This window comes from Fistularia commersonii, chromosome 16 (genome assembly GCF_037954325.1).
Source record: "Fistularia commersonii isolate RoL2024-O1a breed Wild chromosome 16, RoL_Fcom_v1.0, whole genome shotgun sequence".
In the NCBI taxonomy this organism is placed as follows: Eukaryota; Metazoa; Chordata; class Actinopteri; order Syngnathiformes; family Fistulariidae; genus Fistularia; species Fistularia commersonii.
Genome location: NC_141299.1, coordinates 1,172,054 through 1,233,001, shown reverse-complemented (window position 1 = coordinate 1,233,001; position 60,948 = coordinate 1,172,054). Strand labels below are relative to the sequence as shown.

Here is a 60,948-nt window from a genome sequence, read left to right as displayed (position 1 = left end):
GGGGATGTTTGTGGGAAATTTTACGGAAATTAAAAAGCGCTGGCTTGAACCGGGTCAGAAAGGCGGTGTCTTGTGACCGAGGGCTATGGAGTGAGAACGGTGAAAATGGAAATAGCATATTAGCTCTTATACCTAGCGGTTAGCAGATCCCTCTCTTGGGGTTCCCATGTGGAGTCTCCACGTTCTCCTTGCATCTGCTTTGGGTTCCTAATGGTTCCTCCCACAGTCCAAACACATGCAGGAGGTCCACTGGAGTTGTCCAGACATGCGAGTGAGAGGATGAGGTGCTAACCTGGCCTTCTGGGGTTGAAGAAACCTCCACGTGCAAACAGGGGGGGGGCGGGAATTGAACCAGCAACCTTCTATTTGGAGGGACGTCCTTCTCTACCTTTGCTTCCATCAGCAAACAAGACCACACAGACGTGACTGCAGGAGGAGGAACAGCTGATTTTTATTCAAAGCAACAAGCCGGGGCGACAAACTGATGTTTCACCTAAAATCAAGCATTTTCAACCGGGATGGGGTGGATTCCTCGCGGTGGTCAGTGAGAAGAAAAGCAGCGAGGAGGTCTGGGAGTCTGTTGGGCGTCCCGGTCCCGGAGGGGGTCGACGTGGGGCGTCCGGGTCCCCGTCCGTGTCCCTAACATCCGCCTTGTCGGCGGGGACGCCGGCTTCGTCCTTCACGCGGCCTCTAAGGGCGATAAAGTGAGAGCTACGCGATCCACCTTGGGCAGAAATAGGAAATGTCGCCGAGCACACCAGCTGTCGCTCGGGTCGACTCGGGCGGCGGGAGGCCTCGGCCTTCCCAGGCGCTGCCAAATAAAGAGACTACTGTGTCGTAAGACAGTTCGCTCTTACTTTTCAAAGGTGTTAAACCGCCGAGGTGGAGAGGACTGCAGAGCTCTCCCCATAAAAGGGATGAGGGTTGCCATTTGAAAGAACATTATTTGCACAGCGTTGCTGCATTGTGGTTAATGTAGAATCAGATTTTGTCAGCTGCCAGGCGGCGGCCTGACGGAGGGGGAGGGGGGCTAACAAGTCCGGGGACGGGCTCCTCCTGTTGCAGACACCTTTCCGGGAGATGAATGATGGCTTCCGAGACGTCCCGGCCTCACGACTGACAGCGCGGATTCCACATTCATCTCCCGTCGTACCTCGGCGGGATCATACGCGCGGCGTTACACCAGAGCTGAAGAGCAATTCCATTAGCTGTCAACAGCTGAGATGCCTCGCTAACAAAAACCTGGGGAGTATGGCGGAAGAAAACATGATTGTAACCCCACTGGCACCCGGCGATATCACACACACACGCACACACATCGCAGTGGCTGTCAGGTATGAATGTTGGCGAAGCAGACAGTGAGCCATAAGCCTCGGCCGCCCGTTCATAAACCCGACGCCGTCTTCGACAGCGCCTCAAACTCCTCGCTTCTTGTTTTTTTGCAGAGAGGGCGGTTTCTACCTCAACCCATGAGGGAGCGCAGGAAGTCGTAGGAGCTCCCCGGCTCCGTGGCGCCTGCGGAGGACAAACAAATAACGGGTTAGACGCCCTAAGTACCTCACGCTTTTCTGAAAAGGAATATTAGCAATTTGCAATTTAACACACGCTCCCCGGTTGCTATGTTAATATTTCAAAAACACGTGGAAGTATTTTTTTCGCACCTTTCCAGATGCAGCGCGCCGACGTTCACTAAATCTGAGATGGCCCCTGCAGACTGCCTACTCTGCAATCCGCGGCTTGACGATCGAAGGCCGACGTGCAGCGTCCGCGCCAAAACAGCCTTAATATACAACTCCCCGCTTTAATTACAACCGCGTGTTCAATCAGAAAGCATAAAACTCCCGGGGGTTTGGTGGCACCTGTCCGTGGGGCCGCGCACGATTGATGTGCGCGCGTCCAGCGGACAGCCGGGCTGGGAGCCTGCGACCTGCGACACGGCCCCCGACGCTTTTATGACATCTTAAGGAATCTTCTCTTTAATACAGCCCATTACTGCTGACGTACAAATCTTTCGCGGCATGGCCCCGTCTATAGCCTGATCAATTTTTACACCACCGAGTCGCCCGCCCGCCTTCATTTCATCGTCTCAAAATTCATATAAGGGATCTTCTTATGGGGGAGGGGGTGTTAAAAAAAAGGGGGGGCAGGAAAAATCCATTACCGCCCCGGAAAGATGTGCACCCGTCAGTGTTCGGCGCCGCCTAAAAAGATTCGGGGGAAAATAAAATTTGTTTCTGCGGTAAGCAGAACTGTTTAAATGTTATTTATTTTTATGTTCCTAAGAAAATATATTGTGAAGTGCAGCATTGATTTAGCACATAACCGTGTCTGGATACGGGTCGCAGGGCCTGAATTTATGAATCCTTTGCACAACTCCTTTAATTGAATTTTCCAAATCTCTCACTACACACAAATAATCAATACCCGCTGCTGTGGGGGAACTTGCCCCAGAATTATTAGGGTCCTTCTTTTTCAATCTTGTAGTCATCAGCACATACAAGTGCGCGGGGTATTTGTAATGCCGGGACGATGCCCGGAGGATTTACGCCCGGTCCCCGAGCCTGATTGCTCGCCGGCAGCCACTTCTTTTGAATGCTTACCGAAACTTTTGCAAACCCTTTAGCGGATGCTCGCGAGCACTTTTTCGAGTTTTAACTTTAATCACATGGCACGGCTGACAGGGAAATAACGGCAGATTATATATCGTGGGCGGCCTTCGGCCTCGAGCAACTGCAGCAAAAAGAGAAGGAGAGGGACAGAGATGGTGTGATTGACACCAAAGATCTATTACTGATCAGATAAGCTAAACCTTATTGATCCCCATTCTTTACAGTGTCAATAAATATGAATATAAATATCAATAGACAATTAGAAGATAGCAGAAAGACATCCACAAATAAATAGACAGCAGTGAGAACAACACTAAGGATAAGAATAGATAACAGAATGGGAAAAGAAAAATTACAGCAATGATAATGACAGTAGTGCTAAAGCCTACATGCTAATAGCTGAAATTATACACTAATAATTTTTACTGTTCATAAAATAAATACAAATGATCGACGCCCCAGGGGATCAAGTTTAAAACTGAAGAGCTAAACATGTCACACAGGACAAGTTACAGGACTGTACGCTGCACTTCTACATCACTGAGATGCGTTGGAGCGTTTAATTTTGCATGTGAATGAGATGAGATGATGAGATGAGATGAGAACAACTTTATTTATCCCAAAGGAAATTGTTGTGCCAGAGTTTCAAGTAAAAACATAACAGTAATAGATAATAGTAGAAAGGAAATGGATGGATATATATCCATGTATATGGATGTATGTATGTATGAATGGATGTATATCTCTATATCTCTATAAGCAACCCTGAGGTGAACCCCGCTTCTCGACCAATGACAACTGAGTCAGTCACCAGCCTGCCCGCGACCCTGAGTGCAGGATCAAACGATACACATCGTGAATGGATGAATATTCAAATCCATCCGAACCCCGAGTAATAAGGTTAGATCAACAACACGGACCTGAGTTCAGCGTCTCGGTGCAGCAAAGCCCGAAAAGTAGCGCCGTACAAAAACAGTGAAACGCAAGTGGGGAAACTTGGGTGCAAGTGCAGAAGGAGGAGGAGGAAGAGGCTGATGAAGACTTCACCCTGAAGACCAAGTCTAAGAGTGACACGTGGAACTGAAATCGAAACATGAATTGGTCGGAATCCTATCAAGATATAGAACAACAAACATTTGTTGCGATCCGTGCTCCCCGTTACCCTCACACACGCACACGCCAACACACACACAAGCACGCACACACACACACACGGCAGTTTACATCACGACATGTCACACTGCACAAGCACATGCAGAGCCAAAGGGCCACAGCGGCGAATCTAAACAAACATTTTACAGTGAGGCAGGCTTGTGCTTCACGATAGCATCGGCGTCGTCTGTGCAGATTTCAGGCCCCCTAACAAATATAGGCCAGAACTCTCCGGCAACTTTGAATAATAGTTTGTTTACTTAAAATGTGTGTCTGGATGCACACAGAGGGCCGATTCTGTTCCATAGCGATGGGCTTTGACATTGTGAAGTCTGTTGTTGTAAGGAGGTTTATGCAAAACTGATAAATTTCACGGATCCACCATGTGACAAAAATGTGACATTCCTGGGTTGTGGATCCACAATGCATCATGTATGTTGGGCTCCCTTACTGGAACGAATTAAAATAATTTCTAACAACCTTATCGGAAAACAAGCCTGCCTCCCGACAATACTCCCCATTCATTTTCCACAAGTCGCCATTGTATGATCGATCACAAGAATTGCGTTGCTGCGGGCATGATATGTGCCTAAAATAATCAAATTAATTCTCTCCCCGGGATATCTACTCATTGACGTGTTTGTGGAACCATAACAAAATGTTGTTTTTCTCCAAAGGTCACAGGGAACACGGTTGTCTGAGCAGCTCAAACTGGCTTCCATTGATGTCGCCGAGTTTTCCAAATTCGCAAAATCGTTGCAGAGGGGCCGATCCGGCGCGGACGCGGCACCAAGTCCGTGTTTGCTTTCCTGGGACGTTGCCGTTGATCTCGGACAACCGAAGCGAAGACGGCACTGCCGCCATTAGACGTCGATTTATGGTCGCGTATGGAATCACTGCGTGCGCACGAGACGGATTCGTGCCAAATCACGAGATACGGGTCGATGGTTCCGATGACATCGCCAAGCGAGTCATTCCAAAAAGGACTTCTATCACCGGCTGATGACGCGACCCTGACAGGCCTGGTAAAAATAGGAAGCGGGCTTGGCAGATTTTTAACCGCCTGAGAAGATTGAGAAGCATCCCTAACACTGAAGCGGCTGAGAGAGGGGTCTAGTGACCCCTAGCAGCAAAGCTGCAGACTTTGGCATCCATCGCGTCACCCCAAGGTCGAGTTCACGTCCATGATCGAAGCATCTGAAACAGGAACATCCCGCTTTTTCACCGACTTGTAACGGATTTGCGGAATTCAGACCGGACCCATGTTTCGTTTTTATTTCTGAATAATATATTATTTCTGAAAATATAAAAGCGCTACATGCTACCTTTGACCCCCGTCACTTTGGTCCTACTCAGAATTTTTTTATTCCCAATCAGTAGGAAGAGTTCCCGGCTGATGTCGACCGTTCGTATTTCAGAAGAGCACCTGGATCTGTATTTCGTTTTTGCCAACCACCGTTGTCGACGCAAAGGTGCTCGGTATCAGCCGCAGAGCGATGGACCACAAACAGGCCCCCAAAAGGGCTTCAGGGAATACATCCATATTTAGATATGAAAGGGCCGTTTCTTAGGAAACAAAAACACAACTGTTTATAGTCTGCGGTGATTTTCTTTTTAAGCCGATCAAAAGAGTTATGAATGAATTAAATCTCAGTGCTGCAAATCATCCGTCCAAAAATCTCCACGCCCCTCAGGTGAATATGTGGAGAACTCCGCGGTAATTGTCAAACGGGCTCGGATCCTGACTCCTCAAAAAACACGTATTTGATGAATTTCCGGTATCCTCGCGTGTGACGGGCTTAATCTAAGAGGAAATCTTTTGGTAGTGTAGCGTGTGATATTCTCTGAACTAACGGGCATAAAGCCTCAGATTTAGAAATGTGATAAAATTCCGGCAGGGTTCCGGGAGGTAGGTGTGTTTGTCTTGATGGCGTGAAAGCATAACAGCGCAGGGATTTCCAATGCCGTAATTGACTTATTGAATTTATTACCGGGAAAATTACCTTGACGATGATGCTTGTGATCTACATTTCCTTGCGAAGACATCTGAACTCTGGACGCTGCAAAGACACAAACGCCTTGGTGATTATTTACGGCGAGAACAGATGTCAAGGTCGGCGACCCCGAAAGACAAAAACAAAACAAAACACGAATCTCACGAACAAAAAAAAAAAGCAAGCGATGAATTGTGATTTCCAGAAAAACATTCAAACGTACTCAGCTCTCGGTGTCTCTTCAGCTCAGCCCTCAGGCCAAGAAGATATCCAGAGGAGGAGCGATCCTGTTCACTGCTGCCCTCTACTGACTGTTTGGAATAAGAGGAAATCACAGAGGCCAGATTATACCCAACAACTCACCAAGAAGAGCGGGAAAGTAGATGCCAGAATTAGAAGGACAAACACACACACACACACACACACACACACACACACACACACACACACACACACATGCAGGCACGCACGCACGCACACACACAGGCACGCACGCACGCACACACAGAAAGGAAAAGCCATGTCATGGCTGAGCATCCATTAGAGAAGCCATCGTGTCTCCATCTGAAGATGTGATGATTTAGAAAAGGGAGACCTAATGAGACGTTTCGGCCTATTGTTAAGATTAAGGAGCAAAGAAAAAGGTCTTCCTCACGAGTATTTCCTCCAGTTCTTTCCTGGCCCTGACGAATGCATCCAACGACTTCTCCACTTTAGATCGCACCGAGTCCAATCTGCGAAAGGAGAGGAGGGCTTATTATAAGAAATGTACTTCGCTGAATGAACGGACGTGGTAAGGAGACCCCAGACATGTTGAACTCTCCCCCTCACCTCTCTACTGGACACTGAGAAAACCATCATGCTGCTATTGCACCATATACCATCATGGTATGACCTATTGACCTTTGCACTTAATTGTACATCAGCGATTCTCAAGTATTTTCTGTTACCAGAGTTTTGGGTAAATGCTGGGTGTTTAGGAGGCATCGTAGAGGGTGTTGTTATTCTGTATGAGATCTTGCAATGGTTTGAGCGAGAGTTTGCGATGTTGGGTATCTTTGTTTAGCAAAGGAGAGCTCATATTTTATTAATTTTATAAAATGAATTGTATTATATCTTTTAATGTTTCTTTCTTCTTAGGCTAGAATATGGTTATTTTATGGCAACGCTCAAGAACGATAAATCGTGAGAACCAAATTCCCAAAAAAAAAAAAAAAAAGAAATTTGAGAAAATCAGTTGCTCACAGCTGATTTCCCAGTATGAAAAATGACACATTGGGTAAACAATGCTAGCGGCCCAGTGTTGGAGTGAGAAGACATACGGTTAAGTGTGTTTACCGGACCCACCTTTTAACATGGGCTGAATGAGAATTCACACACACACCACTTCTGTTTCCTTTGTGTTAAGAGTTTGCGTGTTCTCCTCGCGACTTCATGGGTATTTCTCAGGTTCCCGCTCACAATGCGAAAACATGCAGAATGCTAACTGAAGAGTTTCCCAGACATGTGAATGAGAGAGTGAATGGTTGTCTCGGGTACAGGCTCCCTTGTATAAGGGGTAATATTATATGGTATTTAAAAATGGCTAAACAAGTGTGCTGGATAGGCCTGAATTAAGACTTAAAATCCAAATGAGGAGGCAGGTAATGCACAAGTGGTGCCATGGTAAGTCTTGTCTCTCAGATATTCCTTTCCTTGATTGCTGAACATGGCCTCCATTGTGTTCTGTTATTTTTGTGTTGTATTTGTTTTACTCATACACTCTAGGGGAGCACCTTTTCGCTGAATACAATTGCATTTCCCAGAAAAAGTCGTGTCCGGTGGGCTTTAAGGGGACCCAAAAACAACGATTCTACCACATACTGCGCTCATGTATTATTGCCACCACTATAAAATTAAAAACTAATGCTTTTCTTGATAGATGGGACAGACACCCACTGTCTGCCTTGGCTAAGGAAATGGTTCTTGTGTTAAGTGACTCTTATACAACTATTTTTAGTGCTATGTAAATCACTGATAATTTGGCCAATGATGAATCTCAGTCATTCCATGTCTCCTGTCGTTAAACTCTGATATGTCATAATGACCATCAGGAAAATGTGGCAATAGAAATATAGGCACTCGTAAAATAGACTTCTCTGTAAGCCTTTAAATCTTTGGCTTAATTCTCATTAAACAGTGAAATATATTGAAGTAAGTTATTACCCAAACCTCCTTTGGACAAAAACAGTCAAATAAAAAAGGACATTGTCTCATCTTTTTAATTGATTTGATACTTACTTTTCCAACTCTGTCTTTGGGGCGTCTTTAAATTTCTTTACTTTACTCTTGCCTGTTGATTAATGACACATAAAAATATCCGTCATATAATACACACACACACACACACACACACACACACACACACACACGCACACACACACAGATTTACAGCACAAATACACTATATACGCGAAACTGGATATCTAACAAGAGTTAAAAGTAATATAGATTTTTTTAAAATGCAAATTGAGATGTCTTTGAAAATATTTATAGTTTTGAACGATAACAATAGGTCCAGCTGACCCTTAGGATTTATTATAAAGACGCCACTTTGCAACTTACCCGTCTGAGAGCCTTTGGGTTGTGCTGAACGTAGTGGGGCTTTTGGGGACCCAAGTATTTGGGAATGCAGATTCTATTTAATATTGGAAAGACAAAAAAAGGTCATGGTAAATATAACTTGCAAGCTACATGTCTTTACGTGTCATTTCCATCAATTCTCAGGCAGGCCATTTATTTACTTACATAACTGGCTTTATCCATGGGCAGGTCCGTGTTGACCCTATCAAAAGCGGTGTCCGTTATTGATTAAAAAAGAAAAATGTTTAATCTGAGACATTTTTATAAAGAAGTCTTTTTTATAGATTATTTAACTCATTCTGGGGAATGAACTGCGTATTTGACTTAAATACCAAGTAGACAGACGAGACCGTCATTAAATATGACAACGTGAAGACTTGGCAAGTAACAATATCGATAAAGCATGCAGTAAAACCCCATATTCTCCCTCACCAACTTAGTTTACCCCCATAACAATATACAAGAAGAATAACGAATACTCACCAATATTCCTTAGCTGGTTTTCGAGCAACAAACAGTTTTACAAAAACAAACTTCGAAAAGTGGCGCCTTTGCGCCGACATAAGTGGTCCGTAAAAACACAACTGGCAGAGTATATACAGTTCCGCCCCTTTGCTTATCGCTAGAAAATAAACGCGACAGCAACATAATTTATCATAAAATTAGAAATCAAAACCAAAATATTGTAGGTGGTACCTGTATTTTGCTTTATTGAAAAATAAGGTCAAATTAGGATCGGAACTTCGGTCATAAGACCAACATTTGTTTCTTCCGGGTCGCTTTATGTGAGCACCGATGTGATTTTTGTTTACCTAGCAACAGGCGGCCCATAGCGCCGGTGTTAGCGCGACGGTGCAAAACTGAAATCGAGATGTTCATTTCAAGCTCCTCACCTTCTAACAACGACGACTTTGCAATGAGAAGATGAGGGCGGGGATAATAAAATCAAACTGAGGATTTGGCGAGTTGGCATTTGCGGCTGCTTTCTTATTCTTTTTTTATTGGCTAGTAACGGCTAGGTTAACGTCGCAAACATGTATTTCCAAGAGTCCTCCCTGGCTGCAGAAGAAGAGGAGGCTTTCTACATGCAGTGCAGAGCAGCCTACCTGTCTGTTTTCAGGTCGAGTTTGGCCAACATCTCTTCGAAACAGCAGTTGTGTCGCGGTAAGATGACCCGGGCATCAGTGCCTGCACGACAAATAACTCCTGTGTGTTTGACACTTCATCGTCCGACCACGACTAATGTCATACTTTCTGTGCAAGTAAACGTCTGGGGTGCAAAAAAGGCCACACGCTTTATATTTATGTGTCAAATATATAATCACCACGTTGTAAATGCATTCTAACAGGCTGCATATCGGCCTGCAGAGGTCAGGTGACCGACGTCTGACGTGAGGTGAAAATAATAAACATGTCAGATTGTGACGACGGCTGACGTAAAAGCTGTGTTGTTGTTGCTTTCTTTTTGTGTTGCTCAAAGATTTACCCCTTGCATGCTCAGAAAACCATAACAGCTCCCAAACAATAACCCTACATGTGAAGTTCATAGAGTTTTCTGGGGGAAAGGCGATATTGTGCCCATCAAACCTGCAGGCAAGGTAAAAACGAGGTGTTTGATTTGAAACCCCAAAGCTAATTATTTCCATGTCTGTTTTGGATGTTCTCCATTAAGCACATTTAAAATTCAGCAAAAGTTATAAGAAAAAAGAAAAACGTTGTTACTGATCAAATCTACCATATGGAGTGGACCCTTGATTTTTGTGGGAGTTATGAAAGTAGAGGTGAAGTAGAGACGTGATCATTTTGATGCTATTTACAGATATATCAACCCTCAATGAACCTCACTCAATCCTTTACCAACCTCCCGCAAACTGTTATCAACCCACCGTTGCCTGGATTACACTTCCTACACTTTTGTACAGTACACTAAACAATTGTAATGTACAATAAACATTGAAATACAATATAAAATGTATAATAAATTTGTAAATTAAAAATCTTATGAAATGTAAAGTAAATTATTATGGTTTGCGAATTGCTCAATGTTCCTTTGCCAAAGCTTTTGCCATTTGTACAATGAATTTATTTTATCTCGTCATCACCCGTTTTCCCGTTTTCCTGAAGCTTAAGGTCGCTGTCTTCCTAATGTTTGCTTCGCCTTTCTTAATGTAAGGAACTGTAGATTGGTTGATGCTGCAATGGTGGGCGAGTTCAGCAAAACTTCTGCCTTCCTTTAACATATCGAGAAGTTTTATCTTTTCAGCATCATCCTGCTAAGCTTTGGGTTTATACCAGACTTTTGGGTAGATGTTGGCCGTTTATGAGGCAACGTGTTGTTATTCCATATGAGATCTCCTGTGGATACAAGGGTAGGAGCAGGAGTCCGCAATGTTTGGTATCTTCATTTAGCAAAGGAGATCTCGTTTTTTTTTTTGTTTTTTTTTTTTTCTTTTCTTTTTTTTAAATAAATTTTAGTTTAATTTTACAATATTTTTCTGTTTTTTTTTTCTTCTTAGGCAAGAATATGGGTATTTTATCACAAAAAAAATCAAATGCTGCTAAAGGTCAATAAATTGCGAGAACCGAATTACAAAAAAAAAAATCTGCCAAGTAGGGAGGTTGCGAAAGCCGAACCGCAAAGTAGTGAGTGTCCACTGTCATGCTTTTCCAATTTGTCTCAGTTCTTCAGCAGGCTGGCAGAAATCCATCCCAGGCCACCCTCAACAAATACTGGACCCCGAGAACGTCGAAAATGAACTTCGACGACTTCTGCGAGATCCTCAAGTGTGAGAAGGCCACGGAGGAAAATGAGCTGATGAGGGTTTTCAAGAAGATGGACGTCAACCAGGACGGTTTCATCCCCCAGGCTGACCTGGAGAAAGCTCTCATAAATGTAAGATGCATCATCCCCAAAATCATACCCATCATCCCCAAAATCCCCAAAACTCTTGTTCTGGGGATAATTTCTAAGTAATTCTCATGTAATTTGATTTTTTTTCCCATTGAAATTTTACTAAAAATATAATACATTTTTTAAAACTATAACGTACTATTTGATTTCAGAACATTTCACTTTGTTATGATTGATTATACTCGAATGTTTGGGTTGACGTAGATGTGTTTGGAGCAAAAAAGTTGCTCTTAAGCGCTTTGCTAGATGATGTGTGCTTCTTCTTGTCCATTAAAATAATTAAAATGCCACTTTAGGTTCCAACATTAAATGTTTCAGTTGCTGTAAATAACTGGAATCTTACAGGGAGGAGAGAAGATGACCCCCGAGGAGGTGGCGGCCATTTTCACACTAGCCGATGTCAACAAGAACGGCAAGTTTTATTACACAGAGGTACGTTTGTGCCTTCGCTTCTTCACTTTTACTAGTGTCACATGTGCGATCCTGACGGCCACTTTGGCCTTTGTGCGTTCAGAGCTTCTAACCAGCTTAACCCGTGATAACATGCAAAAATTTTGGATGAACTAGATTTCTGCTGAAACATTTGTGGCAAAGATTGGTTGTAGCCGTCAATTTGGACATTTTTATGAAGACCTCATGATTTCTCTTGAGACTCCAGAGGTGGACGCGCTTGGAGTGGAGTCGGAGATTAAAAAGAGTTGTCAGTGTCAAATAAATCCGCAACTTTGCGAAACCACACTGTCTCATGACTTCCTCCAGACTGTCTTCTTCCGTTGTCATATGCCGAAAACAAATGCTTATGCATTATCCCCTTATCGCCGCCTTCTCTTTCCTGTCAGTTCTGCAGATTGCTCGTGTCTACAGCCGAGCAGTGTCAGGTGGCAGCGTTGGAGAGGCTCGACGCTGATGCCAAGCTGAAGAGACAGAACTTTGGCAGCCAGTCATACAGCCCCCCGAAGCCCGCTATGGTGGCGGCGACGCCAACGGCAGTGGCGGCGGCGGCGGCAGCAGCCCATCCTCAGCCTCCCGAAGTGCCCCGGGCTGATTCTGACTCCATCATCAAAAGAGGTACGACAGTTTGTCGGCGTTAGTCACTCCGATCGGATCGGCCCAAAACCTATCACTGGTTCATTTTAATTGCTTTGGAATTGATCGATTTTTTTTTTTTTTAATCCCCCAATGACAAATAACCGAATTTATACAGTCCATTCATCAGAATGGCCACATAATTAGCGTGGCTTGTTTGGAGGGAGGAGGATGTGAAGCGCTGCGATTCGGCTAATCCTCTGCCATTACCAGATTGACAAAAGCTCTTTATACGTCAGGAGGAGACGCTGGCTTCTGGCTGGCGGGGAGACAGCTGGTGCCAAAAAAAAAAAAAAAAGATATGTTTTCATTGCTTAAACAAACAAGAGCTGGCTCTAAGTCAGACTTCGGCCTACTGCCACCTCGGCTATTGAACCAGTAGGTTTTAGTTATTTTTTCCCGTAAAATACTGCACCTTCATTCTGTGGGCGCCAGAAGGGACGATAAGATCAGGGTCCGTGGATGAGCGAGCCCAGGACAGGCCCTCGGCGGGAAGATGGATGGGGTTGATTTAAGTGGTCAGTCTATGTTCATATTATTGATCCGGAGGATTCCACCACTTCTCACCGGGGAGATGATGAGGGATTTGACGGCGGGTTGAGAGGAGGGCCCGGTCGACCACCGCCGCCGCCGAAACAAATGAGTTCCCGCACAGCAGTCGGGCTTATCACATTATTGCGCCTCTCCCAAGTATTGATTTATACCTGTTACATTTTAATAAGGAGCCGACATGAAATGCGACGTGATCACACATGCTAAATGGGTTATTCTTAGAAGCTAAAAACAGTTTGGGCTGCTCATTTGGACCGTCATTTGTCAGCGGGAAGCGGCACCGCGGAGGTAAACGCAGGGTTTTCTGTATGAACCCAAACAGCTGATGAGATGCCGATGAATAATAGCCGCTATTGTCCTCCTGCGATAATTGGTCGTTTGATTCCTCCGAGAAGGAACCACTCGTGCAGAATAAAAAGGCAGTCCCGTTCGATGCGGACCCTGCACTCCTCGGGTCACGTTTCAGTGCGTCTCCCACACTGCGGCCGCACTTTGGCGCTCCGGATTAAAACGCTGTCATCAATGTAAAAATAAATCCATGACAAATACCATCACACTGGCCCCATTTGTTTCTCAGGATCGTAATTTGCCTGCACGCCTATCACGTCGCTTTGCATCTTGATTTTCCACGGGCCCAGGGAACAATCGGACCGCTCATTAGTGAATTGATGTTTTCTGGTTTCGATTAATTTCCCGAGGAGAGCACGCTGTTATGCTATCTGCGATTTCAAATGCCTCCGCAATTAATTGGAAGCTGGTTGAGGTTGAGAGATCGAACTTTCTCAGAAACGTAGAAGCCTCTCTCACGTGAATGGGCTTTTAAGAAAGGGAGACATGAATTTCTCACCCGAGTCTCTCTCTTTAAGTTTTTTTTAATTTTATTTTATTTTATTCTAATTATTTATTATTATTATTAATTTTTGTTATTTTTGTTATTTTTATTTTTTTTATTATTTCTGACATTATAACTGTTATGCTGCTGTGACAAAGGAATTTCCCCCATGGGGATCAATAAAGTTTATCTTATACATCATATCCACCTCATCTCCTCCCTCTCCATTGTGCTGAACTGTTCACTCCTCCAACTTCTTCATCTCTACCCACTGAAGCCTCACCTTGGTACCATCTCACACACACCCATTGCACACCTCTAGATGTTCCTCTGCCTACTCCCTGCTCTCAATACACATCGCACTGTCATCAGCAAACTTCATGGAAGGTTCCTGTCAGATCTCACTTGTCAGCTTATCTGCAACCTTGAGGGGTCTCGGAGAAGATCTCTGGTGAACCTCCCACCTCCACCTTGAACTTATAATGTGGGCTCATCATATCTTGATGAAAATTATAATAAATCAGATATTCCAAATCCTTGGAGCTCTTCATGCTCAGGGGGGGTTTACACAGGAGGTTTTAATTCCCATCATTAATGTGTTTCCTCCAAACTCACGAGGCTCTTTCTTCCCCTCTGACCTTGGAAGTGTGATCCCTGCACGAATATCAGGCTGGGTTTCTGTTCACTTCCAGGAATCTTGAAGGGGCTTTGTGTCGGGGTGTTTTTTTTTTTTTTTTTTTTTTTTTTTTTTTTTTTTGGAAAACCACTTCTGGATTCATTTTTAACTTCTGGCTTTGAATTTGCTCTTCTGTTTTTATAACCCATCAGAGTCTAAATAACTTTTTTTGAGATGTCATATTCTGTAACCTAATGAGTTTTTACTTTTCACATCTGTTTTTGGTGCTACGGTTGGAATCATGTCACATTAGTGTTCTTTCTTTCTTCTCGTCTGGGCTTTTCCCTTCAGGGGTCTCCATAGCAAATGAACCTCCTCCATCTAACCCTATTCTCTGTATCCTCCTCTCTCACACCAACTGACTCCATATCCTCTTTCACTATGTCCTTAAATCTCGTCTTTGGTCTTCCTCTAGACCTCCCGCCTGGCAGCTCCACCTTCAGCAACCTTCTACCCAATGTTTCTTCAACATGGTTTGGACATGAACAGGGGATTGTTCATGTCCAAGCCATCTCAGTCATCACTTTGTCTCGGTCATACATGTCCTGCACCCCTGTGACAAATTCTTTTTTTCCTTTGGGTTTTTCCCTTAAGGGGTCTCCACAGCGAAGCAACCTTCTCCATCTAACCCTATTATCTGTATCCTCTCTCATGACGTCCATCAATCTTCTCTTTGCCCTTCCTCTAGACCTCCAATTCCAGCATCCGTCTACCAATATATTCACTATCCCTCCTCTGTAAGTGACCCAACCATCTCAGTCTGGCTTCTCTGACCCTCTCTCCATAACATCTAACATGTTCCGTTCCTCTGATGGACTCATTCCTGATCCTATCCATCCTGGTCACTCCCAAAGAGAACCTCACAATCTTCATCTCTGCAGCCTCTAGTTCTGCCCCCTGTCTATTGGTCATTGTAACTGTTTCTAGGCCATACAGCATCGCTGGTCTCACCACTTTTCTCACCACTCCATCTTTCCTTTTATTCTGACTGATAGTCTTCTATCTCATAGTACCCCTGACATTTTTCTCCACCCATTCCAGCCTGCTTGAACCAGTTTCTTTACCTCTTCTCCACACTCTCCGTTGCCTTGGACTCTTGACCCCAAGTACTTGAAATCCTCCAACTTCTTGATCTCCACTCCTTGTAGCCTCACCATTCCACCCAGGTTCCTCTCATTCACATACATATATTCTGTCTTGCTGCGACTTACCTTCGTTCTTCCCCTTTCCAGAGCATACCTCCACCTCTCGAGATGTTTCTCAACCTGCTCCCTGCTGTCACGACAGATCACAATGTCACCTGCAAACATATGTCATGTTAGCTGTACATTTTCTTTTTTCTGTGTGTGTGTGTGTGTGTGTGTGTGTGTGTTCGTGTGTGTGTTGCAGAGAGCCGTCCGTCTTCTCGTCCCTCCTCGGCTCGCAACAGGCGCTCTTCCCTGTCCAACTCCTTAACCATGACGCCCACCAGCAACAAGGCCTGCAAAATACCAGAGCCTTTGGATTTACAGGTGAGAAGCCCTTTTTGGATCTTTTAGGAAAAGATGTGAGACCCCCGGTTACTTGAGTCCTACGTCCTGCATTGAATGGTAGTAATAATGAGAATTTATTGGCTTAGCTCTCTGCTTAACAATGTTGCAAATGGCTCTGCAATAATTGAAGTCAACCCAGCGATATAACAACACATAACTGTGCAGATTAAATCCACCTAGCAGTAATAACGAAAATGAAAACAGCGGATAAAACAAAGACGAACAGTCGATAAAAGCAAACTGAAGATCAAAAGTCACGTCCGGGGATCTGGAGACCTCCCAATGTCAGAGGGAGTCAAAAGACCCCGCCTTCCATTGGGAGCCAAATCTGTCAGGGCTTTATGACGATCAATAGCATTATAAAATCTAGTTTCTCCGGTTGTGACCGATGTAACGACATCTGTTTGTATTGGATATTTATCAATCCAAACTCAGCTTGTTGCATAAGCAGCGTTTTCCGTGAAAGTAGCCTGAAGGGAATCTTCTCAGTGAGGTGCTGCGGTGATTTGAAAGTAAACGCTCCCATGGAGGTCCATGTTGGAGGTGATAGGCCAAGAGTTGTACTTGGTTGACCCCCTTGCTAACCGCTTGCGTGTATTTTTGGGATTATGTGTTCGTCTGTCTGCTGCATGTTTTTTTTTGTAGACCTAGAAAAAGCATATGACAGGGTTCCAAGAGGGGTATTGGTATTGTATGAGGAAGTCTGGAGTGGCAGAGAAGTATGGTAGACTGGTGCAGGACATGTATGCTAGCTGTGAGACAGTGGTGCTATGTGCTGTGGCGGTAACAGAGAAGTTCAAGGTGGAGGTGGGACTCCATCGAGGATCAGCTAGGAGCCCCCTCTTGTTTGCAGTGGTGATGGACAGTCTGATTAATGAGGTTCGACAGGAATCTTCATGGACCGTGATGTTTGCATCTTTTGGATGTAGTGAGAGAGGATATGAGGGTAGTTGGTCTGAGAAAGGAGGATCCAGAGATTAGGCTTAGATGGAGAAGGTTGATTCGCTGTGGCGACCCCTGAAGGGAAAAGCCAAAAGGGGAAGAAGAAGAAGAAGAAGAGGAAGAGGACATGTTCGTCTGTCAGCAGGAAGTTGTCCCCACAGGGTCGCAGCAGGTGTCCAATCCTCCCCTCGTTTCATATTTCCCAGGTGAACCCCTAAGCAGGCGTGGTCCAATCACCAATACCTCGCACAACGTCACACAGACACTTTGCTGAAAATTGCTTTTCTTCTCTTTCGTCCACCTTGCTGATATTTCCCGAAGGGATGTCTAGTCCAGTGTTTCCCAACCGCTGTGGAAAAATGGCCACTTTCGCCTGATTGGTCCAAAAATTATGTATTCAAGGCAAATAATGTGTCTTGGTATGCTCTCCCACTTGATGGCAACAGGTAGTGAATGACCCTGTGTGTCTACCTGCTGCTGCTCAAACAGCAGAGGAATTAGTGATGCTTCCAGTGAGACGGTGGATAAATATCAGAAGTACTCAATCAGGACCCTCTTGTCCTGAAGAACATTCTGTCACTTATGAAGGCCCGAGTACGAGTAGAAGTAAGAAGAAAGTAAAAAAAAAAATGGTGAGCTCAAGACGATACGATCAAAGTTAGATTGCGTTTGGGTTCACTTTTGAAGGTTGAAAAGATATGACTTTGCAGGAACAGGAGGAAAAACTGAACGGAGACAAAATTGTGGCCTAAAGGGAAGATTTGCTGAGCTACCTTTGGACAATATTTGGGTGACTTTTGCTAAGGAGTTCCCTACTCTGACAAATAGAGCTATTTCAGCAGCTGCATCTCCTCTCAATTCCTGCAAGAATATCAGCTTTGTGTTCAACCAAACAGGGGCAGATTTCACTTAGTAAGTAAATTGAGACAACAGTTTCATTCTATTTCATTAAAAACATTTTTGACATTTATTCGTTGGCGTGCCTTGTGATTTTCCGAATGTAAAATATGTGCGGAGGCTCAAAATAGATTGGGAAACACCGGTTTAGTCCACTTCACTGTCGCTCAACCATCCTCTTGATGTTTTTGCTCCAAGTCAGCTGTATTTTCTATCACTACGTCAGAATGGCGGCTTTTCTCCGTCTCCCTGGAGCAACAAAGAAGCTTTCAAACTGCTGGTGGTTGTTGAAACGTCAAACGGACTCCCAATTTGCCATCTTAGGTCTGTGAGGTAGATCTGCAGCGCTTCCTGGCCGTCACTGGGAAATCCAGTGCAACATGTCTGCCCCCTTCTGGATCAGCACGAGCGCAGCGCTGCTGACGAGCTCTGATAAAACACTTGAATAATTGGGGGTCGCTGTGAAGATCCTCCACAGAGCTGCCCCACTTCTGTGATTGACTCCCTAAATCACTTTTTCATGCCAAAATATTTTTTACAGTCATGAGAGTAAACCTTCTCAAAAGGAGCAGCAAATTAGTTTGGGTTTCTGCCGAGTGAATAAATGCGTTTTGCCATGGCGCAGCAAAACTGTGTTTATCATCCTTTGTGGAGATGAAATGATAGCGAACTGAAACCATGGATAATAAAATGTATCAGGACACGCGGAGCGAAGCCGCGTCACACAACATCTCCGGTAGCTGAATCAAAGTCTTCCACAGAACTCAGTCACACCATCTCACAGCTGTGCCGGAAAGGAAAATAAATAAACGCAGAACTAGTAAATAACATTAGTATTTCCACTTAATAACTACTGTGAACTTCAACTCCACGACTTTTGTAGTTACTTACTTGCTTGGAGATGAAGATTATTCATTAGATAATTATATGTTTTTATAATGATGGCGTAGCGGTTAGCCCAGGGCTGTCAAACTCATTTTCACCAAGGGCTGCATTAGCATAATGGTTGCCCTCAAATGGCCACATGTAACGCTAACAGTTCAGATAACTAAATGTAATCTAAAATGTAACTCCTCATTAATGTTAAATTACTTATTCAAATCCAAAATGATACATTGCATTTGCATAGATGTTAAAAAAAAAGTTTACTAGTTACTCTGTTTGTCACGATGTGCTGGGGCGGACTCGAGCAGGGAACCACACTTCGGGACAGAGATGGGTGGAAAGCGCTTTTATTCGGTTGAAGTTGCAGACTGGGCTGGACGGGATGCAGGCTGGACGGGATGCAGACTGGACGGCAGAGGGACGGGTCGGGATGCAGACTGGACGGCAGAGGGACGGGTCGGGTTGCAGACTGGTCGGGATGCAGACTGGACGGGTCGGGATGCAGACTGGACGGGTCGGGATGCAGACTGGACGGGTCGGGATGCAGACTGGACGGCAGAGGGACGGGTCGGGTTGCAGCCTGGACGGGTCGCAGACTGGACGGCAGAGGGACGGGTCGGGTTGCAGACTGGACGGGTCGGGTTGCAGACTGGACGGGTCGGGTTGCAGACTGGACGGGTCGGGTTGCAGACTGGACGGGTCGGCAGAGGCTGGGCCTCAACCGTACGGATTGCAGACGGAGCGGGCCCCAGGCAGGGTGGCAGACTGAACAGTACAGGATGCAGACAGGACGAGTTGCAGACAGAACGGCAGAGGCTGGGCCTCAACAGTACGGGTTGCGGCAGGGAACAGAGGTCACGCCGGCCGTCTGGGCCCGGCCGTGACTCGGGCAGGGAACAGAGGTCACGCCGGCCGTCTGTTCCCTGCCCGAGTCACGGCCGGGCCCAGACGGCCGGCGTGACCTCTGTTCCCTGCCCGAGTCACGGCCGGGCCCAGACGGCCGGCGTGACCTCTGTTCCCTGCCCGAGTCACGGCCGGGCCCAGAGGTCACGCCGGCCGTCTGGGCCCGGCCGTGACTCGGGCAGGGAACAGAGGTCACGCCGGCCGTCTGGGCCCGGCCGTGACTCGGGAAGGGAACAGAGGTCACGCCGGCCGTCTGGGCCCGGCCGTGACTCGGGAAGGGAACAGAGGTCACGCCGGCCGTCTGGGCCCGGCCGTGACTCGGGAAGGGAACAGAGGTCACGCCGGCCGTCTGGGCCCGGCCGTGACTCGGGAAGGGAACAGAGGTCACGCCGGCCGTCTGGGCCCGGCCGTGACTCGGGAAGGGAACAGAGGTCACGCCGGCCGTCTGGGCCCGGCCGTGACTCGGGAAGGGAACAGAGGTCACGCCGGCCGTCTGGGCCCGGCCGTGACTCGGGAAGGGAACAGAGGTCACGCCGGCCGTCTGGGCCCGGCCGTGACTCGGGAAGGGAACAGAGGTCACGCCGGCCGTCTGGGCCCGGCCGTGACTCGGGAAGCGAACAGAGGTCACGCCGGCCGTCTGGGCCCGGCCGTGACTCGGGAAGGGAACAGAGGTCACGCCGGCCGTCTGGGCCCGGCCGTGACTCGGGAAGGGAAAGGAGGTCCTACCTGGGGTCCGGTCATAGCAGGGGTGAGGTCCGAGTTGGCAGGGGTGAGGTCCGGGTCGTGGCAGGGTCCCACAGTAATCCATGAAGACCACAATCCCCCGGCGCCAGGCAGAGAGTGCCGCTGCCCTTTATAGGGATCTCGATTAGCGGCATCTACTGCAGCTGGCGCAGATTACAACGGGGATCAGCTGTGAACCCTGACACTGTTACAAAGCTGGTTTTCACTGCTGCAGTGTTTTTGGATGCGGCTTTCGTGAACATGTTCTGCAGCCATTGTAGTTTTTAATGGCTTTTAATTCTTGGACAATTTGTTATTTTTCTGGAACTTTAGCATTCTTAGTTCTGTGTTTTGTGTCAAAATGCCGACATAGATTGTACTCTTTGACAACCGACGCTTCCTCATAACACAAAAGACATGAGGCTTTTTCTTCCTGAAGCACAAACATGTATTCTTTCTTGAAACAGCCTTCCATCTGCATTAACTTTTCTCTTCTTGGACATTTAGGGATCATTTGTATTTCTCAATTCCACTTGTTGAAAATCATGTTGATGTGGATACACTGCAGTTTAATGGCGGGATGCCATCACTTCGTGCCCCTTCGTGCCCCACTTCGTGCCCCAAACTCAAGGCCCGTGGCTCTTGAGTTTGACACGTGGGTCAGCGCTTCCTCTACATAGCCAGAAGGTCCCATGTTCCTCCGTTAACTTCAGGGTTCTCCAGGTTCCTCCCACAGTCCAAACACATGCAGTGAGTTTCATGGAGATATTGAGATACTACATTGTCCGAGTGAATGAGAGGGTCAATGGATGCACATCTCTACATGTGGCCCTGTGATTGGCCGGACCCTGCCTAGCAGCCAATGAAAGCTGAGATAGGTTCCAGCCATAAAGATAAGGAATGAACGAATGAATGAATGACAAACTATTGTGTTAGCCCTTGATGGGATCATAGCGGATGCCCAGATGTTGCTTTGGACCAAGGTGTCTCATTGTGGCCACTAGGGGTCATCAGAACGCCAACCCTGCGCTGTGGATGAGAGGGTGATTGGTTGTAGTTCTGCTTTTGTTGTGTGGATGAGAGGGTGAATGGTTTCATTGTTTTCTTCGCTCACTGCGACTTCATGTGGGATTTACCAGAGACCTCTGATTACATATAAAAACGACAATGCCAATCAAGAGATTGAAGATTCAAAGCGTTTATTGTCACATGGACAGTGTAGAAATGTGTTTCCCTGTACAGTGAAATTCATACTTTGCTGTCTGCCCTGCATTTGGAAATTTACTGATAGGAAGAATGTAAACATTATTATAGATATGATTAGAGATATGAATATGAACATTGCAATGGAAAGATGGCAGCGTAATAAGACATTTGAGTGCAGCTTGGTGTGCAAATCACAAAGTGCAGGTGCAGGGATGAGTGCAGCTAAAATGGGCAGTGGCTACAAGTGCAAGAAGTGTCAGCTGTTTAGGAGTCTGAGAAGTGTGGCCCACCCCCTTGCTACGCTTGCGTCACGGTCTCCGACACGCCATCCTCGGGCTAATCTCTCCACTCGGGCTTGGTGCTTTTGAGGCCATTGTGGATGGTGGGGATGGTGGTCACGGGAGTGTACAATGATTTTTAGCTCCAATGAAACCCGTAAATTTCGTCTGTGTTTGATGGTTGCCGATATCCAAAAGTGTCTGCCTGCTGGAAGATAGTGGAAGCATTCGCGCACTGTTGAAAAAGTTGTCCTTAAAGTGAAGGAGCCCGCTGTAATTGAAAAAAGGCTAGAATGCGGGTATGGAGTGAGCAAACACATCTTATGTTTAGATATTAAAATATACAATATGTTACACCACAGTAGAATGACAAGTTCTGAAATAAGGGTTAAATTCTCTCTGTTGAGAACTTTGCAGACAGTTTAATATGAAACAGAGGTCACGAATGTGTTGTTACATGTGTGACTCTCCATCGTTGAGTAAGCGCTGTTTTCATTCGTTTCAGGAGTGGAGTCATAGTTCTGTGAGGGGCTGCTTCTTTGTGGAGGAAGACGGGAGCATCAGCTCGCTGCAGTACCAGCTACACCTGCCGCACACGGCCTCTGTCTACATGAGCATCCAACCCGTCGGACACAGACGCATACCTGGTATCCCACTTGCATCACTCAGTACGGGATCGCAACAAGTACCGAGGCACAAAGTACCGCATTATGTGTGCAGATGTCAGTAAGTTACAGAACAGCTGGAAGATCTAGGTTGGTCAAAGCTCTGCCACATATAGATGTCTGCACGTAAACGCGCCCGGACATACACTATATGGCCAAAAGTATTCACTCACCTGCCTTGACCTGCATATGAACTGAAGTGATCCCATTCCAAATCCATAGGGTCAAATATGATGTGGGTCCACTCTTTGCTAGTAGAACTCCTTCAGCTCTTCTGGGAGGGCTGTCCACAAGGTTCAGGGGTGTGGTTATGGCAATTTTTGACCAATCCTTCCATTGGCACATTGATGATGTTGGACGTGAAGGCCTGGCTCTGAGTTCCTGCTCTAATTCATCCCAATGGTGTCCTATCGGGTTGAGGTCAGAATTTTGTGCAGTCTGGTCAAGTTCCTCCACTGCAGACTCTATCATCTATGTCTTTATGGAGCTTGCTTTGTGCACTGGTGCACAGTCATGTTGGAAAAGGAAGGGGCAAGCTCCAAACTGTTCCCACAAAACTGGGAGCATGGAATTGTCCAAAATGTCTTGGTATCCTGAAGCTTTCAGAGCTCCTTTTACTGGAACTCACTGGAACTTGAAAAACCAACTGCACACCATAATCCCCCTCCACCACACTTCACACTTGGCACAATGCAGTCCGACTAGTAGCGTTCTCCTGGCAACCGCCAAACTCAGACTCATCCAGATGGAGAAGCACTCCGGAGAAGGCGACTCCGCTGCTCAGTGTCGGTGTGCTTTACACCACTGCATCCCATGCTTTGCAGTGCACTTGGTGTGGCGTGGCTTGGATGCAGCTGCTCGGCCATGGAAAGCCAGGATGAGAGCTATGAAGCTCTCCGCACACTGTTCTTCAACTTATTTGAAGGCCACATGAAATTTGGAGGTTTGTAGAAAGTTGGCGACCTCTTGGCACTATGCGCCTCAGCATCCGCGGACTCCGCTCCGGAAGTTTACTTACTGCTTCATGGCTCAATTGCTGTTGTTCCCAAACACTTCCATGCTCTTCTAATACACCCGACGGTGGACTGTGGAATATTTAGGAGCGACCGGATTTGTTGCACAGGTGGCATCCGATCATACTGTCGTTCCACGCTGGAATTCACTGAGCTCTTGAGAATGACCCATTCTTTCACAAATGTTTGTTAAAACAGTCTTGCCTTGGTGCTTGGTTTTATTGACCTGTGGCCATGGATTCCATTCGGTTTCCCATTATTTGAAAGGGTGAGCCAATACTTTTGGCCATATAGCTTAGATTAATGAAAGGGAGTTTTAAAGGAAAAGACTTAGAAGAGGATAGGCGGTCTGTTTATAGCGTAAAGCTTTCAGCTTTCTGATGTTGTTCCTCAGAGAAGCCGGCGCCCTGGACAATGGTGGACACGGCGCTGTTCGTCATGACTGCCGGGGAAACCAAAGAGGACTCTGCCTTAATGTGCTTCACCGAGTCCAAAGACAAAGAGGTACGCGCCCCTCTCCTCTCCTGGCTGGATGGCTGGATGGCTCCTCACAGCACACTCAAACACAGCTCCGTTCACATATCTGCTGCTCAAGTCAAGACAGTGAATAATAATAATCCAGAAGAGATCAGTTTTGAAATGCAGATGATGGATGTACAGCGCTCTTTCCGCATGTGTGTTTTACGCACTGCGTCCTCTCTTCTCCAGAAGTACATTTGGAAAGGTGAGCTGAACGCGGGGACATACTACCTGCTCCCCTTCTCCAGCGGCTGCAGATTAAAGAAAAGGACCAGAAAGAGTCCGACCAGTAAACCCGTTGAACTTGTCTACAAGACCGACACCGGAGAGCTGGACCTCACCAGGGAGCTCAGGTGTGTGCGTATGTCGTTGAAGCAGTCATGCGCACGGTTGCCATATACGTCGAACGTGTAATAAAACACATTCCCGCAGTTAATATTCTCTTGGTCTGCCATCTGGAAAGACCATCAGGCATCCTGGAGAACAATCGGGATCTAAAACTGGCCTGAGGAGCTCAGATTCCGGGCAGCGTCGCTCGTACTGATGGATGGATAGCTGGAAATCCTGATGAACAGGGGCTGTGTGTGATCGGTCCGGGCGCAGGGCGACGGCGGCGCAGCTCTCTGTCCCGACTCACGTTCCTCCCCGTTTCCCATCTCGGCCGCAGGGAGGCGCTGTCCGACATCTTTGACATCATCGACTTGGATGGGAACGGCCTCCTCAGCCTGGAGGAGTACAATTTCTTCGAGCTGAGGACCAGCGGGGAGAAATGTGACAAGGATGCCTGGGCCGTGTGCAAAGGTAAGACACAAGGAAACGTCGACATGGAGGAACAATGCGGGCGGCATAATGGCGCAGGGGTGAGTGCTTCCACCTTGCTGCGAGAAGGTTGGAGGCTCCGTGTTCCCCCTGTGTCTGCAGTCGGGTGCTTCATTGGAGACCCGAAGTTACAGATGTCAAACTCATTTTGGTCTGGGTGCCACATACGGCCTAATTTGATTTCAACAGGGCCCGACCATTAAAATCATACCATAATTACCTAGAAGTAACACAAAGTCCTAATTTTTCCCTGGTTTTAGTGTAAAGGTTAAATATAAAAATCTTTATATTCAATTAACTTCTTCTTAAAAAAACACATGACGAACCTGAGATTCGGTGCAATTTCGGTGCAACACTATGCAGCAGTTCTGTCTTGTCAGTTCTCCGTGCATTTGGTTGTATTTTTTTGCCATGGTGAGTCTCATAGTGGCACTGAAACTTGCATCCACATCAAACATACACGTTTCACATTAACCTCATGGAACAAATAAGAATTGGTCAATTTTTCTAGCCTACTCTCCACGTCCACTTTTCTCTTGAAAAATGGACAGTACGACATCTTGCTGATGAGGATGTCGAGTCCAATGGAAAAGCAGGTACATTTCTAGCAATAAGTAAAAATGATATTTACAGACCCAGAATCCGCATTGCTGCCATCTGCTGTAAGTTCTGAGTCACGTTGTGTTGTCAAATTGTAGATTTATTCCATGGGCTGGATTCGATCCCCTGAATGAATGAGCGAATGGTTGTATGTCTCTGTAAGTGGCCTTGTGATTGGTCCAGGGGGAACCCCGCCTCTTGTCCACCGACAGCTGGGATAGGCCTCAGCCCCTTTGTGTAGATGATGACCGGATAAATGATTGTATGAAAATCTAATCGGATATGAATTAGCAAAAGCGGCCATTAGTTGGTGCAATAAACTGCAACAATATATATATATATGTATATTTACCATAATTTCTAGACTATTGAGCGCACCTGAATATAAGCCGCACTGGCTAAAAATAAATTAATCTATGTGTTCGTATATAGGCCGCCCATGTCAAAAACATTTTTTTTCAGCGTAAATATCTGATGTTACAACCTGGACACCTGCGGAAAAAGATGAATAATAAATAACACATGGTAAAGTCCATCCATCCATCCATTTTCTATCCCCGCTTTGTCCTACTCAAGCTGATCGCCTTCTTGGTCTTCCTCTTGCACACGAGAACCGTTAAGGTTGTCTTCCTCAGTGTTAGAATTGAACGGCCTCGGAATTTCACTGTCATTTCATCGCTCCGATGCGTGGAGACTAAATATTTTGGCGGTGTGAGGCCAATAAACTAGCCCCATCGTTGTTTAAGCAGCAGTGTTCAAGATTTGGAAAAACAATACCATGTATATATATTTACATACTTGTATATACATTTGTATATAGCTTGATATTTTTATTTTTTACATTTTTTCATGCATTATGGCACTCTTTAGTCGGAGCTGCAGCAACCAAAAGCAATTTCCCCTTGGGAATCAATAAAGTAGATCTGATTCTGAGTGCATTTACGTAATAAGAGCGCAAAACTGCTTCATCTGGGTTGTTTGTCTGATCACTGTGAGAGCAGCACATCCCAGCGATAAATATGTGCATGTAAACTCTCTCCATTATGGATCTGATGTCTGATATGTCATATTAAGTTACTTTGAATAATGTTTGAGTCAAAATCCTTGACCCGTCCACCTGGAAACTCCCCTCCGCTCTGCTCCTCGTGAACCTCAGGCAGCGTTTCCGGAGCCGCAGGCCGAGATGTTTCTCCTGAGAGTTTATTCAACCTGTCAATGTGGTGTCGAGCGGCTCCTCGCCATGGATTTGACAACAAAATTGTTAGGGGTGGGAAAGAATCATGATTTGTGCTAAAATAGCACAAATTGGACCTGGTGCTGCATTTTCTTCAACGAGGCGAAGCCCATCAGAATCCTCTCATTTGAAGGATCTGTGTTTTTATGTAAACTGTACCCACAATGTGGCTGACTGCTGACTGGAGCCCACGTTAATTTTTCATTATTTATTACATCTACGTTGACAGAGAACTTTGACATGAGGAGGAACCAGCTGACCCGACAGGGCTTCATGGAGCTGAACCTGATGGAGGCCACAGAGAGAGATGGAGATCCCGCCGACCTGTGGGTCACCCTGGAGGCCATGGGCTACAGCAGAGCTCTGGAGCTCGTGGAGGTGAGAGGAGGAGAGCAAAACCCAAGTCTGCTGGCTTGAAACCGCTATTGTTAGTTAGCGTGTTTTTGCTAATAACGGCGCACTCCCTCCGCGGTCAGGCTTGCCCCTTTCAGATCGACGTTCACTGCGAAGGCTGCCAGCCGTCCATGCAGCCGCTCAGTTTGGACTCGGGGACCAAACGTCTCAACCAGGCCGTCCAGAAGTCCATCACAGCCAGGACGGGGGCCAAGCTGCTGAGGGGACAGGATAACGTTTTCATCTACACCTACCGCGGGGAGCACAGGATCTCGTCGCTCATTGCCAATAAGGTAGGCGGCAATGCATTTCCAGGAGGCCTCCTCTTATCGCTAGCGATGTCTTTGGAGTGGAGGGGAGAGCTCCAAAGGAATGATGTCATCAGTTTTCAAGGGGCCTCATTTAGCGGCAGCAAAATGTTAGTTAGCAAAGGGATATGTGCGTGTGATACTCCTTCACAGTAGCTCAACCGTTAGCACTTCCACCTCGCAGCCAAAAAGTCCCTGGTCAGATTACTTTCTGTGTGGAGTCTCCATCTTCTCCCTGTGTCTGCGTGGGGTTCTTCAGGTTTCCTCCCACAGTCCAAACATATGCAGAAAGTTCACTGGAGACCCTATATTGTCCAGACGTGTAAATGGGATGTTGGTCCAGAGTGACCCTCAGCCTCTTGCCCAATCACAGCTGGGATAGGCCCCGGCCCCTCAGTGACCCCGACCTCAGGATTAGCAATGTAGATCATGAATGCTTGTCCAAATCTTCAATTGGACTTGAATTTCTTCACTTGAAGACATCCCGCCCCACATCTCGGAGGCTTCTTCAGTTCTATTGACCTGTAATAACCACCGGGGTTGTGGTGACTTGTTATGTAAATGGACGAGATGATTGACAACGGTGCTGTTATGCTAATGAGGATGTTGTGCGTTGGGGACCAAGGAGCAACTTTTGGGGATTACCTAGATTGGGATTCCTTTTGGTGATGACCTGGATTGGGATTCCAGTCAAGCCAATCCTCAAAAGTTGCTCCTTTGCCCCCAATGAACAACATCTCCATTAGCATAATGAAACCTTTAGGCCTCCTTTCTGCCCATCAACTCTTCCATTTACAAGCCACCATAAACTAGACCCGCCCAAATGTTGGGAAACTCCACACAGGTCATCAGAACTGAGGAATCCTCTGGGATGAGGGCTGAAACATCAAGTGAAGAAATTCAAGTCCAGTTGCCACGACATGATTTCCACAATTCACCATGACATGGATGACTGCAAACCTCCATAGATAATGAATGCATTAATGTTCTTAAAGGTACAGTACATCTCTAGTCTGTAGTATTCCCATTTTATAAGAAAATCAGAAGGTCATCGGGATTTACCAGTGATGGTGGTGATGTTACCGAGTTTTTGAATCGTAACACTGTGACGTCCCCAGCTAGAAGTGAATGAACAGAAGGACGTCTGAGGAGGCACTCGTTCCCAGCCTGGGCCTCGAGGAGCCCCATCTGGGTCATTTCCTGCACACACACACCTCCGCCAGCTCGCATAATGAAACCTTGTCAAGTGGCTCTTTTAAACCCGTCATGTGTCCTGGTCACCACAGGAGGGCGGTAAATTTCACGTCCACCCGTAAATGAACCGCTGATCGGTGTCAAAAGAACCACCAAACGGTCCTGTAGAAACAACCGCGAATAAATCCCAAGCCGGCGGCCGCTGTATCCGAGCGTGGCAGTTTGATGCCGTGGAGAGCTCCTTTGACTTGGAGTCAAAAGACTCGACAAAGGACAGTCATTGAAATGCAATGTCTGTTTCCATTCTCGCGGCAACGGGAGCCACTCTCAAAGAACGGTCCAAATCCTCAATGGCCTGCTTCACTGATTTGCTTCTTCACCTGCAGGGGTTTTAAGTTGATTTGCAAAGTTATTTTATATTCCTGTCATTGGAACACTAGAATGGGCTTGTCTAAATGTAAAATCTCTGTTTACTTATTGATGAATCAACGTTATTTGACGAATATAATGCTGCATTTTAATCAGTCCTCTGTGCCAAGGCTTAGCTGTGTAAAATCACTCATGCCAGTCAATTTACTAACTGCTCCCTTCTTCCTTTTTGGAAAAGTCCAACCAGAAAGTGACAATTCACGTGAACAATGAGCAGAGCAGCAACTGCTGCAGCAGCAGGGGGATGAGCGTGTTCGCTGTGGAGGTGCCCGCCAGGACCAAGATGGTGAGAGGCTTCTTCTTAACCATCAGTATCATATTATGCAAATAATAACAATGTATCGCCGTATCTAAATGAGGTTTCTGTTCCGTGCTGTTTTGATTCGGTGCATGTTCTCTCCGCTAGTTGTGCCAGCACGTCATGCCGCTCAGCGACCATCAGGATTGGACCTACAACTGCGTGGAGACTATTCTGTCCTGCACGTAAAGGCGACGGAGGACACCGATGGACATTTTTGGCAGCCGTGGCTTTCAGTGAGACGCGCGGGGAAAGCGGAATGCAATGTACCAAAGAACAAATATAACGGACACTTGTGTGTGTTTCATAATTATTGACTTTGTTTAGCCGGCGTTATGGAAACTCCCCACCTCCACCTGAAATGTGATTTCCAATCTTTTGAATATGTTTGTTTTTAACAGGATTTCTAATAAACGTAAGATACATTTTCAGGATCGATGAAGTTTACCTCAAACGTTAGCATTTTAACAATAAGGACAGGAAATTCGTTAGCATGAGAGCAGAGGGCGCCAAGGATGGGGTCAGATGGAGGCAGGTGATTGACTGTGGGTCAATAGGAGGCAGGTGATTGGTTGTGGATCAGATGGAGGCAGGGGATCGTCTGGATCAGATGGAGACAGGTGATTGGCCGTGGGTCAGATGCAGGCAGGTGATTGATTGTGGGTCAGATGGAGGCAGGTGATTGGCCGTGGATCAGAAGGCGGCAGGTGATTGGCCGTGGGTCAGATGGAGGTAGGTGATTGGCCGCGCGTCAGATGGAGGCAGGTGATTGGCCGTTGGTCAGATGGAGGCAGGTGATTGGTTGTGGGTCAGATGGGGGCAGGTGATTGGCCTTGGGTCAGATGGAGGCAGGTGATTGGTCGTGGGTCAGGTGGAGGCAGGTGATTGGTCGCAGCGTCCCATGAAAGGAAGAAGATGCTAGCACTAGCATGGTCGGCGATCCTCTGCAAGTTCAAATCAATATTTCACTGGCAGAGTAGTTTGTTCGTGCTGTAAACCTGAGTACTGTGAAACGCTTTTACACTCTTTGACAAGTTACGCACTACATTTCAGCCCGTTGGGTTTTTTTTTATCATTCTTCTTAACATTGTCCTAAACAGAATGTTTTGACAGTGTTGATATGCAACATGCTGGTGCTTCTGAACTTGGATCCTGCCTCAGTTCTTGCACACACTGTGTGGACCTCAAACCCCTGGTACTATAAATTCAGTGTGAGGTAGGCCATAAAATGCATTACTATGCACTGCAACCAGGTCTAAACTTTATCAGACCGCTGTCTCACCAGCCGAGAACAGTCGTGACCCTCTATTTATATCCCACAAGCCATTATTTGCCCTTTGACTTTCTCCACTGAAACAGTAGAACCAGCAAACTAAATGTCACATGGCATGTGAGATGTATTTAACGGGCCAAGACCCCGTCTGCCACTCCTTTCCTGACGCAGACTTTTGGTAACACATGTGCGCTGAGCTGTTGGGTTTTTAATGTGTATTTGATTATGTTGTATTCAAAGTAATGGAGACACCAAGAATAAGTGTTAGGGAGATTACTTAGCATGCACGTTTTCATCCTGTGGTTGATGATTTTGTTTTTCCTAAATTCAATTGAAACTTGTGAATTTTGCAGGCGTGACATGATTATGCCAAGCAGCATATCTTCCCGCTTTGCAAATCAGCACACCTGAGACGCCCCAGGTGGGGGCCCTGACCCCCTCACACTGGCATCAAAATAAAAAAATATGCTAACCTATGTTAGCATATTTGGGTCATTATTAAATGCAACTACTGACCTGGAGATAAAACTGAAAAATGTTCCCAGCGAGCACATTTAGCATTAGCTCTGTCCCTCTGACTTGTTTCTGATTGGTGGAAGTGAGCATGATGTGACCACCTTGTTACTTTTGCCTCTGCTCTGCAGGCTGGATTTCTCAATATGGGGTGTAATCGGATTACTTTTAATGGATCCGAGCGGCGGCGCTGCCTTCACTTACACAGTTGCACACAAGTGACTGACACAATGGCAACTCTTGCGTTCAACTTTGTTCTCTGAGGAATGATCGAACTCTGGATGGTGCAACAGGCAAACAGGAGCGGCCTGAGATGGACTATTTCACAATGTTTCCCCAGTGAGAAAACAGACCCAGTGTTACAATTCGATCAGTGTTAAAGCCCCACTTTTTAAAGTATGCAAAATCTAACTAATAATAATCCAGTGTAACTTCTCTTTTCATGTGAGATTATGTTCCAACCCCCCCCCACACACACACACAAAAAGTGAATTGTCGCAAAGTAGAGATGTGATAATATTGATGGTATTTACAGATATTTTAACCCTCAACTGACCAACCTGGCTTTAAACAAGCATTAAGAAAGGAGTTTCTCCCAGCTGAAAAAGTGAAGGAGTTCAGGCGTTTTGTGACAGCAGTCATCGTTTAGGGAAAATTAATTCAGATATTTGATTGATTTGTATTTAAATGGAAGTGTTTCCTCAGGATAGGTGTGCAAAACAGTGGTGAGGGTGATGCTGCAGGGTTTGGAGACAGTGGCATCAAGGAAAAGACAGGAAGCAGATGATGTTAGTAGGACAAAGTCAGTCTGAGATGGTTTGGACTCCACACTGAGATGTGTTGTGAGAGCAGCAAATATCTAGAGCAGGGATGTCAAACGCATTTAGGTCCAGGGACCACATGCGGCCCAATTTGATGTCAACAGGACTGGATCAGTAAAATCATAGTGTAATTACCAAGAAGTAACACTTAAGTCCAAATTTTTCTTTGTGTTTTAGTGTAAAGGAGAACAAGTAAATGATAAAAATCTTGATATGTAATGAACTGTTCCTTTAAAGAATACATGCCGAACAACCTGAGATTCATGAAAAAATGTAACAACACTACGCCTCAGTTCTGTCTTCTCAGCTCTTTGTGCATTTTGTTGCATTTTTCGTGTCTCATAGTGCCACCGAAACTTGCTGCATCCACACCAAGCTTACAGGTTTCTTATTAACCTAAACAAACAAATAAGAAGTGGTTCATTTTTGGGGGGAAAAGCCTACACTCAATGTCCACTTTTCTGGCAGGTATATTTCTGGCAGGTATAAAGGCAGGTATATTTCTAATGCTATTTACAGACCCGGAAGCTGCATTGATGCTATCTGCTGTAAGTTCTGAGTCACATCGTGTTGTGCCATGATGCTAACACTGACTAAAGCAGTGGGCCCCCTGGCAGACAATATAGGAACTACATTTTTATTTTAAAAAAGTAGTTCATGATTTTTATGTATTTTTCAAATTGTGGATTTATTCCATGGGCCAGGTTGGACCCCCTGGTGGGCCGGAAGTGGCCCTCGGGCCATACGTGTGACACCCCTGATCTGGACAATGTATATCGTGAAAGAAGATGGAAGAGCCACAAACTGACCTTAATATTTATATTGATGAATTGATTGATAAAAATGATTGATTGATACAAATAAAAATAAATAGGAAGACAGGTTGTTTACATAGCGCGCAGTTATATTCAAGGTGCGGAGGGCGTCAGGTGTGATATTGTGGCGAGCTGGGCTTGGCAAAGTAACAATTGAAGTCAAGGATAGCTTGCTCTCACGATTCTGCTCATGAAGAGCTGATGTTTATTCACAGGCCTCAAACAGGGCAAACCCAGGGGGGCCTTTCTCAGCGCTAACTGTAAGGCCGAGGGTGCAGGTAAGCATCCCGCATATCTCGTAAAGGATTCTGGGGTTCTACCGGCCAGTCTCCCCGCATCATGCTACATAGCCCCCACCAAGCAGGTGCTGTCCTCAGCAACCTCAGCGTTTACTACAAAGTGCTTGAAGCGGGTTGGTGTCCTACGGCGTCGGCAAGGTCGACTAGGGTTGGTCCCTGGTGGCCAGTCTGTCTCAGTGCAAGACCACCACCTTAGGCATTAGTCCCACTCTGACAGTTTTTCTAAAGCAGTACAATGCCCAACCCAAAGCTGCCAAAGCTCATCAGCTTGGGGAAAGGCCCTTATTCCTCACCGGGCTCCGGGAGTGAAATCCACAATGCAAGGGTTGCTGCACCTTACGTCACCGTTGTTGATCTCAGCGCTAACCGTTGGGCTGAGGTTGCACCCACGTCACGTCAACCAACGTCGCAGGTTAGTGTCACACATCGCTCGCAAAGGATTGGGGGGTACTGTTTCCCCGCATCACGCTCCAATATGAACTCAAAATGTTGTCCTTTCTCATAAATGTTCTAAGTCTATCAGGCCTATTGCTTTGCAGCCTGTTGGGCCTCCGATCAGGATTTGCCCCGGGCCTCCTCAGACCTTTGCACGCCCCTGCAAGCAGGCCCCGTTCCTCGGAGTCTGCTTGCCCTTTAACCGGAGGGGGGCGGGTCCGGCGGAGGGTTGGCCGCCTTGTACGTGCGACAACCCCGCCACTGCAGTCGCCTCCTCGGGACCCTCACTGCGGATCACACCGGGCGGCTACAGGTGCTCACTGGGGCGACAACATGGTCAAGATAACCACGGTGAAGACCAAGCCGTACACGGACCAGAAGCCCGGTACGAGCGGTCTGCGGAAGAGAGTGACGGTGTTCCAGCAGAACCAGCACTATGCGGAGAACTTCATCCAGAGCATTATCTCCGTGGTCGAGCCCGCCGAGCGCCAGGCGGCCCGGCTGGTGGTGGGAGGAGACGGCAGGTTCTTCATGAAGGACGCGATTCAGCTCATCGTCCAGATCGCCGCCGCCAACGGGGTCAGTGGAGAACAAGTGTCCGACCGTGGCTAACGCTAGCTAAGGCTATGCTAGCTGCCCCAATTAGCTACGTGTATCATTATTATTATTATTATTAAAGAGGTAATGTAATTTAAAAAACAATAAATAGTCAACGACCGTAATAAATGTGGTGTTATCGTTATCATTCGACCGTTTAAACGTTTTAGTAACGTGTTCGGTGATATTTAATATCAAATGATTGTGACAGCAAAAGGAATTAAAACCTCAGTTTGGCTAGCTTTGCTAGATCCGATTAATGTTCATTCATTCATTCATTCATTCATTCATTCATTCATTCACTCTCATCTACACGTTACTCTATATCCGAGTAGTAACGTAAGTAAGAGTAACGCCGACTAACTATCGTCTCCATGCACTTGTCCACGGTGGAAGTTTGACCCCCCCGTCGCTTAAAGAGCAGGTAACCGGATCCCCAGCAGTGAATAAGGTCATCTTTGACCTTTACATGGAGACTCACTACTGAAGACCCTGCTGAGATTCTCTGACTACATGCAGAGGAACCGCCGAGCTTTGACAAACAGGGCGAAAACGTTTATTTCCCCCTCAATTTGTGTCTCTGTGAGATGAGGCTGGATCCAGGCCGGCAGGGGCGGGATGTGCAGCCGGTCACGTTGCTCTGCATATGTCTGGAGCACAGAGAGAGGGGCAGTGTCATTGCCCTGACCTCCAGGAATAATAATAATAATAATAATAATAATAAAAATAACAACAGCAGGAGAAAATAATTTCAAAATCACCATCCTCTGGTGATTTTAGCTGTTTTTTCATGCAACTGATTTTTAAGGTTATTTCACAAAATATCATGTCACAACTGATTTTAAGGTTATTTGACCCCAACTCCCAATCTCATTTTTAATCCTCACTACTTCACGGATTTGAACATTTTTTTTTGTGATGTAAAGTAAAAAAAAAAATAATAATAATAAGCAAAAAAAATAAAATACGAGATATCCAGGATTGCGAACTATCACTCCTACCATTGGACCCACGCGAGATCTCATATGGAACATCATTGGCTAAGAAGATCCGTACTTGGCTTGCTATTGGCTGATTGAGCATGTTGTTCCATTCCTCATGTTGATTGGTTCGTGGAGAGAAGCAGCTGATCTTGTAGGTTTTACCCGGCATTCAATGTCCTGGTCCACTTTATTGCTGTTCGCAAAACATGAATACTGTCAACTTTATTTTATTTTGTTTGTGAAAGAGTTTCTGATTTTTCGACAATGCCTCCTAAACGCCCAGGATCTACCCAAAAGTTTTGCATAGACCCTAGCGTAGCAGGAAGATGCTGACTATTGCTGAAAAGATCATTTAGGAAGGACATGGAATAAAAATGAATGAAAGATGAAGTGGAAATTAAATCTGCAATGATACAAATTGAGATTTTACAAACAGACTGATGATCTATTTTTAATTATTTCAGTGTTTACGTCTCTCTTATAATGATCCTCCTCCATGTTTACATTACAGTGTGCCAGTAAATACTGTAATTCTGTAATTCTTTTCCAGATCAAGTGCTTCATACTAGACCTAGACCTTACCCTTTGTTAGACTCCATGCACATTAAACTAGTTTTTCAAGTCTATTCCCAGTGTACATTTCCGAGTCCTGTTTGTATTTAATGAATATTGCAACAGGAAGGGCTTCTCAAACATTTGCCTTATCACATTTAAGACTTAAACTTCCATTTCTTGAGCACAATGAGCACATAAGAAAATGCACATTTGCAGTATTGAATGTAAAAGCCGATTTACACTTTCCGTTAAAACATGCCAGCTTGTGATTGGGTCTCCGTTCCCTACTACGAGTACAAAAATGGATAAGTTTATTGTTTCTTTTTGGATCTTCAAATGCAACACAGTCTTCAAATGCAACACAGAGCCATGTGATTGGCTGTGGGTTAGACGGAAGCAGGTGATTGGCTGTGGGTTAGATGGAGGCAGGTGATTGGCTGTGGGTTAGACGGAGGCAGGTGATTGGCTGTGGGAACTCCTGAAGGGTGAAATAATAAAATACTGACTGCAAAAAGTGAGAATAAAAGAATAATTATAAACACAAATTCGAGTTTGTTTTTTTTTCCGCATAAATGAGAAGTTTATTAGAAAGAAGTCTTGTCAAAATGGGGAAGAGGTCATGAAAGTAGAAAGGGAGCTGTTGTGCAACCCAATCATACGATTGAGTGTCAAGTGTTTTTCATTTAAATGTTAGCTTAATCTCTTTCACTTGCTTAAAGTTAAAATTGTCCAGTAATCCAATATACAGGAATGAGAAGAGACATCTTATTCAGGAGGGGGATTTGAATGATTATCAGTTGAACATGTTTGATCAGGCAACGCCTCTTTCTTTCCCTTCTGAGGTCTGAATACTTTCTTTGTAGCTTTATTTGAATACTTCACATCGTATTTGGAGTTTGGTCGAGGCTCTAAGTCAACATTTGTTTTATTCTAATTGCTGCAAAGTCTCGGCGTTGTAAACTAATTGCTGCGGTATTGTTTCGTCCACAGTGGCATCCTTCTGTCTCTTTTGTGGTTGCCGGAATGCAGCCGGTGATGAATACAGTTCACACAATTAAGTCGCACAAAAACCGACTGTTACAAATTGGTTTTACAATGTTGATGCTTCCTCAGGGTGAAGTTCTGCATTTTAGTCAGACCACAAGGTATTTCAGCGATGCAGTGTTTTCAGCTGAAAAATGGTGTCCTGATGTTTGGACCAGGCTTTTCTTTCCCAATCACTGCATCCTCTGTGTTCCGGCTGTGCAGAGGCGGTAAAAAGCTACTTCCAGTCTCGATAAGAAAGCACCAGGGGAAAAAAAAGCTTGGTAAAAGGGAGAAGAAGCTGCCACCACCTAAAATCTGCCTCCTGCTCCATCTTGAAAGAGTATCTACTCTCTAAAAGGGTCTTTCTCATGAAACCAAGAGCTCCTTTTCATAAGCCATGAAGTTTGAAGCCCTTATCACCATATCATATAACCATATCAACGTGGTGAACGCAGACTCACTGTAATTGGGTTTGCATATTTGCCAATGAAAATATTGATCCCATGCAGAATTTGGTGATCTTTTTTTTAGACGACAAGCATCTTAGAATCCAAAACGACTTTTTTTTCAAGGGATTTGCATATTATGATTATTATTCTACATCTTCTTTATTTATTTGTATCAATCTTTTTTGAATATTCTTTCTATTATGACGACTCGCACACTTTTCAACACCGTTATGCCTCTGTTACACCTAAATTTGTGTAAAACGCTATCTGTGTGATGATGACTACGCTAAATCATCTGAAAAAGCTCCAAATATTTTGATATCATACCCGATCCTCAGACTTTGGAAGCCGATTCTACATGGGGAGTCTCGCGTAGCCCTCACTGAATGAGCTTAACCTTTCTGCAGATCGGACATCTGGTGATCGGCCAGAACGGCATCATGTCCACCCCGGCCGTCTCCTGTGTGATCCGCAAGATAAAGGCCGTGGGCGGGATCATCCTCACCGCCAGCCACAACCCGGGGGGCCCCAACGGGGACTTTGGCATCAAGTACAACATCTCCAGCGGCGGTGAGTGACGACCGCATAGGGTTCTGTGACATATTTTTGCTAATTCGACGATTAAATGATTAATGGTAGATTGCAGCCTGTACAAGCCACACCGAATTCAAAAATCATCCTGATTTTTTTCTCATAAGTAGAAAACACAAATGAATTTATTGTCTGTACCTTTTCCCCTGCACTCAGGGTCACGGGGGAAGGGAATCAAAGGGCCTCACATGGATACAAACAACCTTTCACTGTCATTCACACGTCACACAGACAAAAACAACTTTCATCTGGACAATTGAGGGTGTCCAATGAACCTCCTGCATGTTTTTGGACTGTGGGAGGAACCTGGAGAACCCAGAGGAAGTCAACAAAATAGATGTACATTTTTAAAATTACAGTGGAACCTCACTTTTCGCGGGAGTTACATTCCAAGACCCCCCACGAGTGAATTTCCGCAAGACGTGATCATTTTGATGGTATTAACAGATATATTAACCCTCAACGAACCTCAAGAACCTCCCGCAAACGGTTATCAACCCACCATCGACTGTATTACGCTTCCTACACTTTTATATGGTACACTAAACAGTTGGTTAATTGTAACATACAGTAATCATTGAAATATAATACAAAATGTACAGTAAATTAGTAAATTTGGCACTGCAGAGCAAATCTTTTAATTTTTAAAATGATTTTATTTTGTCTCGTCATCACCTATTTTGCTGTTTTACTGAAGCTTAAAGTCGCTGTCTTCCTGATGTTAGCTTTGTCTTTCTCAATGTAGCAAACTGTAGATTGGTTAATGCTGCAATGGCAGACGACTTCAGTGGAACTTCTGCCGTCCTTTAACATATCGAAAAGTTTTAACTTTTCAGCAATAGTCAGCATCATCCTGCTACGCTTTGGGTTTATACCAGACTTTTGGGTAGATGCTGAGCATTTAGGAGGCATTGTAGAGCGTGTTGTTTTGCTATTATTTTGTTATAAAATTTTACGATAAATAAATAATAATAATAATAATAATAATAATAATAATAATAATAATAATAATTATGCACACAAAAAAGTTGCTCCCCTTGGAAAAGAGTAACCTGACCGCTGTCGGCCCTGCAACGCCCTAAGGAGTCGTGTTGGATATTAAAATGGAAAAAATGCATGAATTAAGATATGATAAACTCTATTAATCCCCATAGCAGAAATTCCTTTGTTACAGCAGCGTAACAATCAAATAATGTCAACGAATAAAAAGTGAAATATATATAGATATAAATCAACAGAAGATAGCAAGACATCTATCATTACAATGCACCAAATAATATATATAAATAAAAACCTCTCAAGTCTGTCCTGATTGTTCCGCCTTGCCACTGATCCTCAGATCTGGGTCTTTTTGAGGGCAGTGGTAAATTTGCATCACATGCAACAAAGATTTCAATCTACCGTCATTTCTGGACTATAAGCCGCTACCTTTTCACACACTTTCAAAACTGGGGCTTCATCAACAATGCGGCTAATTTATGGATTTTTTCAGGCTAACAAGCTTCTGTGAAATTCTGAGGCCGTTTTATTTGGACTCTGAGAAAGACAACTTTAATGGTTTTTGGAGGAAGACGAAGGTAGCGATCAGCTGGAGTAGGACAAAGTGGGGATAGAAAATGGATGGATTTTCCCTTGTCTTATTTACCATTTAATCTTTTTCATTGGCTGTGTTATGGGCACTGTTCGGAAAAAAGCTTTTCCAGTCTGTATTTGTGGATGTAACCGGTCTATATTTAATTAAAAGTTAAAATATCTCATGTTACAGCATGGACACCTGCGGCTTATAGTCAAGGGCGGCCTATATATGTACACATAGATTTATTTTGTTATCTTTATAGTCAGGCGCGCTCGGTAGTCCAGAAATGACAGTATTTATTTACTGTTACTTAAGATATTTATTTACAGTTATTAAAGTTATTTACGGTATTCATTTACAGTTATTACAATTATTTACAGTATTTATTTACATTTACTTACAGGAAATGACAGTATGTATTTACATGTATTACAGTTATTTACGGTATTTATTTACAGTTATTACAGTTTTTTACGGTATTTATTTATAGTTATTTACAGAGGTCCAATATCTGCTACCTTCTTCTCCCCCAGGACCGGCTCCAGAGGGCATCACCAACAAAATATTTGAGATCAGCAAAACCCTGCAGGAATATCATATCTGCCCTGAGCTGAAAGTGGATCTGTCCAAGATTGGCAAGCAGACCTTTGAGGTGGAGACCTTCAAACCTTTCACAGGTACAGATGCTTCGAGCAGAGAGGTTCTGATTGTCAGGGTTGGACATGAACGGTGACTGACTGTGACGCTTGTCTTTGTCCCAGTGGAGATTGTGGACTCTGTGGAGGCCTATGCTGAGATGCTGAGGGGCATCTTTGACTTTGCTGCGCTGAAGGATCTTCTGTCCGGACCCAAACACATTAACGTTCGTCTGGATGCCATGCACGGAGGTCTGACGGACGTTCCGGAATGCAGTTTCTGCCCACCTAACTATTTAATATGACCCCTTTAACAACACATGCTCCTCCCTGCCAGTGGTTGGCCCTTACGTGAAGAAGATCGTCTGTGAAGAGCTGGGGTCTCCTGCCAACTCTGCCGTCAACTGCGTCCCTCAAGAGGACTTTGGTGGCCACCACCCCGACCCCAACCTGACCTACGCTGCAGACTTGGTCAACACCATGAAAGGCGGAGAGTACGACTTTGGAGCCGCTTTCGATGGGGACGGCGTAAGTCTCCTTTTTCCGGGAAGACTTCACAAGATTCTCTTTTAAGAGGGGTGGGAGCGCGGTTGTTAAAGACTTTGGTACGACATTCAAACAGACCTCCTATGATTTCATCTCTTGTAAAAGTTAATTGTTTCATATTCTCTCATGTTTGATTGGCTGCCCGCAGAGGACCGGGGCCAGCATCATGGTCCTGGCTCCCTCCACGGAGCTCAGCTCAAGTAACCTCAGAGCTTTAGACGTGGACAGTGACGTTTCCCAGCCTGACACGCACATGATATTCATAAAGGAATATCATAACTATAGAGGGATAAAGTTGATGAGCCATACAATGAATTTATGGTAAAGAGTAGTGGAAGAATTTGTGAACAGCAGTATGTCCCCATGCCAAGAGAGAGTACTACAGGTCAGTATATGCTTTCAGAATGCTAATAGAGAAGTATAGACAAGGCCAGAGGGAGCTGCATTGTGTGTTTGTAGACCTAGAAAAAGCTTATGACAGGGTGCCAAGAGAAGAGCTCTGGTATTGAATGAGGAAGTCTGGAGTGCCAGAGAAGTATTTTAGACCGGTGCAGGAGATGTATGCTCGCTGTGAGACAGTGGTGTGATGTGCTCTAGTGAGAAGAGAAGTTCGAGGTGGAGGTGAGACTATATCAGGGATCAGCTCTTAGCCTCCTCTTGTTTGCAGTGGTGATGGACAGGCTGACAGATGAAGCTAGACAGGAATCTCCATGGACCATGATGTTTGCAGATGACATTGTGATCTGTAGCGAGAGCAGACAGGTAGAGGAAAATCTAGAGAGGTGGAGGTATGCTCTGGAAAGGAGAGGAATGAAGATTAGTCGCAGCAAGACAGAGTTTATGTGCATGAATGAGAGGAACCCGGGTGGAACGGTGAGGCTACAGGGAGTGGAGATCAAGACGTTTGAGGATTTCAAGTACTTGAGGTCAAGAGTCTTTGAGGTCAACAGAGCAGCGGAGAGTGTGGAAAAGAGGTCAAGAGATGAGTCTAAGCAGGTTGGAATGGGTGGAGAAAAGTGTCCGGGGTACTGTGAGATAGAAGACTATCAGCCAGAATGAATGGAAAGGTGAACAAGACAGTGGTGAGACCAGCAATGTTGTATGACCTAGAAACAGGTACAATGACAAAGGGACAGGAGGCATAGCTCAGTGTTCCTGGGGGACAAAGGTGTGAGAGGAAGGTAGCAGATATCGGAATGTGTAGCTCAGTGGTAGAGAACATGTTTCGCTTGTATAGGGTGCTGGATTCAATGCCCGGCACCCCCACTGTAGGTTGCTTTGTATAAAAGTGTTTGCAAAATGATTGTGTCCTATTCCATAGCTAGAGGTTGCAGAAATGAAGATGCTAAGGTTCTCTTTGGGAGTGACCAGGATAGATAGGATCGGGAATGAGTCTATCAGAGGAACAGCACGTTAGATGTTTTGGAGAGAAGGTCAGAGAATCAAGTCTGAGATGGTTCGGTCATGTACAAAGGAGGGATAGTGAATATATTGGTAGATGGATGCTGGAATTGGAGGTCTAGAGAAAGAGAGCATTTGTGGACGTAGTGAGAGAGGATATGAAGGTAGTTGGTGTGAGAAAGGGGGATACAGAGAATAGGATTTGATGGAGAAGGTTGATTGGCTGCGGCGACCCATGAAGGGAAAAGCTGAAAAGAAGAAGAAAATGTGCAATAAAGATTAAGCCATAAGCACGTGGAAAGCGATTCTGAAACCAATGTTCCCTCGCTCCTGGACGTTGATCTCGAGTCATCCCAACTCACTCCTTCCTAAGGACCGCAACATGGTGCTGGGCAAGCACGGCTTTTTCGTGAATCCCTCGGACTCCGTGGCTGTCATCGCGGCCAACATCACCGGCATCCCGTACTTCCAGAAGACTGGCGTGAAGGGCCTGGCTCGCAGCATGCCCACCAGCGGAGCCCTGGACAAGTGAGAACCGTGCGACGTTTACTTCGCTAAATAGAAACGTCAGGAAACATCTAACTTTCATGGGCCCGGATGTTCCCGGTTTTAATCTGCTCATGTGTGCTGATTTGTGTCAGTGTGGCAAAAGCTCTGAAGATGCAGCTTTACGAGACGCCGACTGGCTGGAAGTTCTTTGGGAATCTGATGGACGCTGGCAAACTGTCGCTGTGCGGGGAGGAGAGCTTTGGCACAGGTACGTTAATGTCTTATTGGCTGACCGCAGGATTCTGGTGAAAAAAGACGAACACCCCTGACCCCCCCCCCCCCCCCCTTCCTGCCGAACCAGGCTCAGATCACATCCGCGAGAAGGACGGCCTGTGGGCAGTGCTCGCGTGGTTGTCAATCCTGGCCACAAGGAAGCAGAGCGTGGAAGACATCATGAAAGATCACTGGCAGAAGTTTGGCAGAAATTTCTTCACCAGGTCAGCAAAGAGTTTAGCAGGAGGCGTATCGGCACCAATGGTCGGATAGCGTAACATGCTGCGACGGCGCCCTCTAGTGGCCACTGGGAGCCCTACAGCACATGGAACGTTGGCGCATGTGTTTTCGTTCAGTGTCGGGAGTCTGCACTGATCGCTCCCTCTCTCAATTCTCCATGTTGTCACTGTGAGCAAAACAAGGGCTTAGATTTGTCTAAACTGCAGAACTTCAGATGTTCTCCAAACAGTGGATGATATGGAACAGGATAAGTACAGCAGTGCTTTATTCATGATGCTTGGAATATTGGATTCCTGTTCTTCAGGCTACAAATGGATGATGGAAAGCATGTTTGCTATATTATTCTTGAAGGGCATTCCCGTAATGTCATCGCTAACGTTTTGTTCGAATGTTTACCATGCGCTCTTGGACATGCACTGTGAAAACAGATGTTGTAGAAGCATATTACATTTTAAAGGTGGTAATTCATGCGTTATCTGTGCCACATATAGGCATGCGTTATATAAAAACACCCAAACATTCTCGCATCTAGATGGATGGATGACTATTATCCTCTTCACGCAGGTATGACTATGAAGAGGTCGACTCGGACGCCGCCAACAAAATGATCCAGCATCTTGAGTCGGCCATGTTCGACCCGTCCTTCGTCGGGAAGAAGTTCTCCTCGGGCGATAAGACGTACGAGGTGGCCGTGGCCGACAACTTTGCCTACACGGACCCGGTGGACGGAAGCGTCTCCAAAAACCAGGTCAGATTTTCCAGCAGAACTGCCGACGTCTCAGCCTCCCAGCCCTCATCACGTTACCGAATGCACGATTGATCGGGTATTCTGGTGTCAAAAAAGCTGGAGTAGATGTTCCATATATCCCCTGTCCATGTTTCCTTCCCTCTCAGGGACTGAGGATCATCTTCTCCGACGGCTCTCGGATCATCTTCCGCCTCAGCGGCACAGGCAGCGCGGGAGCAACCATCAGGCTCTACATCGACAGCTATGAGAAGGACCCCCAGAAGATCTACCAGGATCCCCAGGTCAGGCGCGATGATAGCTCGCTGGACTTCGGGAGGGATCGCTAGATGACGAACGCATGAGCCGGAACAGGCCGAGCACCCGGGATGGTCTAGGGCAAGTCAGATGAAAACAGGGGGAAAAGGAAATTTCCCAGCAAAGAAGGCGCCTTCTTGCTGATCTCAGGATATTTCACGTTTTGGGAACGCTAGCGACGTGATTCTCGTGGGGGGAAGGCAGTCAGGGGTCAGCGTTCAGGCGCTCCGATCCGCTCCAAGCCTGTCTTAGAAGATCTCCAGCCAGGGTGGAGTTCTCCAGAACACCCGTTATTCAACTTTGTGAAGTGGAGATGATGGAGATGTCTGGCCGGGTCTGGAGTTGTGGCAGTTTATCAGCGAGTAACGTGAAGCGAGGGAGAAATAAAGACGGCGTGGACAACCAGCTTGTGTCCAATGAAAGGAGCCAAATATAAAGCCTTAATTCCTCTTTGACGCCCGTGAATTATGAATGGATGGATAAGTGAAAACATGTCACCGGAGAATCTGATAAGCGTCCCTCCGGTTAATGGTCCAGCTGGCTCGGTTTGATGAACGTACCGAAAGGTCACAGGGCTTCGGGGCTTCGGGGCTTTAGGGCGGAGGAAGAACCGCTTTGGGAATGCAGTACGTTCGGCTAGTTGGTATTCAATCAGTATGCATGAACGCGCGGGGAATCAGACTCTGTCTTTGTCAAAAAAAAAAAAAAACATCTGGTGACTGAGAGCAATGTAAAGCAGGGTGCGGTGATCTTGAATAAAATGTAGAATTACAAAAAGACTGATGGTCACACTTTGCTAAGTGACCACAGCTCACACCTCTGCCGTTTTGTTATTTTGTTTTTTATTTAACTTCTCTTCATCAATCTGACAGGTACATATGCCACATATAAAAAGATAAAATAAGATTTATTGACCCCTTTATTTCACACTGAAAATATGGCACAGCGGCGTAGCATATTTTCAATGTGAAATAAATATGAATATAGAGTTAAATAGAGAGACAATTAGAAAAACCCAAAAATATACACTAATAAATAGACAGCAGAGTGAGCAACAACAGCAGCAAGGGGGAAATTAGACAACCAAAACTAAACGGCAAGATAATATGAATGAATGGGTGAGGTTGTGAGAGATGACATGAAATAGTGACAGAAATATCGGGGTTAAAATAAAAAAATAATGTAGGGGGTGAAAAAATAATTAAAAAAAAACACTTTTTGAGTCCAAAGTTATTGTATTAGTAAAGACATGACAGGTGCCCATCGTTTAGTAAGTCTTAATGAGAATGTAATTTGCTCCATCTGGTAAATGTCCCATAATTTTCAGATTCATCTGTTTTGAACCACCTGATATGTTATGACTTTTAATGCTTCTGTGAGCAAGATGTTCAGGAGGTATTTTTCATTTTTTCTGACCTTACCCATAGGGCTTAGTCCTAATAATGCAAGTTGTAGGGCTTTATGTTTGAAGACCGCTGTGAGGGTGTCAAAAACCTCCTTCCAAAACAAGCTCAGTTTAGGCCAAACCCAAAATATATGTGTGTGTGCTTAGCAATATCTTTACCAGTATTCCTCCTGCAAGAACTACAACGTTACTGTCTTTGATTAACCCTGAATCCATCAACCTGCGTTCCTGCTGCACAGCTGGAGAGCCTCTGGATAAACTCCGTTTTTCATACGTGTGTGTGTGTGTGTGTGTGTGTGTGTGTGTGTGTTGTCCCCCTGCAGGTGATGCTGGCCCCCCTGGTGGATATCGCCCTGAAGGTCTCCCAGCTCCAGGAGAAGACCGGACGCACCGGTCCCACTGTGATCACATGATCCCCCCGCCACCGCTCACCCACAGGAACACGGCGCCTCAGCACTTGGGGATGAATTTGCCTTTTTTTTTTTTTTTTTTTTCTGGAAAATGGTCTTTTCTCTAGCTACCGGCGCTCCTTGAAGAGAGCCAGAGGGGAACATCTGTTGGAGAACAGATTAGATAAGATAATCCTTTATTAGTCCCGCAGCGGGAGAATCGCAGATGCAACAGAAACGCACACGTGTGGCTCGGCATTTATCTGTCTCTGAAAATCCCCTCGATGTACAGATAGATTTCAGCGCCACATGTTTTTTTTGGGGGGGGAGAAAAATGTTCAAACAGGTTCTGCCGTGAAATAATGGCATAAAACCAACCGTCAGGGCAAATTCATCCCCGACCCTTCTCCTTCGACCACCCCGGTGCCTTCCTCCGACTCCAAACACGCCTCCCGAACCCCGCAATCCACGGAAAAAGCCTTGTGAATTCACACATCAGCCATCAATAAAAGATCATTTTAAAAACATCCGGCATCGGCGGACGTTCCTTCCATGCATTTCTGCTCACAGATAAGACGAACGTCTGGGAATTTGTCGACCCTGAGCCTCAGGGTGTTCCTGCTCTCCTGGAAATGCATATTAGATGATATTAATCATTTCTCTCCAGCTCCTTCCAATCGAACAGATCCCGACCGGCCGGAGGGGCGAGCCAAGTCTCAGGATGGGATTCCAGGAGAAATAAGTCAACTTGAGCCAGGGAAACACAAACTGATGAGTTCCCTTCTTCCCACGCAAATCTCTCTGCCTAATCGAGATGAATGACGGAGCGGTGCGATGGGGACGGGTGGACTTCCAGAGAAAATAGGAACCTGCCGAAAACACACTTTGAGAAGCTGGAAACAGCGTCAAACTTTGACATTTTTTTTCTATTTTTCACACAGGAACCCATGAAAGCCATTTAAAGTCACAGGCTTATCTGAGATTAAACAGGATCATTGTTGACCTCCTTCCCCAGCCGCCGCTCTGTCATCTGCACGGAAATGGGCCTGTAATTGACTTAATGTGAGTGAGGGGGACGTGGATTTCTCTGTGATCGCAAAAAGGGGAAAATTGGGCCCAATCACAGGCGGTGTATTATCTGCAGATTTCTGTCACGTCACTGCATGTCAAGAGGCACGTCGACACCAGCGGGGCGAGACGGAAAAAAAACGCACCCAACTGCGTGTTTGTAAACAGGTTAGATTTTCTCACGTCTGGTTAAAAGGTCCATCATGTGTCGCGTCGCGCTTTTCCCAACGTGCAGACGGTTATCAGGGTGGAGATCCCAGTCGTGAAGGTAGGCGTCGGCACGCCCGTGGCCGAGGTGGGTCCTCGTATCTCGTCAGGACATTGTGCTTCTGAATTCATCCTCACAATGTGGAAGTGCGACATCTCAAAAGTCCCAAAGGCACATTTATTTTATCAAGCGAGGTCTTTTTCTTGACCTTCGACTGATATGACGTTCACTTCCAGTGCAGAAGATATTCGTTTCAGCTCTCAAAAATATACTTCCATGACGTTTGAATCGCGGGAGTCTGAAAAACATCAGCAACAAAACATTTTACTGTAACATTATATGTCATTTTGACATTTGGATATACATCACTGACAGTCCCCGTGTGTTTTATATACACAGATTAGCAACCGAGTCGTATTGAATTATTTTTTCCCTCCTTAATCTACATCAGACTAGGTCTAGCTTTATTAACCGGATTAAGATACATTTTTTCCACCGCTCTGCTCGCGGTGTTTACATTGTAGTCCGGGGAAGGGTCTTTACGGCCCCTCGCCATCCTCTAACAGGCGGTGGCGTTGGGGGATATATGACTGCTCCCAACTCCTGGTTGCTATCCCCTCAGGGCGTCACCGCGGCCCAGTGGAAACTTCTTGCCGCCGCATTGTTCAGCCCCCGTCCGCCCTCTCGTCCGGGGCCGGTAATGGCTCACAGGCCCTATTTGGATTTTCTGTCATTACATCAGGTAATCACAATAAGGCTTGCATTAAGCCGGCCAGCTCCGCGGCTATTAGATGTCCAAGTGGCTTTCTCTGGAGCTGGCACCGAGCCCCGTGTTTTTTTTTTTTTTAAAGAGCGGCGAGCGCAGGAAGACGGCGACGCGGCAAACAAAGGCATCATTCTCAAAAAGTCCTGGAGTGAGCAACCTGCACGACCTTCACGACCCGGGGCTTTGGGTTCTTCTGGATCACTTACACCCCAACTGCCCTTTTTGGCCACTTGGTTCTACCACGTGCTCCGATTTGCGCCAAAAACAAGGACCGTTAGATGATGGTTGTCTATCAGACCGCTATCTTTAACCGGTTGTAATGATTAGCAAAACGGGGGGCGGGCTTCAGCATATTTGCCATATTAAAAACCGTTGCTAGATGCTAGAAGTCGTTGCACAAGACTGCTCTGAAAGCATCACGCACACACACACACATACACACACACTCCTGATGACACTAACCCTGTGCACACTACCTAACAAGGTTAGCTCAGAGCACATTACTGTACAGGGAGGGGAGGTTGGGGAATTTGCTTTCCGGGACACACCGAGAGCAGGAATATGGCTGATAAAAATCTAAAAATCATAATCTCCACCATTGATCTGCAAATACAGGCATCCCCCACTCCGATGCGGCGCATTATTATTCACCCTGTAACGTGAGCCGAACACACGCGCAGACTGGAACGCAGTTTAATTTGGGAAAATGGGAATGCAGTGGACGGATCTGTTTACTCAGAGCATCACAGACCTGCAGCTTTTTTTTTTTTTTGCACTACTTCTACTTTGCACTGTCACAGAGAAAACCATCATTTTATTTTTGACAAAGAAATTTCCCCTGTGGGGATCAATAAAGTTTTTCTTATCGTGCTGCTATTGCAACAGATACCACAATGGCACTTACTGACCTTTGCACTAAACCAGGGTGTCAAATGTACGGCCCGTGGGCCGGTGCCGACCCACCCGGGGGTTCAATCCAGTCCATGCAATAAATCTACAATTTGAAAAAATACATAAAAATCATGTACTTTTTTTAAACAAAAAATGCAGTTCCTGTATTACCTGCTGGGGGGGGGGGGGGGGTGTTAGTCAGTGTTAGTAACATGGCACAACTATGTGACTCAGAACTTACAGCAGATGGCAGCATGCAGCTTCTGGGTCTGTAAATAGCATTTTAACTTATCGTTAGAAATGTACCTGCTCACTATGAGACTCACCATGGCAAAAAATACAAGAAAGAAATGAGAAGACAGAACTGTGACATAGTGATGTTGAAATTGGACCAAAATGAGTTTGACTCCCCTGTGCCAAATTGTACTAGAAAAAAAACAAAACACCTCTGCTGCTACCCTGTCATGTTGTCAAATATCATTCTGTATCTGCGCTTGAATTTGACCAGAAGGCAGTGACGAAGATGGTGAGTGACCATCTCTTTGGGAGTGACCAGGATGGATAGGATCAGGAATGAGTCTATCAGAGGGATGGAACATGTTAGATGTTATGGAGAGGAGGTCAAAGAAGCTAGATTGAGATGGTTGGGTCATGTATAGAGGAGGGATTGTGAAGATATTGGTAGAGGGATGCTGGAATTGGAGGTCTAGAGTAAGAACAAAGGGAAGATTGATGGACGTACTGAGAGAGGATATGACGGCAGTGGGTGTGAGAGAGGAGGATACAGAGAATGGGCTTAGATGGAGATGGTTGATTCGCAGTGGAGACCCCCAAATCGAAAAGTCCAAAGGAAAAGAAGAATTTGTCACATGAGTGCAGGACATGTATGACTGAGACAAAATGTTTAATGGCACTGTACTGTCTGTCCTTAAATAAAATTCATTCATTCATTCATTCATTCATTCATTCATTCATTCATTCAAAATGATGACTGAGATGGTTTGGACATGAACAGAGGAGTGTTCATGACCAAACCATGGTGGAGGTCTGGGTAGAAGGTTGCTGAAGGTGGAGCTGCCAGGCAGGAGTTGTAGAGGAAGGCCAAAGAGAAGATTGTTGGACATAGTGAGAAAGAATATGAAGTTAGTTGGTGTGAGAGCGGAAAATGCAGAAAATAGGGTTAGATGGAGTAGGTTGCTTTGCTGTGGCAACCCCTGATGGGGAAAAGTCCAAAGGAGAAGAAGAATTTGTCACTGGGGTGCAGGACATGTATGATCGGGACAAAGTGATGACTGAGATGGTGAAGATCTGGATAGAAGATTGCTGAAGGTGGAGCTGCCAGACAGGAGGTCTAGAGGTAGACCAAAGACAGGATTGTTGGGCATAGTGCGAGAGAATATAAAGTTAGTTCGTGTGAAAGAGGAGGACACAGAAAATAGGGTTAGACGGAGAGGGCTGATTCACTGTGGTGACCCCTGAAGGGAAAAGCCCAAAGGAAAAGAAGATTTGTGTGCTCTTTATACTTAATAGTTTAGTGTTTATTGGTTAATGTAACAGTACACTTCACTGCTAATTTGATGAAAAAATGAAATGAGATGTACTTTAATGACCCCATGCTTGGGAAATTGTTTCGCTGCAGAAGCAAGAAAATAAATAAAAAAGAAATAAACAAATAAATGAACTCTATCCAGTATAATATTTAAAAAAGTCCCTCATATTTACTAACATACCGGAATATTAGTATCAGCAAATTGGCAATGTGAAATAGCACAGTTACTGATTAGAGTGAGTTATTGTACAGGTTTATGACATGAACTAGGAAAGATTTCCCACATCTTTCCGTTGGACAACAGAGCTGTAACTGTCTGCCGAAGAAGTTGCTCCGTTGTCTATCCAGTGTGAGGTCGAGGGGGCGGTCAGGGTTGCTCATGATGTACGACAGTTTCTTCAGTGCACTCTCCTTGCACTTTATTATTATTATTATTATTATTATTTGAATTTCATGCCTCCCTGGGATTGTGAGAAACGTCTTCTGGATTCCTCTGCATGCCCAGTCCATGCGGAGAAATTGACAAAAAGCTTACTTTGAGTTTGCACGAGAAGCAGCCGACGCTGGAGAGATAATGCTCCATGAATCACTCCCTGAGCGAATCTTACAAAACAAAAAAAAGACAGTTGTGGAGTCCCAGCATGAGTCATCCACCCCCCCCCCCCCCCCCGGTCTTTTTCGCTCTCCATTTTCCAGGCCCGGCGCCGCGGGATGATGTGCGAGGCCGCTCACCGGCGGGATGACACGCTTGAAGACGTCTTCTGACCACACAGCCCGTCTCAAGGGGAACGACGACGGGACGGAGGCCGGATTCTTCTCCTCAGGGTCGCCCCAGATGAAGGAGGCGAGGAAGAAGAAAAAGTTACGTTTCATCTGCTTTTAACCCAAAGCGGCAAACCCTTGTGTCCTCCCGCCGCCTCCATAAACAAAACACAAACAATAGAAAAGCAAATAGTGGCCCAGTTGAGCATTCTGTTTGACACTTGTTCAACTGCAAGTAATTATCTTTCCCGCTCCCCACAGCGTTGCATATTTGGAGGCCCTGCGGGGAAGGCCGGGGGGTTCGGGATGGGGGGAAAATAAAATTGCAGTTGCATCAGTGCAGTACAATCTGGCATTATCATGCCCGGAACAATCCGCTAATAAAAAAATAATAATCAGGTCTGACACGGAGAAGCAAAGATGGCTGCGGAGCACGATCGTGTTAAAAGAGCTCCTTGAATCACAATCAGAATACTTTATTGATTCCCAAGGGGGGAAATTGATTTTTGTTGAAGGTAGCTTCCGCTACAGAGTCAAGTGGGGAAGAATCTGAATAGAACTCTATTTAAAAATAAAAATAACAGTATCAAAAATAAAATAGAAATAACGAATGGTAAAAATAAAAATAAAAGTAAAGATTAAAACAAATAAATAAAAAGAAAGTTAAGGTATGTAAAAAAATATAAAAAATGTAGAACGTATATACATTTATATTACGTGTAATAAGTAGGGGTTGTTGCACAGCAAAACATTTATTGCAAAGAAGACACTCTTGAGTGTCTGGCACTCAGAGTGAGGAGTAATACAGCCTGATAGCTGCCGGCAGGGATGATTTCCCATGGTGCTTGGTGGTGCGTTGTGGTGGGATCAGTCTGGAGCTGAAAAGAACTCCTAGGTCACATTAAAATGCTGCACGGCGTAACCCCTCATTGTTCCAGCATAGTGCGCTAAACGCTCCTCCGTCGGCTCGCCTTGGGGTTTCGTGGCCTTCTCAGAAATTCACCTCGTAACCGCGAAAGCTTTGAGACTGTGGGGGGGACAAGACGTTCATGCCTTCACACACACACACACACACACATACACACACATGAAGCCCATTACAGTGCGGGAATGAGTTGACACACACAGTGAATCTCTGGTTTGACGTTCCTCGTCACCTCTGGAACACCATCACGTCTCCAATCCAATCCTGGAGATACGAGCACAAAGCGTCCTCTCAAGGCATCAGGAGGACCAGATCTGTGGACACACACACACACACACACACACACACACACACACACACACAAACATCTGCCAGACTACTCAGAAACCGTTGCTGTGGTTGATTCTGCTCCAGTAGGTTTCTCCAGGTCCCTGTTTTCCATGATCACACACACACACACACACACACACTCACACACACACATACACACAGATTGGCTGGTAATTAAACTGGGGGTTGGACAGTAGTAGGTGTGTGGAGGACGCAGGCGGGCCAAACAACGATGCTTTAACCGAGATGGAAAGTTCTCGGGGCGGGTGATGGATGGCAGCGCTAACGTATTTACGGCGGGAAACCGGGGAAATAAGACGAACACGCTTGTGTGTGAAGTCATTTGAGGTTTTGAAGGATGTGTGATAAGATCCGCGGAGAGTTCTGGAAGGCCATCATCACCCTTGTCCCCCTCGTTCTCTTTTATTGAGCGAAACGGCGCTGCCAGCTTCGCAACAAAGAGCCTCCTTGTCCGTGGACGGGGAGGGGAAGAGAAGATGAAGAAGAGGAAGAACAAGAAGAAGAAGAAAGAAGAAGAAGAAGAAGGGCTCGGGAGGGGGGGGGGGTCCACTGTGGAAGTGAGGCGACGTTCTCCACGCATGGTTGCAATTTGAATAATCATATCCACTTCGACTGAGAGTCCATCCGCATTAAGGAGAAGAATAAAACAGCCCGGCGTCAGCAATCCGAGGTCTTCTCATTGGGGAGTCACACACACACACACACCTGTACAAGCAAACACACCTTCACTGACCTGCTGTGCTTCAGAGGAACATCTACATTTTTGACCAAAATAAGTCCAGAGTTAGCTAACGGCTAACTAGGTTCTCAGGGAGAAGATAAAAACGCTCCAAACATCTGATAGTCCATGATTCTCTGCTGGTTTCTATTTGAGAGTGCGCTTTGTTTCTGTGGTCCCTCACTGCCTGTGAGAATGCAGAAGAGGCCTGGAGGAGGCTACTTCCTGGAACCAAACTCCAGCTGGACCCTTCCTCCGAAGTGTTCTGACCAAAAGCATCGATAGATCTGAAGGACGACCTTTTCATCTCCTGTCATGGATGTTGCAAAGATGTGATGATGAGGAGAACAGATATGTAGTTGTATATCCACAGTAGAGACCTGCCAATCTGTCCTTCACACACTCGGGGTGAAGGAGGTGTCGCCGAAGGAGCTTCTGGCCTCTGCAGATGGAACCCGCTCCTCCCGAGACCTTCTGGAGGTACTCTGGGTTACGCTACGTTACATTATAGTATGCCATTTTATTTTTATTTTTTTATGTTATATGTTGTGCCATTTTCTTTTCTTTTCTTTTCTTTTCTTTTCTTTTCTTTTCTTTTCTTGTCTTTTCTTTTCTTTTCTTTTCTTTTCTTTTCTTTTCTTTTACATTATGCAATTTTATTTCATTTAATTTTTTATATTGTTTTATGTAATTGAATTTTGTATTTTATTTCATTCAATGTAAATTTATGTTATGTTATTTTATTTTATGTTATGTTATGTAATTTTGTTTTATTTTATTTATTTTGTTTTAGATTTTTTATTTTATTTTACGTCATGTTATTCCATTTTATTTCATTTAATTTTGCTTTTTATGTTATTGTATTTTTTATTTATTTTAAGGAATGTTATGTAATTTTATTTCATTTTGTTATGTAATTTTATTTTATGTGTTGTTATGTAAATGTATTTTATTCATTTTTTTTCATTTTATTTAACGCCATGATACGTAATGGTATTTTTTTATGTTATGTCATTTTATTTTCTGTCATATTATTTTATTTTATACCATGTTATATTATGTCATTTTTTACATTTATTTTTTCATTCTATTCTATTTCATTTTATATTATGTAATCTTATATCATTTTATTTCATTTTATGAGTGACCCGTTTCCCGTTTTAAAGCGTGTTTGCCGCCTCCTCCCGGTCCCTCGGGGTTGTTTGTCAGAACCCGCTCGTAAGTCATGCGTTTCCCTGTCACCATATTCCCGCCTTTACCGTAAAACTTTATGCTCGGGGGATTCCCAATAAAATCGGGGCGTTTATATTTAAGGTTGTCGCTGATATATTGAGGTTTTCTTCCCTGATTTGAATCCCCTTCAGTCCCAAACCTGCTTTTCCACTTGTTTTCCTGCCGCTTCACCCTGACGGGAGACGAGTGGAGGATTCAGATGTTTGTTTTCTTCTCCAAAACTGAAGGTGTGAAGCTTTTGAGTCCCGAATCTTCTTTTTCTTTCACTCTGACCATCATCTGCCTCCATCAGACCTCCTCCTCTCACTCCTACTTACTTCCTCTCTGGTCTTCCTCAAGACCTCCAACCTCAGCATCCTTCTACCCAGATCTTCTCCATCACAGTGTGACTTCATCTCCAGATGTCCTTCCTAAAAGAGGAACCTCCACATCTTCATGTCTGCTGCCTCCAAGCCTGCTTCCTGTCATCTCGTACCGGCTGAAAACGCGATTGTAAAAAAAAAAGGGTGAAGAAGAACGACGTGCGACATACAATATATATATATATATGTGTGTGTGTGTGTAAATATAGACAATAAGGGAACTTTACTCCATATATATATACAATTCTATATACTATATATATATGTATGTATGTATCTATATAATTTTTTGAAATGTACATATATACATAAGAGGGAACTTTACTCCATATATATATAGCATAATCTTCATATATGTATATATACATATGTAAACAATAAGGGAACTTTATATATATGTACACATAGAAGAAGAATATATATATATGTGTAAATGAAGAGTACTTTACTCAATTTATATGCATCTATATATAATTTATATATATGTATACATATATGATAAGAAGGAACTTTACTCCAGATATACATAGTTATTAAATTATATATATATACACTGTACAAGCTGCATCTGCAATTTGAGTCGCTTATTTAAAGCTGCATTCAACTCGCACATGTCAAAACTGTTGACGTTGCCAACACTGTTTGCATTTCTGTTAACTGTTTACATCGTTTCACTGTTTATTTACAGGTATTTATCAATGATAATCTGGATGCACCACAGACAGCAAAGTTAGAATTTTATTGTACAGGAATGCACCTTCCCAGGCTTAAAGCATGACAATAAACACTCTGAATATTGAATAAAAAAAATAGAGATGTGTGTCTGTATGTATATATATATACACACATATAATTAGAACATAATAACAGATATGAATTTAAAAAACTATAAAAAATAATATTAATATATATCCATCCATCATTTACCGATAATCAGACACTTAGGGTTCGCCACTGTGATTGGATATTGATCAAATACATCCATAGGATTATATTGATACATATTTATATTTTGGTTAAAAGTTTAATTTGACATGTTTTACCCCGCACAAACCCACGCCGAAAACCACGTACTTCACGGTGATTTCCACCTTTAAAATCGACGACGGTATCTTTAGCATATCAGTTAATTTTTCGTCCCTGAACGCGTTCCCTGAACGCACCGCCGCCGCTAGATTATCTCCCACGGTCCGCTCCGGTCTTTGAACGCATCGCCGGTCGTTACGCGCGGCGGACGCGGGGTGGCGACGCGGCGCGCCTCGGGTCCACGCGGTTCCTGTGGCCGCGGGACTTCCAGTGAGGTTTGCAGGAAGGATTGCAAGCAAAGAGAGAGAGAGACAGAGTGAGAGAGAGAGAGAGGGAGAGGGAGGGAGGACCGTGAACGCAGCAGACTGAAGCACCTTCTTCACAAACTCTCATCTTTTCCCCCCTACGGATAAGTTTATGTGCGCGTAAAAGTAAGAGACAAATATATATATTTTTTTCACAAGCAGTGGAAAAGAAGATTTTTTTTTTGTCATTTTCCCCCCCCACCTCCGGAGGAGCTGGGAGCGCGGTGGATGTCCGCAGCGGCGCGGCGGCAGGAATGTATCCGAGTTTGGTAGCGGCGAGGCGGCGTCCGGCCTGCGTCCTGTGGACCGTCCTGCTCCTCCAAGGTGTCCGAGACCTGAGCGCGTCCGGTGAGTCCACACACACACACACACACACACACACGCACACACACACACACACACACACACACACACACACACACACTCACACACACATACACACGCGTAAAGCCCTCTCCCATCCATGCGTAAAAGGATGGACAGGACCTCCATGATCAAGCGTTTTGTGTTTGTCTGTCTGTTTGCTGAGAAGCTCTGGTATCATCTCGCCTTCTCCATGTCTGTTTGCCGTCCACACGCCTCCACTCCCTCCCACCCCCACCCGTGATCTTTGGATTTGGCCCCATTGTCATGCTGAGGGCCCCCTCCCCGACCCTCAATGAGAGGCTCTCAGCTGGGCAGCCACCAACCCTCTCCAGCAATTAAAGCTCATTTAAAGATAAAGGAAACCTAAATTGTAATCTAGAAGGCAAACAGCGGCTGGATTTGACGTTGGCGGTGAAGGAAATGCGATAAGGGCCACATGGAGGCCCTTGGAAGGCTGTGCGTTCTAAGCTGGACCTGTTGGGAAGAACAATAGGAGGTTTTCAGTCCAGGTTAGAAGCAGTTGAGTTGTTTTGACGTTGCTCCGGTTCCTTGATGAGCAGTTCTGATCTTCCTCCCTCCCTGGAAGAAGAGACGTAAATCATCTCGGGGCTTCTCGTGGCTGTCTGTCCTTCTGTTCTTCTCACTTTGACCAAGCCTCCTCCTCCCGGGCCAAGATGTTGGGCGAGACCTTCTGAGGTGGCCGATTGGCTGCTAACGGAAGCGAAGTCGGCCGTGTTTCTGGAAGACGTCCGGAAACCTCCCGGAGAAGGTTCGGACCAGCGGTGAGGGCCGAGATGGAGCTGTGGAGCTGAAAAACATGAGATCTCCGGGAGGCAGAGGAGATACAACCGACGTATGAGAGGGAGAGCGGTTGTACAGCCGAACCTCGGCTTACGATTTTAATTCGTCTTTGACTTCGTTCCCGAACCGAAATGCTGGCGAACCCTAACAATGTTTCCCCGTTTGAAATCCATGCAAACCCTGTTGATCCGTCCTTTAGCCCCAAAAACAAACTGTGCTTTCTGAATCCTTTATTCGTGGCAAAAATACAAAAAGGAATTGAAGCGACCCTGATTGCTGTGTTTCTGCTGTTCTTTCTCCTCTTGCTAGCAGTTGTACTCGCCGTTTCCTTTGCTAAATCAGCAAAAGTCAGGCATTCTTTTATTTAAGACCTGCGCTTACGCTATCTCCAGCTAGCCGTCTGCTATGAATCCAAACTAACAATAGCTTTGCTTTGTTAATGAATTTACCCCCTTAGCCACATTAGCCGTCTTTATCGCGTCTTTGTCCTTCAGGATGGTACTTATGGTTGGCTTAGCTGTGTTGTCATGGTCGGAGAAATCTGCAACCCCAACACCGCTCTCACCTTTAGCTATTATTTCCTTCTTTGGATCGATTGTAATTCTAAACTTCTTAGCACCACTAGCGATAGCGGTTTTGTGGGAGCCATCATGGGGGATAACCTACTGAAAAAAAAGTACATAAGAGTGGATATATATAAGAGTAGAACCCAACGCTAAAAGATGTAAACAACGCGGAGTAGCACGACCACCGCTAAGCTACGACACAGAAAGCCTGTGAGTTTGTTTGTTGTGTGTTGGTGCACCGAAGCTTGATAGCAACTCCAGAGAGCAGCGAGTGCGAGGCCGGTGGGTTGCGGAGGTGGATAATGGGTTTGTGTTTCCCCGGTGACGTGGAGACCTGTGTTTACATGTTCTCCTGGAGGTGCTGGGGTTCCTCACCCGCCTCTCCATTTGTATCGTGATCTCATCCGCGCTCAGCCTCCTCTCAGCGGCTTCACAAGTCGGTTTCTCGGTGGAATTCCGATGTGTCTTGGCCTCCGCCCGGCGCCGTTCCGTCCCCTGAAGCCGCGTGGTAATAATCCACGACACGCTCGTAAAAACAAATCGACAGCAGCGTTTTCCGACTCCGTTCCTGACCCGGGGCAGAGAAGGTCCTCTCAGAGGTCCGTTTGGAATGGGCTCTTGCTTTTTAAGACACTCGGGGAGGCGATAAAGCTCATCCGGGTTTTCATGGCGGGATGAAAGTCGCTTGGACCTCGAGACCAGCAGGAGTCTGCTCTCCATGCTGCTGAGGAGGACATCTGAACTGCTTCATGTCCTCTGCATCCAGACCGGAGGAGATGGAGGCGTCAGCAACTGGATCTGCACAAACCTGCCTCTTTCTGGAGTCACTTGTGATCGGTCGATCTTCTCGGTGCAGCCTCCTCTATTGCGATGTTCAAAAGTCAACCCTTTGTTTGGAGCTTCCACCTCAGCCAGAGGGTCCTTTCCTGTGTGGAGTCTCCATGTCTATGTGGGGTCCCTCACAAAGTCCAAGCACATTGTCCAGAGGTGTGAATGGTTGGATGTGTCTATAAGTGGCCCTGCGATTGGTCCAGGGTGAACCCCCGTTTTCGTACAATCACAGCTGAGATGCTGAGCTATGACCCTGACTGCAGAATAAGCGCTGCAGGTAATGATGAATGAATGAATGAATGAATGAATGAATGAATTTTGGGGGATAATAAGTTGATACCTTCCATCGTCTCACCCCTGAACCAGAAACCCGCCAGCTTTCCCTCCGTGGATCCAGATCCACCCCAGAAGTCATTTTTCCCGGAGCTCCATTTATCCATATTGATTATCGCGGAATTCCCGAGTCATGAAGTTTCCTCCCCACGTGTCGCCGGGCGGCACGCTTGCTTTCCATGAGGCGGCGGGCTGGAATGTCCGGGTGATGTGTCGTCAGCGCTCGGTCGGCAGAGGAATCCTGGCGAGGCCGTCGCGGATCCCAGCCTCTCGGATGCTCGCCGTCGCAGCGGGAACTGCAAATTTCCTGTATTTACATAACGCAGGCAGAGGAGCGGGCTTGATTGCCTCAAATCGGCCTCACGTTTATTTTTCGGCGGTCGGTGATTCTCGGAGGAGCGGGAGTTTTAATCAGGCGTCTAAAACTAACCCCCCGTTTGCTGGAGAGGTTTTGATAAAGTTCCTACCAAACCTTACTGTAGCCAAGCGTGAAAAACTCCTTTCCTGCAATTTCACTGTCTGCACAGGAGGTCAGTGTGTGTGTGTGTGTGTGTGTGTGTGTGTGTGTGTGTGTGTGTGTGTGTGTTGGGGAGGCCTCGGTTTTTTCGGGGAAACGCGCCACCGGATTAAGGGGAGGGAAAAAAAAGGAAAGCGGACGATGTGGTGGCACTGGTATGGTTTTACCAGCAGGGCGGGCCGGACGGGGCCGAGGGCGCTCAGCGCCATTTTAGCTCTGAGCAAAAACGAGGAGACGGATTTTCTCTGTTTTATGTCCAGACGCACCGCCGCTCCACACAGGCTGTTGATTCCTCACCGCCGCCGTCTGGAAGACAAATCACACCAGCCGCATTACACAAAAAATAAGGAAACCGCACGTAACGCGGGCGAGGTGACTCTTTCCTCTGCCGTTTTAAGGGGTGTCCTGCAACGCGGGGTTCCCAAACTGAGTTTCTAAACTTCCTGCGTGTCGGCTCGAATACGCAGAGATATTTTATCGGCAAAAGGATGAATTACCGGTCACTTTCTTCCCGTTTTTTAAATACTCGGGATTCGTTTTGTGCCTCTTGTTATGTGTACTCTGTGACTTCCTGTTGTATCACTGCTTGGACTTTATATAGATGGGTATATAATTTAAAGCTTTTGCAATGTGCTGCTTCTACATATCATCCACTTCCCGCTGGATGAATTCTCCTTCCAAGTCGTTTCTTACAAGGGCGACACGGCGGTGCAGCGGTTAGCGCTTCCACATCTCAGCCAGAGGGTCGCTAGTTGGATTCCCACAGGAGGCATTCCTATGTGGCGTCTCCATGTGTCTGCGTGGGTTCCTCCCACTGTCCAAACACATGCAGGACGTTCACTGGAGACCCAAATGACAGAGTGAATGGTTGTTTGTCTATATGGCGTGTGAATGAGAGGGTGAATGGCCGAATTTCTCTCAAGGACGAGTGAATGAGAGGATGAATGGTCCTATGCCCATATGTGCTGTGTGAATGAGAGGATGAGTGGTCGTATGCCCATATATGGTGTTTGATTGAAAGGGTGAATTGTTGTATGTCTCTAATGTACAAGTGAATGAGAGGGTGAATGGCTGAATTTCTCTCAAGGATGATGAATGAGAGGATGAATGGTCCTATGCCCGTATATGGTGTTTGAATGAAAGGGTGAATTGTTTAATATCTCTAATGTACAAGTGAATGAGAGGGTGAATGGCTATATGTCCGTCTATGGGGAATGAATGAGAGGGTGAATGCTGAATTTCTCTACAAGACAAGTGAATGAGAGGGTGAATGGTCGTATGGCTCTGGTCCGAAGTGAACCCTGCCTCTCGCCCAGTGACAGGAGGTAAATAATGAATGAATGAATTAATATTTTTGAACATTGTTGACCTCCACCTCCTTCCATTGAGCTCACACCTCCACACCATCCGCTGGACCTCCAGTCCCCTCCTGTCACTGCGCAGATGTTTGCAACCTCCCAGTGTTTGGTTGATGTCCAGGCCATATGACCTCACACACACACACACACACACACACACTCCCTGTCTGTGGAGAAGCTCCTTCACTTGTCCGGCTGTATGACAGCAGCTCTTGGCGAGAGCCGATAGCTGAGGAGCCGCGGCTCCGTCCTGGAGTCTGGATGGAGGAGATCCAAGGGGCCCCGGCGGGCTTGGCGGGGCCGGAGGGGCCCCGTCAGCGCACACATTCCTGACGTGAAGTCGAGGAGGGCTGACATTTAGGCTCCCCGCTTCATTCCTTCCGGCCC

The 60,948-nt window shown here is 45.7% G+C and overlaps 4 protein-coding genes across 6 annotated transcripts in view; 3 read left to right on the top strand and 1 right to left on the bottom strand.

Moving 5' to 3' along the window:
* Positions 1-434: 434 nt before the first annotated feature.
* On the bottom strand, positions 435-9,748 carry itgb3bp (integrin subunit beta 3 binding protein). Of its 2 annotated transcripts, XM_086161825.1 has the most exons (9): positions 9,484-9,748; positions 8,543-8,579; positions 8,360-8,432; positions 8,036-8,087; positions 6,411-6,489; positions 5,979-6,066; positions 5,765-5,821; positions 1,462-1,515; positions 435-1,242 (listed from the first exon to the last, which is right to left on the bottom strand). In XM_086161825.1, exons 1-8 carry the CDS (start codon positions 9,513-9,515, stop codon positions 1,463-1,465), a joined length of 471 nt encoding a protein of 156 aa, XP_086017951.1. In that variant the 5' UTR covers positions 9,516-9,748; the 3' UTR covers positions 435-1,242; position 1,462. The 2 variants fall into 2 exon arrangements, with proteins under 2 accessions (XP_086017951.1, XP_086017950.1); XM_086161824.1 differs by having other exon boundaries at positions 435-1,515.
* efcab7 (EF-hand calcium binding domain 7) lies at positions 9,171-29,706 on the top strand. Of its 2 annotated transcripts, none has more exons than XM_086161823.1 (13): positions 9,171-9,541; positions 11,059-11,270; positions 11,634-11,720; positions 12,128-12,356; positions 15,824-15,945; positions 22,306-22,447; positions 23,873-23,982; positions 24,187-24,350; positions 24,665-24,798; positions 26,880-27,028; positions 27,127-27,336; positions 29,153-29,260; positions 29,381-29,706. In XM_086161823.1, exons 1-13 carry the CDS (start codon positions 9,412-9,414, stop codon positions 29,459-29,461), a joined length of 1,878 nt encoding a protein of 625 aa, XP_086017949.1. In that variant the 5' UTR covers positions 9,171-9,411; the 3' UTR covers positions 29,462-29,706. The 2 variants fall into 2 exon arrangements, with proteins under 2 accessions (XP_086017949.1, XP_086017948.1); XM_086161822.1 differs by having other exon boundaries at positions 9,200-9,541; positions 22,306-22,468.
* A 3,931-nt stretch (positions 29,707-33,637) lies between these two features.
* Positions 33,638-46,152, top strand: pgm1 (phosphoglucomutase 1). Its single transcript, XM_086162469.1, has 11 exons — positions 33,638-34,007; positions 37,446-37,608; positions 39,739-39,882; positions 39,967-40,092; positions 40,178-40,368; positions 42,161-42,315; positions 42,429-42,544; positions 42,638-42,773; positions 43,354-43,537; positions 43,684-43,818; positions 45,560-46,152. The coding sequence occupies exons 1-11, from the start codon at positions 33,762-33,764 to the stop codon at positions 45,647-45,649; spliced, it is 1,686 nt and encodes a 561-aa protein (XP_086018595.1). The 5' UTR covers positions 33,638-33,761; the 3' UTR covers positions 45,650-46,152.
* Positions 46,153-55,789: 9,637 nt separating this feature from the next.
* ror1 (receptor tyrosine kinase-like orphan receptor 1) overlaps positions 55,790-60,948 on the top strand; it is a 143,746-nt gene continuing 138,587 nt past the window's right edge. The window contains exon 1 of the mRNA XM_086162370.1: positions 55,790-56,137. Coding sequence (XP_086018496.1) covers positions 56,044-56,137 — 94 coding nt within the window. The 5' untranslated portion in view covers positions 55,790-56,043. The remainder of the gene's footprint in view (positions 56,138-60,948) is intronic.

What these genes read in the sequence shown, in the direction of transcription:
- itgb3bp (XM_086161824.1), bottom strand. Translation starts at nt 9,515, where the DNA reads ATGTTGGCCAAACTCGACCTGAAAACAGACAG. An exon ending in ACCCAAAGGCTCTCAGACGG is followed by an intron (nt 8,088 to 8,359) that starts GTAAGTTGCAAA and finishes ATTAATCAACAG; the next exon opens with GCAAGAGTAAAGTAAAGAAA. An exon ending in CCAAAGACAGAGTTGGAAAA is followed by an intron (nt 6,490 to 8,035) that starts GTAAGTATCAAA and finishes CTCCTTTCGCAG; the next exon opens with ATTGGACTCGGTGCGATCTA.
- pgm1 (XM_086162469.1), top strand. Translation starts at nt 33,762, where the DNA reads ATGGTCAAGATAACCACGGTGAAGACCAAGCCGTACACGGACCAGAAG. An exon ending in GACCTTCAAACCTTTCACAG is followed by an intron (nt 39,883 to 39,966) that starts GTACAGATGCTT and finishes TCTTTGTCCCAG; the next exon opens with TGGAGATTGTGGACTCTGTG. An exon ending in AGATCTACCAGGATCCCCAG is followed by an intron (nt 43,819 to 45,559) that starts GTCAGGCGCGAT and finishes GTCCCCCTGCAG; the next exon opens with GTGATGCTGGCCCCCCTGGT.
- efcab7 (XM_086161822.1), top strand. Translation starts at nt 9,412, where the DNA reads ATGTATTTCCAAGAGTCCTCCCTGGCTGCAGAAGAAGAGGAGGCTTTC. An exon ending in GAAACAGCAGTTGTGTCGCG is followed by an intron (nt 9,542 to 11,058) that starts GTAAGATGACCC and finishes AATTTGTCTCAG; the next exon opens with TTCTTCAGCAGGCTGGCAGA. An exon ending in CCGAGTCCAAAGACAAAGAG is followed by an intron (nt 23,983 to 24,186) that starts GTACGCGCCCCT and finishes TCTCTTCTCCAG; the next exon opens with AAGTACATTTGGAAAGGTGA.